Genomic DNA, 72089 nt, shown 5'->3' on the forward strand with positions numbered 1-72089 from the left:
GATTCCGGCTTATGCTAGTGCCGCTCAGTTTAACCCGTTCGAGCATGTATTCCCTCAGGGTTATGATTACACAGGTGACCCTTACTGGCAAGCTGTGAACTACAGCTCACTCCCTCCTAGTGGTCCGTTGGGAGACACTTGGGCTGCTGGGCAGTCTACTTTTGGTTACCCTCCGGGTTACCAGCAGCTACCACAGCCGCAGCCGTACCAGCCGCCGCAGCCGCAGCAGTACCAGCCACCGCCACCGGCGCCTATGATGTCGCCACCGCAGGTTCAGGAAATCCTGCATGGAATTGATAGCATGCGACGGGAATTGCAGAATGATCGCCGACACAACCGTGGCATGTTCAAGAAGGTGTTTGACCTGCTCAAGGGTAAGAGCAAGAGGGATCATTGAATCCTTCGATTATTGTCTCATGTACTCATGTCCCTGTGTGGACATCTATTCCTGTACTCTACCCCTGCGTGGGTATATCTATCTTATTCTACCCCTGCGTGGGTATGCTGTCCTGTTAACCCCTGCGTGGGTTTGTTTTATTTTGTTATTGTTATTACTTGGTTAGCCCCTGCGCGGGCATGTTATTCATGTTATTCATGTTATCCATGTTATTTCAAAGTCCCGTTTAGGGCAAATATGTACTAGTACTTTGTTGGAAATTTAAAATGGTTAATTTGAATTTATCATTTTATTTATATGCATGAATATAATATTAAAATAATGGAAAATATCTATTTTTTTTATTTGATTTGCCATTTTATAAGAATCTTAGTAAGGTATAACCTAGCTTGAATGCCTTATTAACAGGCCTGGCCATGATGGTAAAACCTGGTTGAAAGGATTCAACTCCCTGTTAACATTCCTGGCTAAGCGTGATCGGTAGAATCACACAAGCCACCCTTTTTAATAAATTATCTACAGATTCTATCTGTATACAAGTCTATTAATGACTTGATACCTACGGGTTATGACTATGTCATATAGTGGCAGTTGTGGTCTATGACTCCCTGCCTAGTGAAGAAATATCTACAGATTTTATCTGTACACAAGTCTGTTTATGACTTGATACCTACGGGTTATAACTATGTTATATAATGACAGTTGTGGTTTATGACTCTCTGTCTAGTAAAGGATTATTTGTTTAATTATACAATTTATAGTCCTATAAAAATCTAAATTTATAATTTAGTAATTGTCCATGTGACTAGGCCTATGGTGCCAATATATATATTTTCATTCCTTGATTGCTAATAAGAGCCTGAATGAAATTTATTAAGTTAACTACTAAGGTTTTTGATACCATGGTTAATAAATCGTCTAGAACGATAATACTGTTAGGTTCTAAATAAGACCTTGTCCTTTATTGTAGCTTAAAGCTACGATGGCCAAATCGGAAGAAACCAACAGTCATTCTGGGGAACGCTCAGATAATGCAAAGATTCACGTTACCGGTGCAGAATTGCAAGCACTGATAGATAATGCTGTCGCCAAGGCTATGGATAGGCAGTTCAAAGAATCTAGTGGTACTCAGAGTAGAACCCGCTCAGTGACGCATGTCAAGGCTAAGACTCATTCTGGGGCTCATAGTAAGCCGCCGTCTAAAAAGAGTGAGCCGAAGAAAGCTGAGGATGATAATCATTCCTCCAACCACAGCAGCGTCCCAAAGCAGGAGATTGAACTGAAACATGACACGTACAGCAGGTCCTGTACGTACAAGTATTTTGTATCTTGCAAGCCCAGAGATTTCACTGGGGAAAAAGGAGCCGTCGACTGCATGACGTGGATTGACGAGATGGACACTGTAGTTGATATCAGCGGGTGTGCTGATAGGGACGTCGTGAAGTACGTGTCCCAGTCATTCAAAGGAGATGCGTTAGCATGGTGGAAGTCACTCCTACAAGCTGCCGGTAAGGCCACACTGTACGGTTTGTCATGGGAACAGTTTGTGGCCCTGATTAAAGAGAACTTCTGTCCGCAGCACGAGGTCGAGCGAATCGAATCGGATTTTGTATCCTTAGTTATGAAGAACCTCGATTGTCAAGCGTATCTTACTACGTTCAACACGTTGTCTCGTTTAGTGCCTTACTTGGTGACCCCGGAGCCGCGAAGAATTGCTCGATTTATTGGGGGTCTGGCACCGGAGATAAAGGCGAGTGTTAAGGCTTCAAGACCTACAACATTTAGATCCGTAGCAGATCTATCCCTCTCCCTCACTCAAGACGTGGTTAGATTGAGAGCTATGAAGAGCTCTGAGGAGAACAAACGGAAACGTGAGGATGACACCTCACGAAGGTCTGAAAAGCGACATAGAGGGAACAACGACCACAGGAAAGGGTCGGGGTCTAGGAAAAGTGATCATCAGTCGGGTGAGAAACCCAGATGCAAGATCTGCAGGAGGAACCACTTTGGGAGGTGTCGGTTAGAAACGAAATCCCAGTCTTCAGAGAAACGATGTGGAATCTGCAAGTCCACAGTCCATAAAGCTGTGGATTGCAAGAAGATGAAGGATGCAACGTGTTTTGGTTGCAACGAGAAAGGGCACATTCGGCCCAACTGCCCAAAGAATGCGAAGAAGGTTGATGATGGAAAGAAGACTAATGCGAGAGTCTTCAGAATGGACGCAAAGGAAGCAGTCCTTGACGATAACGTCATTACCGGTACGTTTCTTGTAAATGATATTTTTGCTAGAGTCTTGTTTGATTCAGGAGCCGATAAGTCGTTTGTAGATGATAAGTTTTGTAAACTGTTGAACCTTCCTGTTAAAACCTTAAGTGTAAAATATGAGGTGGAATTAGCCGATGGAACCTTAGAAACCGCCTCAACTGTTCTAGATGGATGTGTTATATCCATTAGGAATCATTCTTTCCCGTTATCCTTGCTTCCCTTTAAGCTAGCTGGATTCGACATAGTGATAGGCATGGATTGGTTGTCGAGTAACCAAGCCCAGATCCTGTGCAATAGAAAGCAGGTGATAGTGAAGACTCCGTCTGGTGAGTCACTTACTATTCAAGGAGACACCCAGCATGGATTGCCGGAGCAAGTGTCCATGCTCAAAGCATCCAGATGCATGCAGAAAGGATGTGTCATTTATATGGCACAAGTTACCATAGATGAGCCGAAGCCGAAGATTGAGGATATCCCTGTTATCTCGGAATATCCTGAAGTATTTCCTGAAGAGCTACCTGGTTTGCCACCGGATAGGCAAGTAGAGTTTCGGATAGATATCATACCAGGTGCAGCACCTGTAGCAAGAGCACCATACAGATTGGCACCAACGGAGATGAAGGAGTTGAGGACGCAGTTAGATGAGCTTTTAGCCAAAGGTTTTATTAGACCTAGCTCGTCTCCTTGGGGAGCGCCAATCTTATTCGTTAAGAAGAAGGATGGATCGATGCGTCTGTGCATCGATTATCGTGAGCTTAACAAGGTCACTATCAAGAATAGATATCCGTTACCCAGGATCGACGATCTGTTCGATCAACTGCAAGGAGCAAGCTATTTTTCCAAGATTGACCTAAGGTCAGGATATCATCAGTTGAAGGTCAAGGACGAAGACGTACACAAGACAGCGTTTAGGACTCGTTATGGACATTACGAGTTCCTAGTGATGCCGTTTGGGCTCACTAACGCACCAGCCGCGTTCATGGATCTCATGAATCGCGTCTGCAAACCCTATTTAGATAAGTTCGTCATCGTCTTCATTGATGACATTCTTATCTACTCGAAGAGCCAAGCTGAACATGAGAAACACCTTCGTTGTATTCTCAAACTTCTGCATCAAGAAAAGCTTTATGCCAAATTTTCGAAGTGTGAATTTTGGCTTCGAGAAGTCCAGTTTCTTGGACATGTTGTAAGCGAGCGTGGTATCCAAGTAGATCCCGCTAAAGTCGAAGCAGTCATGAATTGGCAGGAGCCGAAGACTCCTACCGAGATTCGCAGTTTCCTCGGATTGGCAGGATATTATAGGAGATTCATCGAGAACTTCTCAAGGATTGCTGCGCCCCTAACTTCGTTGACCCGTAAGAAGATTAAGTTTGATTGGGGCCCTAAGCAGCAGGAATCCTTTGACATTCTGAAGCAGAAGCTGAGCAATGCGCCAGTGTTGACATTGCCCGATGGTATAGATGAATTTGTGGTGTATTGTGATGCATCGCATACGGGCATGGGTTGTGTACTCATGCAGAAAGGCAAAGTCATTGCCTATGCTTCTCGCCAGCTAAAGGTGCACGAGAAGAACTACACCACCCACGATTTGGAATTGGGTGCGGTTGTATTTGCATTGAAGCTATGGAGACATTACTTGTATGGAACCAAGTGTATCATTTATTCGGATCACAAGAGTCTTCAGCATCTGTTCAATCAGAAGGAATTGAACATGCGTCAAAGGCGATGGATGGAAACTCTAAATGATTATGATTGCGAGATACGATACCATCCAGGCAAGGCAAATGTGGTTGCCGACGCCTTAAGTAGAAAGGAAAGGGTTAAACCAATCAGAATCAATGCCAAGCGCATTGAAATAAGAAATAACTTGAATGAAAGGGTGTTAGCTGCACAGAAGGAAGCTGTGCTGGAAGCTAACTATCCTGCAGAAAAGTTGGGAGTAACCGAGGAGCAGCTATCCCACGACAAGGATGGGATGCTACGACTAAACGGACGAATATGGGTCCCAGTATATGGAGGACTTCGGGATGTTATCCTCCAGGAGGCCCACAGCTCTAAATATTCAGTTCATCCTGGAGCAGATAAGATGTACCAGGATTTGAAGTCAACTACTGGTGGATTGGTTTGAAAAAGTCCGTCGCCGAGTATGTGGCCAAGTGTTTGACTTGTGCGCAAGTCAAGGCTGAGCATCAGAAGCCGTCAGGTTTGCTTCAACAACCTGAAATTCCCAAATGGAAGTGGGAAATGGTGACGATGGATTTTATCACCAAGTTGCCGAAAACGAAAAAGGGAAATGATACCATATGGGTCATTGTAGATAGACTGACTAAGTCAGCTCATTTTCTACCCATCAAAGAGACGTATAGCTCAGATATGTTAGCTCAATTATACGTCGATAAGATAGTAGCGCTACATGGTATACCTATATCTATTATCTCTGATAGAGATACTAGATATACGTCACATTTTTGGAAGAGTTTCCAACAATCGTTGGGCACTCGTTTGAATTTTAGTACGGCTTATCATCCTCAGACCGATGGTCAGAGTGAGCGTACTATTCAAACTTTGGAAGACATGCTTCGAGCATGTGCGATCGACTTAGGTGGTAGTTGGGATAAGAACTTACCACTGATTGAATTCTCCTACAACAATAGCTACCATTCCAGCATAAAGGCTGCGCCTTTTGAGGCCCTATACGGTAGGAAGTGTAGATCGCCCATTTGCTGGGCAGAAGTTGGGGATGTCCAGTTGTCTGGACCAGATATCGTCTTTGAGACGACAGACAAGATCGTTCAGATCCGTGATCGTTTGAAAGCCGCCAGGGATAGGCAGAAAAGTTATGCGGATCCTAAGCGCAAAGATTTTCACTTCGATGTGGGTGAAAAAGTGTTGCTTAAAGTATCACCTTGGAAAGGTGTAATGCGATTTGGAAAGAAAGGCAAGCTAAGCCCGAGATATATAGGACCTTTCGAGATAATCGAACGTGTCGGGGCAGTCGCTTATAAGTTAAACTTGCCTGAAGAGCTTAGTGCTATTCATAATGTGTTCCATATCTGTAATTTGAAGAAGTGTTTCGCTGACGATTCACTGGTTATACCGCATACAGATATACACATAGACGAAAGTCTAAAATTTGTGGAAAAACCTTTGTCGATTGAGGATCGACAGGTAAAGAAGCTTCGAAGGAAGCATATGCCTATTGTAAAGGTCAAATGGGATGCCCGTAGAGGTCCCGAATACACGTGGGAAGTGGAATCCACGATGCAAGAGAAATATCCCCATTTGTTTGAATAAATCTCGGGGTCGAGATTTCTTTTAAGGGGGTGAGGATGTAACACCTCGAAAAATTTCGTCCAATAATGTCTTGACACGTGTCATAAGGTTCTGTTATGTGAAAACATACTTTAGAGGGACTAAAAGTGACAAACAGTGAAAACTATGGAACGTAAGGGTCCAAAGTGTCAACAATGGATAAATAGGCTCTATGATAACCCTACATAATGTTTATAACCTTAAACGGATGGTTCATGGATCATACGACGCGGAAAGTGCACAAAAGTGAAGTATTGTAAACTATAGGGGCCAAAAGTGTCAACATGTTTAATTTATACCTCTGAGTGAACTTTTGGCAGACCCGAAGCTTTGTATAGCTAAAATATACTCACTAGAATATGTGGTAAAAATTTCATGAAGTTTCGTCAACGTATGAGAAAGTTATGGCCAAAACCGTACTTAAGGGACTAAAAGCGTCAACGTCGAATTTCAGGGCTTTTCGGTTGAGCGCAAAGTTATCCGAGGGCATTACCATGTTGGTAAAAGTCCTAAGGCTCTTAGAAACCAAGATTGGGGGTTTACGGGTCGAGAAAAGTAGCCGAAACATCGCATACAAGCTCAGGGACCATTTCTGCCAAAGTTTAAAAGTTGTTGGCTGATCAGGAGGGTCAGGCGACCCGCCTGGGAAAGCCCAAGCGGGCCGCGTGGGTTGCCCAGCGACAGAAATTCGAAAAATGGGTAGTTTGGCCCGAATTTGATGTTGGTAACAGCTGGTGGCACCTCCAATTGAGCCAATAACATTCCTTGCATGCCTACATCAACAGTAAACCCCAAAAACTCTGCTTTAAATCCGAATTCATCTCATTTCTTGGCATTTACAATTGTGAACAAGAACACCAAGACTTGCAAGAGCTCTCAAAGCTTCTCTGGAGATAATCTGATCATCAAGGCCGACTTCTAGTGTCCACTAAACTCCTATAGAACCTTTGTAAGCTTTCAATTCGTTCCTTAATCCATTCTTGTTGTGATTATTGATAAAAGTCAAACTGGGTGTTCATAACCTTTGACTTTCCGATTAAACGGATTTCTTTCAGTCATTTCTCGAATTGAAACTTGTTATAGATTGGTATTTATGTGGGAAACAAACCCTCTAAAGGGTACTACCTGATTCCCACTACATGCATGATGAATGTCGAGTCAAACCTATTTCTAAAAAGTCAACAGAAACGATTTTTGTGAAAAATGACATGATTAATGATATAGATGACATGCAACCTGATTGATCATTAAAAATAACTCGCAATACATATAAGAATGTGTTTTAATCATCATCAACTCGACGATCTATAGTATAGCCACGAATCGGAACCGAAAGTCTTGTAAAACGATTATTTCGTAGACTATCGATTCGGATTCGTACATGCATGTTCGAGATCTGTATTGGAAAGTATTTTTGACTATTTTTATTTTAGTTAAACTTTCTGGAATTTTCTTTGATTGAGTCTATGCTTAGTCTATTCGAATGCATGTTTCCGATTTGTGCATAAAGTTGACTATTTTGCCCTTTTTGATTTAAAACGGGATTTTTGGAAAAGTGAAAGGATAGAAATCTTTATTTTTAATATATGAACTTGCACCGAAAATTTCGGATCAGTTGGTGGTCCAGATTTTGAGTTATGGCCATTAGCGTAAAACTATGTTTTTAATTTACATAAACGGCCCTTTTCGCATATGACCTATTTCTGGCCACGTTTTGGTATAAAACTTTTTACCAACTGATGTATTATAATATTCTGGGAATTTTGATGATTTTTAATTAATTTTTGGCTGAACGGATCCTAGATCGCCTAGTCATTTCGGCTTATGTCGGTTTTGACCGTTTTAGCCATAAAATGAGTTTTTCACCTCCTTTTGACCCGAAACCTTTTTCTACTGATTTTATATGATGAATAAATTATTATAAGACTTCTGGAAATATAAAAATCTCAGATTTAATTTGAAAACCCGAAAACGCCCTTAAATCGCATATTTAGCGTTTTAAGCACATAGTAAGCGTTATACTTGTTTTAAACATATAAGACCTATACCTACTGATGTGTTTAGCATATTTTCATATAAAAACAGTAAGTATAAGTATATGAACTCAGACTTCCAGTTTTGGCACTTTTAGCCCTTGTGAAATTACTAAAATACCCCTACGGTGCATAGTTTGGTTTTAAATGATAAATTTGATATATGGGTCATACCCTACTGATATAATATAATATATTAAGTATAATTACTGTATGAACCAGACCCGAAACTCAGATTTCAATTTTACTCTTTTATTATCTTTTAAATGACCAAAATGCCCTTCTAAGGCATAAATTGGGTGTAAAATTATTCCGGGCAATATAGAACATAACTTACTGATATAATATCATATTTTAAGCATATTATCTCAGGGAACTTGCATTTGAATCATTTGACTACCCGTACCGCCCTTTTCGCGTTCGGTTCGGTTTACGTAACTAGTTTGCGTAAATTGACCGAAACGGGTCAAACGATATCATTTTATTTCAAAATCCAGAATGTATTTAGTATACCCATATTATACAAGTATTCAAACTTGTCGGGTCTAAATCACATTCTATCCGGTCTTTCGCTTAATCGTGCGTAAACCGTATCATTCCTAAAACTAACCGGTCAAAGCTTAAGCTTAAATAAAAGACCCGTTAGGAATCTAATAGGTTAATTATAAACCTTTGTTCCAGATTAGGAGGCCCGGTAAAAGCTACCACCACTTATCATTTGTGACTTATACTTGCTCAGGTAAATACATTTTGACTTATTTTCCCTATACGGGCTTGGGGTACGGTATTTAAAATACCGCTTGATCGGGCGCACAAGTCCTGCGCCTTATAGGTGTACAGTCTTGAATAGCTTGTGCGACTTCGTTTAAACAGTTTTGTCTTACTTAAAGGCTTTGGGGGGTTATTGACCGTGTCCCGGATATCCTTGGCATTATCTTACGAGATGGCCACGACCAGAGCACGGGGTGTAGGCGTACACCCGTCGTGTATAACTCTTTAATGTGGTGTGTCAATTAAATCTCTAGCCCGGACAGTAGATCCCGGGCCACCAGAGATATAAGTGCATGTAATTCGTTCACAAGTTTATATTATATAATTATCCCAAGTTAATAAAATATTTATGCCTTGTGCATTTAAATAAATTTTCAATCAATTTCAAAATGAGTCAGTCGATTTGTATTTACCAGTGTAAACTGACGTATTTTTCCCAAAAGATTAAGTGCAGGTACTATACGGAAATAGGCTGGTTGTTTCCTAAGAGCGTCCACTATAGTCTCGCAAGCTCGGACGACAATTATCTGTTGAACTATTTATTTCTATTTTCATTTGATCCGCCTGTGGATCCATTTCAACTATTGTGATATTTATTATTACACTTTATTTAAAAGTTGAAATGTTTCTATTCTGCTTCCGCTGTGCATTATTATATTGTGTTGATTGTCTATGACGATGCCAACTACGTCACTGTACCCCACACCGGGCCCACCGGTGACACGTGGAAATGGGGGTGTGACAGTCTAGGATCATGTCTTTCCTAGTATTGTATAGCATAGGGCACGTTTTACGAGAAAACATGAGTCTGTATAGGTTTTATATGCTAGGTCCGCTCATAGGGACATGAGGTTCCAGGATCGCTCATGTGACATGCTGGTTCGCTTATATGTACAGTTGAGGTCCGCTCTTATGGACATGTGACAAATGAGCGGACCCAACCATCTATATATAGGGGTCTTTAGGGCGGTCCTGAGTAGTAGTTGTTGAATTCCACGCCGAAGCTCTGCCGGTGTGACGATTACGCTGTAAAACATTTCATATCAATAAAACAAGCAGTTAGAAGGAAGAACAAGCTATATCTACTTGCATTTCTTATTATTCCGCATCTGAAACGCAAGAGACAACCTCTGAATGACTCGTTCGGGTCAGCAATCGATCCTACAATTGGTATCAGAGCCTAGGAGTAGGTTTTCTGCAGATTATAGTCGGAGTTCATCGTTTCTTCTCACTTCTACACCTTCTTTTCTCATTTTCGGGAGATTTCACGGTTGAATTTCGTTCAAAAGTTCACAGATTGTGTATAATCATACTTAGACAAACCCTGGAAAGTTTGTGTCAAAATTTGAAGTTTTAACAGGTCAAATCATGTTCGATATGTGGATCGCTCGTACTGACGTCATCGTGAACCGCTCTTAGGTCACTTCCTGGTTCGCTCATTCATACAACATTTCAGTTGGTTCGCTCAAAATTGGTCCTGGTTCGCTTCAAAATCATAGATTGGATCGCTCATTCGAACATTATACTGGTCCGCTCGAACGGACATTATTTGTGGACCGCTCCAAAACAATTTCTGGATCGCTCGTTGAACACTTTCTGGTTCGCTTATTTGGATTAATTCTGGTTCGCTTATAAGGGTTCGCCTATCTGTGCAAAGTTGATTCGCTTTTCTGTCACTTGCCTTGAAAATCGTGCCGAGTCAATATGGATTCCGAGTTTTACAACGCTTTTGCTACATCGACTACTCCAGCCGCAATTGCTCAAGCATTGAACTTAGAAAATGAGACGGGAACGACTCAAAAGCCCCCTAGATTGATGAGCATTGAGGAGTATTATGGGTGGAAGGATCGGTTTGAAAACTGGGTTCAGGCAAACCATCTCAGATCATGGGAATGCATATTGAAGAAGTACACTTTGCCTCGAACAGATTTGCAAGTCATTAAAGAGATATCCGAGTTTACCGATCAAGAACGAGCAATGTATAGAGCCGAGAAAATGATGATTAGTTTGTTGCAGCAGGCAATAAAGGAAGATATATTCATCTTGTTACAGCATGACAAAACTGCGAAGTCGATATGGGATGCTCTTAAGGTTAAATTCGAGGGAAGTGAAAACATGATCAAAAGCAAGAAGGCATTGTTAAAGAAAGAGTTCGATTTGTTTAGCAGTTTGCCGGGAGAGGATACTAAAAAGCTAATCGAGAGATACTGTCACTTGGTGCGATCGTTATCGATGGTGGGAGTTGAAAAAGGTCGTGAAGAATGGGTGGATAAATTGGCTGACGCGTTACCTCAGAAAGAGTGGGGAACGTATTTGATGATTTTAAAGAATACTGGTGTGTATGACGGGCTGACTATTTCACAGTTCATTGAGAAAATAGAAAGTCAGGATCTTGAACAACAAAAGATCGCAAGAATGAACAGTCCGATGGTCAACAGGACGTGAAGATGTATTACCGGGGTAGTGTTCCAGTTACTGAGTCTGAAAGAAGTGCAAAGATTCAAACGGCATTCAGTGCTGGTGATTCATCTGACAAAGCTGATCAGGGTTTGAATAAGAGTAGCAGCGGGTTTTCATTGTTTCCGAGTGTGAATCCGAAAGAGACTAACACAAGTTGTCAGTCTCAGAGTACTAAAACAGGAAACGGATATGTGATTCAATGCAACATAGCTCTCAACCTTCCAGAAGGTCGAAGTTTCTCTGAAGACACTGCTAAGGACCATATGGCACTTCTTGGTTCAGTCTTGTTATCCTATGAAGGTCTTGTTGCTGGTCGGATCGGAAATCCTATGCTTACTAAAGAGGATTACGATCAGATAGACGCTGAAGAGATGGAACTCATGGATATTAAATGGTGTCTTGCAAGTGTTCTTCGACGAGCTGAGAAATTCAAAACCATTACCGGGAGAAATGACTTTCTTGATGCACATGTCTCTACTTTAGGTTTTGATAAATCTAAAGTTACTTGTTTTCGATGCAGGGAGAAAGGCCATTTCAAATGGGAGTGCAAAGGAAGAGAAGCTAGCGGAGCACATAATCCATTCGGGAAAGATGACTACTACCGCAAAGCTATCTATCAGCAAGTTGGTCAATCCCAAGAACCACAAACAGCTCACGGGAGAAAGATTGAAGATCCGAAGAGAGCATGTTTGGTAGATTTCAGCTGGAGTAATTACATATCATCTGAAGCCACAGCAGCACGCATTAGTGATCAAGATGATGAGAAACTACCAGAAGGCTTCAGTTGGGATATGTTTGTGGATAAGAAGGGAGAATTCAAAGCCTTCATTGCTAAGATCGTCCGAGAGCCAGATTTGTTTACTACTTGGATGAAATTTATTGGAGAGACTGTGAAAAGTGAAGATGAAAAGTCTGTATCATCTGATGAAAGTTTAGACAATACTGATAAACTTTCAGAAATTTCTGGGGAAGTTTCAGAAAGTTCAGACGAAGGTTTACAGGGTTCAGATGAAGATTTACAGAGTTCTGATAAAAGTGTACAGAATGAAAATGTTCAAGAAAAAGAAGTTATTTTTGATAAAACACCTACTGATTCTGATGTATCTGATGGTGATTCTGATAAGTTTGTACAGTTTGATCAATCACCTGATCACAGCAGTAGTGATGATGAGGAAGAAAAACATATAAATATTGCAAAAACTCATCTTTCTCCTGAAGGAGAAACGAGCTGCTAAAGAACAACAATCTGAATCTGTAGGTGATATTCAGAATGCTGAAAGTGTTGCTGAAAAGATTACCAAGGTTGTGATCGAAGAAGAAAAGGTGGTTGAAGTTGTTAAAACAATCGAAGTTGAGAAAATTGTTGAAGTAGTTAAACCATGTGAGAAATGCTTGGAAGATGACAAGAATTGTGCAGCCAAAGACGACATCATAACTGAGTATGAGAAGAAGAAGGAGCAGTTATTGTTCAACCTCAACTATGTGAAAGAATCATATGATGTTCTGAACAAAACAGTAACTGGTCTTCAAAAGACAAACTCAGAGAGAGAACAAGCACTGACGATGTTGAATGCAGTTTTAATGACAAAACAAAAAGCAATAAACTTTTACATCGAAGAGAGTGCTAAGTGGAAGCAAGAGTTGGAGACGGAAAAGATAGAGAATGAGAGAATTAGACGCTTATTGCAAAGTTATTCTAGTTCTGATTATCTCATTGATCGTATTTACCCAACTGTTGCAGGTATGGAAGCTTTCAAAGATGAGAAGTTAAAAAACAAGAAAGACTGTGGTAAGAAATCGACTGTTAGTTACAACAAATGTCCGCCTCCGATTTAGGATGGTTATTCACCTAGGAGACCAAATGAGGAGCAATTGGAAAAAGCAGTCAATATAAAGCTTAAAACCGACACAACTGACGTTTTACCAGATAACATTGATGTCACATATACCTCGTCCGATATTGATCATGAGTCTGAATTAATCAAAAAGGTGGTCGATTAGGTGTTGGATACTGATGAGGAGTCTGAGTCAAAATCTGGGTCTGGAAAGTTAAAGTCGTCAGTCAACAGTTCAAATTCGTCGGATAAACGGTCTTATAGTAAAGAATTTTTATTGTCAAAGGCAGTTTTGAATGATGAAACATTCGAAGTTGTGTATACTTTGAATGGTTCGGACAAATTATATTACAATAAAGAGTTCCCAATAATAAGTATTAAAACGGAACTAATAAACAAAACATTTAAACTAATAGAAGTTAATATTCCAGAATTAAAAGTTTTAAAAAGTTTTGAAAAATCTATAAAATATACGTCTAGAGTTCAACAACGTTTAAATAAGAAAAAGGGCAACAATTCTGGGTCTGGTTTTCAAAAGAAACCTAACCAGAATAGTAGCTACAAAAAGAAAGGTCTTGGTTTTGTTCCACCAGAAAATAATAAAAATATGAAAAATCCTAAAGCAAAATCTGAATTTGTTTCAGGTGGAAGTGCTGAGGAGGAACAGCAGAAACCATTCTGGAAACAGTCTAATAAAGAGTTTCTTGCTGAGAGAAAGAAGAATGGAGCTGATATTTGTTATCAAAGAGAGACTAGAACCTGTTATAGATGTAATGAAACTGGTCATATTGCATGGAATTGTTCGAATAGTGACAAATCAAAACAGGGAGTTTCTCAGAAGTTGAAAGAGAAAGTTGTTGATGTTGACACACCAACCAATAGACCTAAAATTTTGGAGAATTCAAAATTTGAGGTTGGTGAGTGTTCAGAAAAGAATTTTTACAAAAAGAAAGGAAAAGACAACCAGGTGTGGGTTGCAAAGAAAAGTGAAGTGAATGTCGGCGATGAATCTAGTTCCACAAAGCCAGAAGAGCCACAGGTTGAAAAGAAAATTTCAGTGAATGATGAAGAGTTTCCATCATTGAAGTTTGAGGAAGTGAAGAAAAAAATCGGAAAAACTGAAATTTCTAATCAGTTTTACAAAGAAAAGAATGAATTTGATGTCGAGAAAACATTCAACGGGAATGTTAAAAAGATTTTTTGGAAAATGTTGAGTGGGAGAGCTAAAGGGGTTAAAGATTTTTACATAACTAAAAAAGGCTACATAGAACCCGACTGCTCAAGAGTTGAAAGCCATCAAGTCTGAAAAGACTTGGATGGAAGTTTGTTTCCCATAATAGTCGAAGGACTATGCCAGAGATCCCAAGTTTATATCGTGGATCAGGAATCGGCATCGTTCTAGTGTTTGAAGAGATTGTTTGAAAGATTTTGAATAATGTTGTTAATGTTTTGCAGGTGAAAGGACTACGCCGGAGCTTCCAGGTCGGTAAGTGCGAAGCAGGAATCGGCATCCTGATTGGTAAAGTGGTAATGTAGATGCAACATTCCTACAAGTGGTAATCTTGATCTTACAAGTGGTATTTGTGGTAATATTTTGAGATGTTTGTATTTTTACAAGTGGTACAGAAGGATTCTAAAATGCAAATGGTAAATCAGGGACATTAAATTGTACTTGATTTACTATTCATGGCAAAAGATAGACAAGATGATGAACCACATCTCTGTTTTTTAAAATGATAAGACCTACAAGTGGTTTTTATCAACTCAAACTCATTTTCCGGAAAAGTCATTTCGATTAAAACAAACTTAAGTGTTTTGAAATCTAAATGAGAAAATGATTTGTGATAGGGGGAGTTCAGATTGTTTATGCCTAATGAATGGTGATTTGATGTGATTCAATGTCAGTTGACAAGTTTTTGTACAGTTTGTTTTACTTTTATGTTTCTTAGTGGGTCAAGAGTCTAGAAGTTTTCAAATTTTCTTTGAAATGTGTTTGCATTTTAGGGGGAGTAGGGAAATTTCGGAAAATCCAAAAACATTTGAAAATTTGAAAAGCCAAAAACATGATAAAATTCAAAAATGAGTCTTGTTGCGAAAAAGAGGAAATGATAGTACATCAGTGGACTATCACGGCACGCTAAAGAAATGTAAAGTTAAAATGTGATAAATAATCTTACTGCGGATGTGTCAGTAGATTTTCGCACATTTAGTAAATTGAAACGAGATATAAACCTAAATTCAAACTTGCTTGATTCGTGGGTAACTATTCTTGAATATATGGGTAACCCCCGAAATCTTGTTTGAAAGGTCCCATATTCTGAGATACTAGGTCTTTATACTCAGTGATATCTGGGGTATTATCCTGGGACTTCTGCTGAATGGAAGTTCTGACCTAGTCCCCGGATAATACTTTCTGCAAATGCTTGAAAAAGCGCCGCCCTCAGCAATCTGATTAAACAATAAAATTGATAGTCATTGTTGTTGTAAAAAAAAGATCCTCTAAAGGGGACCCACCAAAAGTCGAGCCGTCATCTCTCTGCTGAACGGAAATTCTGACCTGAGCTCTCACGGTTTCGCATCTAACCTCTTTACAGATATCATCTGTGGTATACTCACCTGTAAGACTGAATATTTGGGATCTGGATACAGGAGTATATTCAAGTGGAGTGATACACAATTAAGTTTAAGTCTCTAAAACATTAATATCGTATCTCGAATCATTTGAAATCTGTGTGAGAATTTAAGAGGACAAACATACTGACAATCTAGGTAAATTGTTTAAAGCTTAAAATGAAATCAAGCTTAACGGTGTTTGTGATAGGTCTCATAAACTGATATGATTTTCAAAATTTCGAGTGCTAAACATGATGAGCAGCATTTGAGGGGGAGTGTTTGTGTAAATCTAACTGTTTTTGTTAATCTAATCTTCTTCAAGTGGTTCATCATAGTCATATGAGTGTAATCATGTGTTGGTGCATAGTTGTTTGAAATGTTTGTGAAAGAAAAGTTTATTTCGGGGTTGAGATTGTGCAGGTAGCCAGGTTTCGATTCCTGAAGATCTCTGATGGAAGAGAGTCAAGTTTCAATCCTGGAAATCAATTCTGAAAGAATGAGTAGAGTCAGATTCTGATCCTGAAGATCACGTCTATCGCTGATAATGATGAATTTAAGGAATCAAGAGATCTGATCAAGAGAATTAGAGTGTTTTAAAGCCAGACAACAGTCCTGAAGATGTTACTGAAGAACAATAGAATGCCAGTAAATCGAGAGGGGGAGTCTGAAGATTGAAAGAAGATAAAGCCCAGAGACTGATCTAGACTGAAAATGTGAAGACACAGTTTTGCAGTCAAGGTGTGTTGGCGACTCCATCAACATCTGAGGGGGAGTCTGTTAGTGCACTACATCTGTTGATTTCGTCTAGGTGTCTAGGATCAGGTCTTTCCTAGTATTGTATAGCATAGGGCACGTTTTACGAGAAAACAGGAGTCTGTATAGGTTTTATATGCTAGGTCCGCTCATAGGGACATGAGGTTCCAGGATCGCTCATGTGACATGCTGGTTCGCTTATATGTACAGTTGAGGTCCGCTCTTATGGACATGTGACAAATGAGCGGACCCAACCATCTATATATAGGGGTCTTTAGGGCGGTCCTGAGTAGTAGTTGTTGAATTCCACGTCGAAGCTCTGCCGGTGTGACGATTACGCTGTAAAACGTTTCATATCAATAAAACAAGCAGTTAGAAGGAAGAACAAGCTATATCTACTTGCATTTCTTATTATTCCGCATCTGAAACGCAAGAGACAACCTCTGAACGACTCGTTCGGGTCAGCAATCGATCCTACAGTATGATGGGCCACACTCATTAACTAACCACACACCCACTGATGAGTTGTTAATTGAGAATCCGTACATGGGTTGGGCCGGCTGTGGTTGGGCCAAATTGTCATTTAAGTGCACATGAGTTAACCAATGATAAGAGTATGTGGAATGTTGCTAGTTAATATAATATCATTGTATGATGAGAGTTTTGTCCGTAAACTGAGTTGGACGTGTCCGATCACTGTTTTATTATTAAACAACTAGTATTAGTGATATGTGTATTCTTTGTTTGATTATTAATTACGATGTGCAATGCCAACGTAAACCAAAGAAATATTATAGTGCATTGATGAGCTGTATGTTGTGACCTAGAAGTGGATTAAATGATATAGGCCTTAAACTGTTAGAACCGCACCTAAATTAATAAGCTCGAGTGGGCTGCACGAACATGAGGGATGCTATTAGTGCTTATGTACTGTTATGACATATGAACTGTGTGTGATAATGCTTGTACGACACTCGTTTGATATAAGTGCTTAGAATGTGAGTTAATGCATAGGAAACTGATTATCGTTGATGATCATATTAGAAGCTCAGTACAAACTTATATGAGACTTGAATGCGTGCTAAGACGTTACTTGATGAGAATGGGCTGCTATGCTATCTATTATGACATGTGTTATATGAGTGTTTCTTGTACACAACATGAACGTGGAATACGTGATCTATGTACATACAAACTGACTGTTTTGGTAACCACGGTAGGGTTGGTTGGCTAACATGGATGGTAATATAACAAACCGAGCAAAACCAAGGTGAGTTCACTGCTCCTTTCCAAGCATGCATCCCGGGGAGGGATATCGGGTAACGTTCCAGGGAGGAACGTCAGGTTTTGGGATGTTTGTTATTATTCTCAGTTTCTATCATATAAGACCCCTTACATCTACCGACAGTTGCCGAGGAGGCAACGAGGTTATTAGTTGATAGCGCTATTAGGTTTGGCACCCTCACACCGTACCTGGGAGGACGGGCGTGAACTAATTTCCTTAAAGCATGACCAATGTTTTGATAGAGACATTGGGGTTGGGCAAACACATCTTGTAGCCATTTCGGTAATCGAGTTAATAACAACATCAAATCAAATTGTTAAACTGTTTCACACATGTATCTGGTAACTAAACTCGGTAATAAAACCTTGAACTCACCAGCGTTGTCTGACACACTTGTTTGCATGCTTATAGGTCGTTAGCTGTCTTGCATTGGGTCTTGCTGTCTGGAGTAGCTGGAGAGGTCATGGGTCGACTGGAGGAGTTTATGCTATTGATTTCTTGATACTATATACATTGGTTTTTAAACTATTTAACTTTGTTTAACTTTGCTTCCGTTGAACACTTTGGTTTTCATTTAAACTTGTTGATGGTATTTTTAATTATAATCGAGAACTTAATTTTGAGACATGTATGGGTTCAATGTAATTAGTGGCTCATTGTTGGTACGTCACACGCCTTGCAGGGACACTCCCTATGTGGTATTTTGGTGGTGTGACAGTTTGGTATCAGAGCCACTGGTTATAGTGAACTTGGTTTTAAAACGTTTTTTATAAAACCAGACTATAACCGAACAGATCCAAAATCGACCATGACACTCAGCATCAGACTGCAAGGTTCGTTTCTCGTTTACTATTGCATCGTATATCTAGTGTTTGCTTATGAATAACATCACACGTGAATGCACACTTAGCACTGCAGTATGGACTTCTATGTTACCAACCCATGTTACGTGTTTTAAGAGTGCGACTCTTCTTGAACTTTCATGATCTATATTGTGGCGTCATCTGTCTTATTGCTCGAATTCGGGGAACCTTTTAGCGTGAGTTAAGAGGCACAGAGATAAGCATGCAAATTGCCTTATTATTATGGGTGCACACATAATAATAATGTGGGGTGCATGTGAGTCCCAGTGAGGCTTAACGAGTGTGAGAGGGGTTCCGCTCTGTTAATTGATGTTATGTTAGAACTCAGCAGTCTATAGGAGTCATAGCAGTGATTGTCTCCTACTCGAACATGATCTTTTCACCCCTTTCTGAACCCTTACGAATCTCGATGCTACCGAGTATCACCTAATCACACATCTGAACGCCTAACGAACGGTGTAGAATGTTAGGTGCTAGTACGAACGTCCCTGAATTGGATGGCTTAGCGTCAAATGATTGGGCTATACTTTCCTCACTTATCTTTGTTTTCCAGAACTTAGCATGTTGACGCCTTAGATCCCGAAGTGCGATCACTTCTGCAACACTCTCGCGACATATCGTGTATTACTCAGTCAACTTGCAAGAACGATGGACAAGAGGGTAAACGTAGTACCTTACCGACTTCAGCATTTGAACGACCCCAGTTACCGGCAACGAACAACAGTGATTTGACTCCAATAGAATCCTTAACCCCAGCCGGCGACTCATGGGAGTCGACTCTTACGAACCGATCGGGACAAAATCGATGACGATTGACTGTAGAGCGGACTGTGTAACCGCCCGCACCGTGAGTAGCGCCTTAGGACGTGGCACGGAATGTGAAAAGATGGACCTTGTTGGTGAAAGGACGCAGGACACCGTTACAGGAAACAACATTAGAGGCAACAGTCCCGGCAACATCAAGGTACTCGTGATCGTAGCTTACAGTATGGAAACGAAGGTGACCTCGACAAGGATTGACTGTGTTAAGTCAAGGTGACAACAACCAAGGGAATGACGGCAGTACTGGAAATTCTCATGACGAAAACAACACTAGAAATGAAGCTCATGGAAGGATATTTAGTATTGGCATAGGCTATACCAGGCGTAATAGCAACACGATAGCTTGGATGGGTATTTATTTGCTTCGTCTCTGTTTTGTTTAACCCTGATGCTTCTTGAAACCGAACCTGTTGTGGAGTCGGCTGGTGCAAGTCAATTGAAGCCTTATATGCTCGCTGGGATGCAAACTCGACCTTGGGGGACAGGTGTTCGACATTGACCTTCCTTCTACTACCCCTAATGGTTACAATGCAGTAGTTAGTGTGGATTGGTTATTCGGAAATCACGCAGACATACCATGCGAGGAGAAAATTTTATGTGAAGAATCGTTATTTGTTCTAAAGCAACAGAGTGGTGCAAATGTTAGCGCCATATCAACTATGAAGGCCTAGAAGTGTCTACGGAGGGATCACTCCGCTACGTTAGCAACCGTTACTGATGTTGAGGCGAAGGAGACGAGGATCGAGGATCCACCAATTGTTTGTGATTCCTCTTAGCGTGCTACCTGAGGAGCTTTCAGATTTACTTCCACCACTATTAGGTAGAATCTCAGTTTGATCTCACGACAGGGGCAGCCCTGATTACTCATGCTACATACCGCCTTGCACCAGGAGGGTTGCAAGGACTATCTACAGGAACTGTTGGACAGGAGTTTTATTCGACACAGTTTTTGTTCGCTTGGGAAACCCCAGCTACATTCGGGAAGATAAAGTATTTTCGTATGTGAACTGATTATCCAGAACTCAGCAAGGTGACAATCAAGAACTGTTTGCCTCAACCATGTATTGACGAAAGACCAAAAGGAGAGTTCCTGAAACGGCATATCGAACACAATACGGCCCTTCCGACTTTGTACACCATGACTATTGAGTTAATCAACACACCAGCAGCTTTATGGACCACATGAATCGACCGTATTTATGGATGACGTTCTGGATCATTTTCAAGAGGAGGGAACATCATGGGCGGCATTTGTATCTTATTTTAGGGCTCCTGAGGGAGGAGCCACTCCGCGTGAAGTCTTGTTAAAGGTAATTTCTGGATTCGAGAGATACATTTTAGGTCATATGATCAACGAAGTGGGAATACACGTGGATCTCGCTAAAGACCCATTTCATTAGATATTGTTCGGCACCAAAGATCCCTTCGAGGATGCAGCAATTTCTTGGTCACACTAGACTCTATCGCAGATTCACCACAGGATTTTCGAAGATCGCGCAGCTTAAATCTCTTTAGCACAGTAGGGTGTTGTGTTCGTGAAAGACAAAACAGGAGGATGTCTTTTCAGCTTTCGAATCCCAACTCTGCAATATTTACACAACGACGCAACACGAGAAAGTGATGACGTAATGGACTTACAGGAAGAACTGCACGAGTGACGACCTGCGGTGGAAGCCCTGGTCTTTGGATTTAAGTTGGAGGCATTACTTGGACGGTACCAAAAGCACTAACTAGACCGATCATAAGGGCCTCCCGTGTGAGCTAAACATGTGATGGCACTGCTGGATGGAACTTTTGAATGAACACGACTGTGAAACCCGGACGTGCACGAGCTTTGCAGCCTGCTATCGACTCTAACATATTTGATCAGACTCGCCTTGCTCAAACTGAAGAACTAAGATTAACCCATGCGGAGCATGGGGAAGCAACCTTTGGCGGGTCGGACGATATTTGCAACTTCATGGAACGAATATGGACCTCACTATACAGCAACATTTGGGAACTGGTGCAGGCGAAGCACACGGATCTCGATATCCTAATCATATGAGTTTTGATAGGACGTATTGAAACCCGAAGACCAACTACGAATAACCGGGCCTGAAGGCCCACATAGCCACGCATGAGAACGATGTTTGACTTATGGAAAAGTCAAGGTTAGATTTTAGCAACCAGAAACACATGTATGGAAATGAGAACAGACTGTCATGAACTTGGTCACTAGTCTACTTACAACTCGAAACGGAAACATTATCACCTGGTTGATCATTGATGGACTCAAGTTACCAGCATACTTTCTTGCAATCAAGGAAACTGATGAGTCTTCACAGCTATGAATGTTCCTCTGAGAGAGGCGGCTTTTAGGCACGAGGTGCCAACTCCTATTACCTCTGATTTTGATTTACGCTTGATTTATGACTGGCAACGCACAACACCCGTGGGTCACGTCTAGACATGAGCATTGGACAAACGGTCAAAGTAAACGATCCACCCTGACACTCGAACACATGCGGCAAGCATGTGTGTGACTGACTTTTGTAGATTGGAAGGACACTTACTCTGGTTGAGTTCTACTGCAGCAGATAAGATACCATTTTGGTATTCAGGCAGCTCTATTGAGGCATCACATGAACGATAATGCCAATCTCCTTGTTGGATTAAGGAAAGTAGCAACCTAATCACAAGTCCAGGACTTGTATTCGGAACCCTTGGGAGGATTTCTTGGATCGGAAATCGTTTGGCGGCAATGAGTGGCTGTCAGGAGAACTGTTAAGATTAGGAAACGCTGGAAGATCGCTGTAGGCAATCGTATCTTATTGAAAGTCTCACCCTGGGAGGGTGTTTAATGATTGGGAAGCATGGCGAGCTTAACTGACGTCACGATGGATCATTCAACAGTCTGGCAAGAATCGGTAGCGTAACCTACAAACTCGAGTTACCCGACGGATTGGGTAACGATCACGATGTCATTTATGTCTCGAACCTAAAGAAACATCTGCTCGACGCAACATTTGCGATACCCTTCTCAAGGAACCTACTGTTAACACAATCGAATTTCAATTGTGAGAGTTCGTTGGAACTCGATACGTGGACCGGAGTTCACGCGGAAACGCGAACATTGGATAGAGCTCTAGTATTCTCAATTGTTCAAGCGGTTGAAACAACTTTTACTGTCATTGACGAATTTCGGGACGAAATTCCCTTTCAAGTTGGGGATGATGTGGCACCAGGGTGTGGAACCTGAGGAAAATCTGCAGCAATCTTGATTTATCACTTCACTTCTTTGTGCTTACTTGTCAAATTTCGGGACGGAATTTCTTTCAAGTTGGGGATGATGTGACAACCCGAGCTTTCGAGGTTAGTGCTATCTGACTTCACGATCCTCTTATTTTGTATCGACTTGTTTCTTGTGCCGATAGGGAGCATCATTACTTGTGAGTTATGTTTTCTTTTTAGTTGCAACTTATTTGAGTTAAACACATTAAATCCATGGGTTGGGTTACACGAGGATGGGTTTTACGTAAAGGCCCAGACACTTGGCCCAAACTCTTGGACCAAGCAAGTATTAACTATATTGTTCATGTCACTTGAACCTGTTAACTCTCGGCCCAAAGCAGATAGCCCGAATCAAGCCCAAGCCATCACAAACCTTACTAATGTTTGCTAAGTTTTATGGCAGCCCAAGTGAGTGGGCTGGAGCCCATGTTAGCCAAACAGGAAACCGTTTGCCCCCCCCCCCCTCAAAGTTTAATAGTTATTGCATGACAATTGTGGTTGTTTATCATAAGCACTAAATCAAAACAAAAACCCTATTTCCCCTCCATAGTCTACGCACGGCACCAGGAGACTCCCCCCCCCCTCTCGATACATCATCTTGTTCCATCAAGGCTACTGGTTAGTCATAGCATCTCGGTTCTCTTATGCGTGTATTTGTGTGGATTATCGGTTTTTCGTATGCGTATATTAGTCATAGCTTCTTGTATGTAAACCCACACCCTAGATCGCCTGATATGTGATTAGATGATGATTAGTGTACGATTGTTTGACCTAACTCTCTTGTTATATTCGAGTGTATTATCGTATGAGACTGTTTTGATGATTGGTTTGGCTGTTAATGGATGACATGATGATTGCCGGTGTAACTAGCTTGAATAATACAAACAATAATAATTCATGATGTTTATGTGTGCTAATGTGATATTGAAACAATGCCCTTTCATGTGATCCATATAATCCGACACACTTTTGCTATTGCTTCACATGCACTGATTTGATGATATTTGTTATTGAAACATGATCAGGAAATCGGTAATAGGATAGGTTATTGTAATGGTTACACAAGGATCTATACGTTGAATTGGACTGCATAAAATTGTTAATCACATAGTACTTGGGCTGTCTTGGTATGATGGGCCACACTCATTAACTAACCACACACCCACTGATGAGTTGTTAATTGAGAATCTGTACATGGGTTAGGCCGGCTGTGGTTGGGCCAAATTGTCATTTAAGTGCACATGAGTTAACCAATGATAAGAGTATGTGGAATGTTGCTAGTTAATATAATATCATTGTATGATGAGAGTTTTGTCCGTAAACAACTAGTATTAGTGATATGTGTATTGTTTGTTTGATTATTAATTATGATGTGCAAAGCCAACGTAAACCAAAGAAATATTATAGTGCATTGATGAGCTGTATGTTGTGACCTAGAAGTGGATTAAATGATCTGGGCCTTAAACTGTTAGAACCGCACCTGAATTAATAAGCTCGAGTGGGCTGCACGAACATGAGGGATGCTATTAGTGCTTATGTACTGTTATGACATATGAACTGTGTGTGATAATGCTTGTACGACACTCGTTTTATATAAGTGCTTAGAATGTGAGTTAATGCATAGGAAACTGATTATCGTTGATGATCATATTAGAAGCTCGGTACAAACTTATATGAGACTTGAATGCGTGCTAAGACGTTACTTGATGAGAATGGGCTGCTATGCTATCTATTATGACATGTGTTATATGAGTGTTTCTTGTACACAACATGAACATGGAATACGTGATCTATGTACATACAAACTGACTGTTTTGGTAACCACGGTAGGGTTGGTTGGCTAACATGGATGGGTAATATAACAAACCGAGCAAAACCAAGGCGAGTTCACTGCTCTTTTCCAAGCATGCATCCCGGGGAGGGATATCGGGTAACGTTCCAGGGAGGAATGTCAGGTTTTGGGATGTTTGTTTTTATTCTCAGTTTCTATCATATAAGACCCCTTACATCTACCGACAGTTGCCGAGGAGGCAACGAGGTTATTAGTTGATAGCGCTATTTGGTTTGGCACCCTCACACCATACCTGGGAGGACGGGCGTGAACTAATTTCCTTAAAGCGTGACCAATGTCTTGATAGAGACATTGGGGTTGGGCAAACACGTCTTGTAGCCATTTCGGTAATCGAGTTAATAACAACATCAAATCAAATTGTTAAACTGTTTCACACATGTATCTGGTAACTAAACTCAGTAATAAAACCTTGAACTCACCAGCGTTGTCTGACACACTTGTTTGCATGCTTGTTGGTCGTTAGCTGTCTTGCATTGGATCTTGGTGTCTGGAGTAGCTGGAGAGGTCATGGGTCGACTGGAGGAGTTTATGCTATTGATTTCTTGATACTATATACATTGGTTTTTAAACTATTTAACTTTGTTTAACTTTGCTTCCGCTGAACACTTTGGTTTTCATTTAAACTTGTTGATGGTATTTTTAATTATAATCGAGAACTTAATTTTGAGACATGTATGGGTTCAATGTAATTAGTGGCTCATTGTTGGTACGTCACACGCCTAGCAGGGACACTCCCTAGGTGGTATTTTGGGGGGTGTGACAGAGTAAGTCGAGATAACAGTTGTCGTTTCACGTTACAAAGTCGAACCAAAATTGAAAATGATAAATAGTCCAAAATTGATAGAGTAAGTCGAGATAACAGTGCTAGTTTCTCGTTTCTTGTTTCACGTTACCTAAATTATAGCTTGCGTCATACAGAATCGGATAAATCAAACTTTTGTGCTGTGAAACAAACAGAAATGATGTTGGAAACAGAACCCCTGAAACATAGTTAAATTAAGTGGTGTACAGGTAAAAGGGTAGCCAAACACAAATTTTCAAGTAAATTCATAAGAAGATAGTTAAATTAAATGGTGTACAGGTAAAAGCGTAGCTGGAAGAAGAAAAAAAGGTTATCATGTGAACATACCATCGGTTCTAGCACATTTGACTGCAGAGGAGTATAATTAGCATGAGTGTATTTCTTCTCATCACCTACATCGCAAAAGTCAAAACCAAGACCAAACAATCAAGTAAAATCAGCAAAAAAAGAAAAAAGATACAGGCATTTGCAGTTGGCAAGACATCAATCTACAGACAAAATAAAAATAAAAGGGAACACTTGCAACTAAAAAGAGGTAGATTAAAAGAGAAACGGGTCAAAACTTTCCCAACGTGCACCTTCAAAACTCAAATCGCCCAACTTTTAGATAAATGTACCGAAATTGCCACTGGTAGACACAAATATGTCCGCCATTCCCACTAATAAATAATCATATTTCTAAAAAAATTAAGGAGCTAGAAATAGGGCTCACGTTCATAGGGTATGACTGATCCATTTAGTTGTCGGCTTAACCCCACTGCAAAGTTGCACATGTCATTAACACGGAAAAAAAAATCAAAATTAGCTTTCATAGTCAAAGAAGGGGCGTGAACATACCACCAACACTTACCACGTATAATACCCTTAACATAGATTACCATATTGGTTTATTTCTAAAAAAAGGTTGCAAAAAATGAAAATTGAAAGTAACCAGTTTTTGCCCAACAATGAAATTTAAAAGATATGATTTTCATAGTTCATTGAAGTACAAAAGAGCAAAGGCATCAAGATTTTAAAATCAACTAACATTTAAACAAAATTCCTGTAACTTATCCCAAAATCTTTAAAATTCAGCATGCTTTCAAGAAACATAGCAAGAATTTGATGAACATAACCAAAAGAAACAAAAATGCAACTATTAACCTCTCTAGTTTATACCATGAAAAATATGCAAAAACCAACAAAATAGAAATTAAAGTTTTTTACCAGTTGACCACTCAATCGTTGAGTCGTTGACCATTCAATCCTAGATCAATCGTATCCGAACACGATGGAGCCGCGTGACCCATGGCCGCATAATGATCCATCGACACGATGGAGTATACGAATCATCATCATTGCAAACTCTTTTTTTCAAATACGCGAATTCTCTAAACAAATTCCTTCTTATTTCGAGCTTCTGTTCGTAAGTCAAGTCTTGCGTTTTATCAAATACCCTATTCGACTTCTTATTTGGGTCACCGTATCGAAGCAATTCCTCAACCGAAATGTCTGATTCCACTTTTCTAGCAGTAACATTCTCGAATTGAACACTATCGGCATCCAAACCGCCACTTGATTTCTTACTGATTCTTTCAACCGAAGACGATTTCGTCTCGAGAACAACAGAGTTATTGTCCGACGATTCGACAAACAAATTCACACCGGCCCAATTCGCGGAATCTTTCGACAACATCATCAAACACATAGCAAGTCCTTCTTGATCAACCTCATCAATCTCAGAAACAGAAGATGACCCATAGTGTTTCACAGTAATTTAATGAAAAATCCAAATCCGATGAAATGAAAAAATCCAAGAGCCCCGATCTGATCTGACACTTAATGAAGAGATATTCATTCATTCCAACAGTTACCTCAAACGATTCAAGAATGGACATATATTATTGAAAATCAATCCGAGATTTGTACGTACAGATACAACCATAACCTCCAATTTCATCGGTGATATTGATAACATAAAACCTCCAATTTCATCGATGCTAAAATAAAGCGATAAAGAACGGTTAATCCTTCTAAATAAACTCTCTGAGAATGGTCGTATAATCACAAAATAATAACCAATTTGATAAAAATTCTAAGTTGATCAATTTAATGAGGGGAATTTGTGTAGTTACCTGAGCCGATTAATAACCAGGAGCGATGGGAAATCAGTGACGATTAATGTTGGGAAAAAGGAGAGAATCCGGTCGAGTGTCTTGCGTAACTCAGAGGCTGTTGTGTTCCATTATCAAGGATTGCAGACTTCTTGACAGAGAGTGGAGTGGTTACAGCATTCAGCATGGTTATTTATGCCATTCAATACCTTGAAAGGGTGAAGGGAAGTTGAAGCACGTTGGTTGATTACACGACACTTCAACTACAACATTGACTCAGATATTAACATTCGCATTCAAAAGATCAGGGAATCCGTATAATTGCGGGGACGGTTTCAATCATAAACCTAATTGATTATACATATAAATGCAGGGGGGGTTTAAATCATCAATTGGCTACTTACATTGAATTGGGGGCAAATTTGGGAGAAAGGATGGAAGATTAGGGTAAGAAGTCGTGATGTTTGATCTGCCGTCTTAAAATTTGTGTAGGAAATTACAAATTTATACATGTGAAATGCTTATATATAGTATATAGATATAGTTCAAGTTTTTATTATGTATATAAAATAAATGCAGTAGGTTTTAAATTTTGAATTAAGTGTTATATTTCTAGATGATTTGAATTTTGTAAGTTACCGACGACTCAATTGTGAAAGATGAATTTTGAAAACAACTATGAGAGAGAAAGAGATTGTTTTTCAATTCTAGGGAAAGATGAATTTGGACTTTCTACCTTTTTTTATATTATCTTACATTGGGAAATGACAATTTCAAATCAGTCATATAATGATGATGTAGATTTACTTTATAGGTTATAGGTAGTTTGACTTTATTTTGGCTCTATATATTTTTTGTTTGTTCAAGTACCCAAAGCCATATATAATATTCATTATACCTTCAAGATATTTGTAAGTTTCAATTTTTATTCTGACAACTTTTTTTTTATTAATTAGTTTGTGGAAAACATATTAGATATTAGATGTAATTTATTGTTATTCTTTTTTTAATACATATGATATTTGTAACATGTATGATAATGTAACAAGCGTTTAACGCATTTTTTATAACAAATATGATAGTGTAACGTATATGATAATGGAACATGAAGTGTTGCATTATATAACCATGCAATATCAAGATATTTTTTTTTTGTGCCATTTTAAGCTACTTATTTTTTACTTACTAGGATTTCTTAATAACATTATAAAAATTTTATAGTATAATACATGTTCATTAAGTTAACAAAAAATAAAAAATTTACCAAAAAAACACAAGTACATAATATAAAACCCACATGTTACAGGAGTAATCATCATCTATATGATCATCTTGAGGATCATCGATAGTCTTTGGATCAACTGCCGGGGACGAACGTGTTTTTATTTTAGCCCACTTATGCGTCGTTTTTGCGTGTTTGCCACTTCGGGTTTTCACCCGTTCATGTTTTACTATTTTTGTTTTTTTACACCAATTGCATCCTGTATTGGCAGAGCTGTATCTGCAGTCATCTCTGAGTCACCATCTGCTGAAACTAAGATAACAACTTTCGGTTACGATTTTCATATTTTATAAAGAAGGAAACAAGTAGTGGGGTGTGTGTACGTACTTATTCGTTTCCTTTTGACATTTTTCTTTGGTTTGCTATCCGCATGCGATTGCTGAGCTGTAAATATGCATTTTTGTAAACAATTAGCATTAAAGTACCGAAGCCAAGTATCGAAACATATATTTATTTAGATTCCCAAAGATCACGTCTAGTACAGTTTTGTACCTCCTCTCGTACGTGTTGCCGGCCCGTCCTGATCGTCGTCACCTTACAAATGTTTTAAAAGTCATGTACACAAATATTAGATTCAAGAAAGATGTAACCAAAAGTTCCATACATTAAAAAAATGTACCTTTTTTTCTTTTCTCCATGTTTTCCATGCGGTGTCCAAGTCACTGTCTGGTGAAACTGAGGCACCATATGTGTTTTATTATTTATATAAAACATAACTATAAGACAATCAAAAGAAAAAAAATGCTTTTACGTACTTATTAGCTTTCTTCTGTGTACCTTCTCGTCACAAAGCGCTTCCTTAACTACATTTGTACAAGTTTTATATAAATCACGAACTACTAACAACCTTTACAAAATATGTCTTAACAAAAAAAAAAGACTAAAATTAAACCTTTTTTAGCTCCCCTTGTCCGCATTGCTGGTCCGCATGTATTAGTATCCGGTGTCACTGTTTTTAGAAAGCTTATGGAAATTAGACATAAACATGACAACAAACATGTAATGAATTCAAAGTAGTTACGCACATATTTGTTGCCTGTTTTTGCGCTTCTCAAGCACCAGGATATCACGAACCTTTTTACCTGCATTTTTTATTTGTAATCAACATCAATAAAATAAGATGTATTTTAATCTGTAAGCATAGTTGATCACAAGTTTTGTAATTTATAAGCACCTATGGTCATTTTTTTTTTGTTGGATTTGTTTTTGCTATCCTTAGCTGTTACAACGGATTACTGCAAAGTATGAGATTAAGAGGCAGTCAATATATGGTCCACATGACTTTTATAACACACACAAATAACCAGTAGATAACAAATACAGGACCACAATCACCAGTAGATCATTATGGCCCAGATCAATTTATAGCAAGCAGAGTTTTTTTTTACTCAGAATGAACATTCTTCCCACATTTTTATGCTTCTATTTTTTATTATCCCCAAACTTTTCATTTGTGTTACCATTTCTCATTGTGTATAGATAAACAAGTACACACTATTAGTGTAATTTTTTTTTCTCAATCAAAATTAACCCACAAATCAGACCCCCCCACCCCCACCCCAATTGATCATGTGTTCATCCCAAAAACCCCTAATGCTACCCTGTCATTAACAAAAAGCCAGATGTATGAAGAAACCGAGCACTTTGAAAACGGTTTAAAAGTTTATAATCTTTATTTTCACACATCCCAAATCTGTATCTCTAAAAGAAAATTCATAACTAGCTAAAATTATCAACTTTCTTTTTAACAAGTGAGATTATTTAAAACAAACAAAAAACCCTAACGGTACCTGTCATTAAGAAAACCCAAATGGGTATAAAGCAATCGAACATTTTGAAAAGTCTTAAAAAACCCTATAATCTCTATTATAAAACTCCCTAATTCTGAATAGCTAAAACAAAGTTGATGATTTTAGTCAACAAAGAAGCGACGCACCGGAAACCCTCTCGTTTTTAGCCTGATTATTTTCCGGCGGTGACCGTTGAAATTCTCCAGTGATTGTTGAATATCTCTGGCGATCGTTGATATTCTACGGCGATTTTGAAGATCTTTAAGCGATTTTTGGCCGGTGATTGTGGGTATAGTTGAATATCTCCGGTGATTTGGTTATAGATGAGAAGGTTTGATGAAGATTTTGGGAAGAGAGAGAATGTGTTTTGATGTTTTGAAGTTTTGAAATGACGAAGAGTGAAGTATTGAGTGTAATAATGCCGCCGATTTTGAGAGTTCTGGATCATGCAGACTTTTGTCTTTCTTGTAAGTAAGAGATGAAAAAATGTTTCCCATATTACCCTTATGGTACAATGAGTGTATTAAAAATACAGAAAAAGAGGAACTAAAGAAACTCATGGCTCAAAGTTAATCTCAGCCATTCATTTAGTTTGATCAATGGTGATTAATGGGTTTTCAGGGTTTAGTCAACTGAAGTGGGTTTTCGATTTATCCTTGCCATATATATATATATATATATATATATATATAGGGGATGGTTCAAATGAAAACCACTATTAACGCGAAAACTCGAAAACTAACTAAAAAAGCTTAAAAAACACACTAATTTTTTCTTTTGCAATTTTTTATTAAAAATCGCTAGTTTTTGTATATAAAAAAATTAAAAAAAAATTGTAGTGCATATGTGTAATAATTCACATTTGTAGCACACATACACATGTGCACTACAATTTTTTTAAGTTTTTTTATATACCTAAAATAACAGAAATTGGTATGAAAAAAAAAATTGTTATGTTTTTTAGGCTTTTTTTAGTTAGTTTTCGAGTTTTCGCGTTACTATTGGTTTTCATTTGAACATTCCCTATATATATATATATATATAGGAGACCGCTAAAATGAAAACCACCTGCAGTTGTAAAAACCATGAGAACCACTCTCAACCAATCAGGAAAAGGGGTAGTTTAGTCATTTACCCCAAATATCAAATCTCACCTCTCTCTTCATAAATGTACCAGACATGTCTCTTCAAAAAGTAGATCCCCATCTTCACAAAACTAAGCAGATCTCCATATTCAAGCCACCATTTTCATCTTCGATCGTCTCCCCCACCATATTCCCAAAACCGAAGCTTCATCATCTACATCATCTCTGATAATCTCAGCAACCATTCTCACCGTTATCCACCTTCCGGTCACCACGATCTCCGGCCAACAATCATCTTCTCCGGCCAACAATCATCTTCTCCGGGCGACAATCATCCTCAACATCATCCTCAAGTCGGCGCGGAGACGGAGACGGTGGGGGTGGTGAGGATTGACGAAGACGGAGATGGTGGTGGTGGTGGTGGTGAGGATTGACGAAGACGGTGGTGGCGGTGGCGGTGGTGGGTTTTTTACGGCGACGATGGTGGCAGTGGTGGGTTTTTGGCCTCCCTTTCCTCTCCGCCGCCACCCTTGCGACTGGTGTTCGGTTGTGGTGGCGTTGGGGTTGGTGGCGGTATCTTTGGCCTCCCTTTCCTTGTTGGTTTCTGTTACGGCTAATGATGTTCATGTGTTTGTTGGTAAGGTTTTTTGCTGGTGATTTTGAATGTTTTGAATCTGGATTTTTTGCTGATGTTTTTTAATGATTGGTGGTGCTTTTTGAATCTTTGAATCTGGTGCTTTTTGGTAGATTTCGAACAATCAACTATTTGGTTTTGATCCGTTTGGATTTGGGCGGCAATGATGAAAAAAAAAACATATATTTTGATGACGATGGCGCGGCACGGTTGGTGGATGGTAGCTTTTTGAACCTGCAACCCCACTTTGCAGCCTCTGATTATCGGAAAAAATCTGAGCCAGGCCCCGTTTTTTTCAAGAATCCAAACATTGTTTTTAATTTTTGTTGTTGATTTTTTATTTCTTTCCCAGTCGATGATGATAAAAATCTATCTGAGACACCTACCGAGTTAAGATTTCTGGGTGCGTTCGTTTTTGTTTAAAAAAGTTTTTGAAAAAAAAACTAAAACCGTAAACTTTTTAACGTAAAAACGTAAACTTTTTTAACGTATGACGTAAAACATAAAAACGTAAAACGTAAAAAGTTTAACGTAAAAAAGTTTACGGTTTTGGGTGCGTTCGTTTTTGCTTAAAAAAGTTTTTGTAAAAAAAAAGTTAAACCGTAAACTTTTTAACGTAAAACGTAAAAACGTAAAATGTAAAAAGTTTTTACGTAAAACGTAAAATGTTTTACGTAAAACGTAAAACGTAAAAACTTTTACGTAAAACGTAAAAATTTTAACGTAACACGTAAAAAGTTTTACGTAAAACGTAAAACGTAAAAAGTTTAACATCAAACTTAAAACGTAAAAAGTTTAAAAAATTTAACGTAAAACGTAAAACGTAAAACGTAAAAATTGTAAAAAAACGGCATGTTAAAAAAACGTGTAAAAACGGCGCTTGAAAAAACCGGGCGTAAAAATGGCGCGTTAAAAAAATGTAAAACGTAAAAAGTTTAACGTAAAACTTAAATTGTAAAAAGTATAAAAAATCTTTAAAAAAAATCTGAATTTAAAAATGCTTTTAATAAAAAAATTATGTTTAAAAAATAAAAAGTAATATAATAATACAAAAAACTAATAAAAAACAATAAACACAAAAAGACAAAATAGAGTCATTTTACTAAATTACCCTTTTGAAATAAAATGTTAAAGACATAAGACAAAAAACATTTAATATTATTTTTAGTTACTTTTAATCTCATCTATTGATCTTGAAGATCTAATGGTTAGGAACTGGTTCTCGCGGTTCTTACAACTGGAGATGGTTTTCATTCTAGCGTATATATATATATATATATATATATATATATATATATATTTATAGGGTAAGGTTCATTTGAGAACCACCCTTATTACGAGAACCGAGAGAACTAATGTGAACACAAAATAAAATCTAAAAAAAAAATCAAAAAGCAATCAAAAAAAGTTTTAATATTTTTTTTTTAAATCACTATATTTAGTTAGCAAAAAATTTTTTTTTCGAGTAGCAGTTATCCATGCACATGTGCATATGTATCATTACTTCGATAAATTCCGTAATACATTATCAGTAATAGACAATTGCACTTTAATTTACAATACCATCCATAATACACTACTTTTTACATTACCAATATTTAAAATGCACATGTGCATCATTATGTATAACCATGATATAACGTGTTTTGATACAAAAAGTTTGTGATTTTGAATGGAGAAGTAGGCCCATATACATGTTTTTTGGTTAGTTATATCTAGTGGTTGATGGTTTGGTTATAGTTGTCAATTTATGATGTAATATGTTGATTGGATGGTATAAATGGTGTTAATATACATGTAATAAAGTGAAAATATTGGTAATGGTATTGTATTATGGATGGTAGGAGGTAATGGTATTGTATTATGGATGGTAGAAGGTAACAGTAGTGTATTATGGATGGCATGATAGATGAAAGGGAAAGTGTATTCAAAGTAGTGTACCAAAACACCTTATTTCATGTTGATACATATAGACGCACATGTGCATTTCTAATATTTGTAACGTAAAAAGTAGTGTATTACATATGATAGTGTAAATGAAAGTGCAATTGTCTAATATTTGTAATGAACTACGGAATTTGTCAAAGAAATGACAAAAATGCACATGTGCATGTTTGTGTATTATGGATGGAATGATAGATGAAAGAGAAAGTAGTGTACCTACACACCTTATTTCATGTTGATACATATAGATGCTGTCACACCCCCAAAATCCACAAGCGGAGTATCACCGCATGGAGGCGTGACATGACCAGGATCAAGCCACCAATCATATTGAACAACGTAATTAAGTAATTAAAACCAAACACAATATAATTGGTGTCCAAAAGAAAGTAACCAACTTTAAGTTAACGGCGGAAACATAAAAGGTAAAACCCAAACATAAGCAATAAGTTTATAAAGTTTAAACGTTTAACATGGAACTCAACATTCCATGTCCCCACAACGACCACTCCTCTCAGTCATAAGCACCTAACGACCTGCAAGGCATGTAACCACGGGTCAACAATAAAGTTGAGCGAGTTCACAGTTGGTTGTTTAGATTTACAAGTTTGTTTTGAAAACCATGAGTTGTTTCGTATACCACGAGTTAACCAGTATCTTTGTTTTCCCCAAACCATATCCATAATCGGTGGGGGCTTCTCCATGTGAACCAGTAGACCGTTACCATATCGACTACTGACGAAAGTAAGTTGTGCCCTAAGTCAATGTCTATCATCATTGACTGTTTGCCATGATCCATTAGTACACGCCCGTCCTACCGGCACGCTGTGAGGTTTGTCATACCTTATAGCGCTATTAACTAATGACCCACTCGCCATCGGCTTCGGCGATTAAGTCGATACAAAAATGAAGGACTTAGGTGATAGAGTTTTGGCTAGTAGTTTAGGTTGTTGTCCTACCCAAGGAGGATGAACGTACGTATTCTACCCAAGGAGGATACGCAGGATTAATATTGGCATCCTACCCATGGAGGATGGCGGTACATATCCTACCCAAGGAGGATATGCAGATTCCGTTTTAGTTCTTTAACCCATTCCCAACCACCGGGAATCCCATGCTTTAGAAAGAGTGTGAACTCACCTTGGTTTGCTCGGTTAGATTAGTTACTCTAATAATCAGGAATCAAACACATCCTAATAAGGTACAGACAACAATCAGTTTCTCGTGCATGCATAACACGTATCCTACGTACGGTTTATCTACTCATTACTTCTATCACATAGCACGCACTCACGTTAACATTTCACGCCCATATAAACATCCCATCTATACCCATTCAAAAGCAAACATACGATATTGCACATAACACTTCCATTGACATATAACACGTTAGATCATTCTCAGATAACCTACCCGACATTTAGACACGCAAATTACTACTTATGTCGTTTCAGCTTTAACATTCAAAACTGGGCTGTTTTCGGGAATTTTAATAAAATAGTTAACTTACTCCAAAAAATCCCAAACTTTTACAGAATGTTTTAAACGATCCAAATATTACTGTGTAAAAATATCGAAATCCAATTCATTACCAATAATTTATAAAAAAATCATTTACTGGACTGAAATCAGATTCGTCACTTTCTAACTGCAGTCCACGGAATAATTCATTTAAAATTCATCGTAAGTCCGATTGATAAAATTCCAGTTGGAGCATTACAACGACATCAGTGGTCATCTACAGTACAAATTTCATGAGCTAATTCTACATAGATTTCAAGTTATGACGAAAATCATAACACACATTTTCTGTAGTAAAAAAGCAGCTTTTGCTGCTGTACAAAACGGACCTTTAAAAATAGTAAACGACCTCGAAAAAATATGATTCCAGTGCCATTTGATTCGTTTTTCGAAACACATAATTTAGACTTTAGAAAATCAATTTTTTGATTTATAACTGTCCGTTTACAGCCAACTGAAGTTGGCTGTAAATGTTACTCAACATGCTGTAATCGCTTAAATGTTACTAAAATACGCGCATATGATCACAACACCTTCTAACAACGACTAACATCAGATCATAAGTCATTTACAGCAGGTTATTGTTTATTTAACTCAGATTTATCATGTCAAGTACCATCATTCATATCAGATTTCTAGAGTACAAGTTTTCATCAAGTAGCCATCATCAACATATACAAAACAACATCATACTAGCATTATTTCATCATATTACATCTTTATGTTCAAGATTTATGTTCATGTCTTTTAGGGTTGTAGTGATAATCAACATACTACATCTTTTAACCATTAAAGTAGAAGCAAACAAGGGTAAATCAAGAACTCACAACTAGCTCAAAGCTAGGGGAGATTACTAGAGAAAATGATGATGAATTTTGGTGTGTAAAAGCAAGTAAGAGAGCTCCTTGATGATCCACAAGCTTCAAGCTTCAAGGATCACCTTCTAACACTTGAATGAACTTGGGATTTGATGAATATGGTGGATTGGTGGTGTCAAGGTGGTGGTGGTGGTGGCACAAGTGTGAGCCGAGAGGGAGAGGAAAGAGTGAGAGGGATGAGTGAGGTTGTGTTGTGTGATGATCTCATGAATCTTCCTACCATACTTATAATCTTACTTCCAAGATTATGTCTGCCAAATCAAGCAGAGATCTAAATAAAATAAGAAATAAAATCTAGTGGGTATGGTGTGGAGGTATGGTGGTGATTTTGAGAAGATGTGAAATGATTTGGAATGATATTGCAATCTTATGCTCCATACTTATAATCTCTTCCCCCATATTTTGGCTACTCAAACAAGCAAGTAATCTAATAAAATATTAGAATGAAGATCTAGTGGGATATGGTGATCTTGTGAAGTGAGAGAGTGAAAGATATGAAATGATCTCATAATCTATGCCACCATACTTGTAGAGATTTCTCAATATTATGTCCAAGATCTCAAGCAATCAATCTAAATAAAATATTAAACAAAATCTATGAGTGGGGTCCCCCTCTTGGGCCATGAATTTTGATTGGGGGGGGGGGGTAAGTGTAACTTTTGTGGGTAAGTAGGTAAATAGTTAGGGTGTTTAGTGTAATATCTAGTGTATTATTTGTATGACACTTTATATAATGTGTTGGGGTATTCGGGGATCATAACTAGTCCAAAAATAATAAAACAATGTTTCTGGCAAAATGTTGGTGTTCCGGGTATTGTCCGGTTGTTCGGTTAGATACCGTTTCGTTAAAGTGCTAAGTTATTCCGTATAGTGTCTTTTATATAACTATTTGTAACACTTTTAATTCCCAACACCTAGGAAAGCATTCAGGACCATTTAGTCAATTTTCTGCACAAGACTAGTATGTTAAAAAGCTGAAAATGCAGAAATCATAAAGCAGTTACGTCATCAGTTGTAATTAAGCATAGTCATTAAGCACAATTTAATATTAATTAATCGTACGGATACATGCAAGTATGAGGGTTGTCACAGATGCACATGTGCATTTCTAATATTGTTAACGTAAAAAGTAGTGTATTACACGTGGTAGTGTAAATGAAAGCGCAATTGTCTAATATTTGTAATGAAATACAGAATTTGTCAAAGAAATGATACAAATGCACATGTGTATGGATAACTGTTACTCAATTTTTTTTTGAATTTTTTTTATAAACAAAATATAGCGATTTTTTCAAAAAAAAATAGTTAAAAAAAAATTCTATTTTGGTGTTTTTTAGGTGTTACTGTTTGTGTTCACACTGGTTCTCGCAATAAAGGGCGGTTCCTAACGGATCCTTCTCCTATATATATATATATATATATATATATATATATATATATATATATATATATATATATATATATATACTACTTTAATAAGGATATGTGAAGGACAAGATGGTAATTGAACAAGGTGTTGAAAAAACACTTAATGCACAATGTACAACTGTTAAGGCACAAGAAAACACAAACCCTTTTTACCCTTTACAAGGGTATACATCTGCCGTCCAGATGTTTTACTTTCTCACACGGATCAACATCGGGACCGTCCATTTGACTTCACACGGATCACCATATGCTTTCTCTCTCAATGCTCACACATCTCACAAAACAACATCAGATCTTCTTCTCTCTCTCTTCTCTCTCTCTTCTCGGCGATCTAGGGTTTCATGAGATCTATCACCAGATCCGTTTGAATCTATCACCAGATCCGTTTCATGAGCAGATCTAGGGATCCACAGATTTGAACAAGGGATTCGTTTGATGTTCTGATAAGTTGCAATGAGTGTTATATATCTTACCATGTTCTTTTGTGATTCTTACTTTTCTGGTGAAGCGGTTGACGGATGTTCGAACGACGAAATCTGGGGTTTACGAAGGATTTTCGCATGTGTTTTGTGATGAATCGACTCAGGTTAGGTTCTAAATGTTGATTTATCTTTAATCTTGATGTGGATTTGTTAGTAGATAGATGCGGTTATTTCAAATTAGGTTGAAAGTTTTGTGATATTTGAATTTGTATTTTTGGTGATGATAGTTAGGTTAATTTCAGATATGACATAGTGAAAGGATAAATTGTTTTTGTAGTTTTGATTTTACTTTATTCTGTTATATTTTGATCTTTTCCTTCATTTTTGGGACTGATAAGTGTCATAGTTTTGTGAAAATCTGAGGTTTACGAAGGATTTTGCATGTGTTTTATGATGAATCGACTCAGGTTAGGTTCTAAATGTTGATTTATCTTTAATCTTGATGTGGATTTGTTAGTAGATAGATGCGGTTATTTCAAGTTAGGTTGAAAGTTTTGTGATATTTGAATTTGTATTTTTGGTGATGATTTTTGTAGTTTTGATTTTACTTTATTCTGTTATATTTTGATCTTTTCCTTCATTTTTGGGACTGATAAGTGTCATGGTTTTGTGAAAATCTGAGGTTTACGAAGGATTTTCGCATGTGTTTTGTGATGAATCGACTCAGGTTAGGTTCTAAATGTTGATTTATCTTTAATCTTGATGTGGATTTGTTAGTAGATGCGGTTATTTCCTACATCCGATGTTTTAGTTAGGATTTACCTTTTTAATTTTTTTTATGTTTACTTGTTTGTTTATATGTCACATGCAGATTAGTAAGACAAAGGTGTTTCTAAGGGCCGGACAGATGGCAGAGTTTGATGGTTGTCGGACTAAGGTCCTAAGTTATACGACCTAGATGGCTTGGATGTTTCCCAAGTGTTCTATGATGCATAAGCTGAGCCTGTGAGGGTATGATGCATAAGCTGAGCCTGTGAGGCTATGATGCATAAGCTGAGCCTGTCGACTCTATGATGCATAAGCTGAGCTTGTGTTCTTAATATGTCTGAACTGAAACTGTTAAGGCTATGACGCATAAGCTGAGCCTGTGAGGTTACATATGTGTTTCTTGTGCTTAAAACAACTGTACATCATGCTTTAAAGGTTGTTTAAGTTTAGTGGAAAATTACTCGTGTACATCATGCTTTAAAGCGGGGTTACATAACACAATAGACTGTGATGATGATTGTATTTTGAGGGTACATAGAAGATCCGAGTAGCATCTTGGCGGGGCAATATCCAGGTTGCATAGTTCTCACTTTGCAACCGTGTGTTGCAGCCATGGCTTTACCCGTAGTTGTGTTCATCTCTCAATTACATGTCTGAGTCTTCCAGTTGTAAAAGTATTATCACAGATTCACAGATCTAAAAGTACATGTCTGAAAGACAGCTTGCTTGCTGCAGTCTCTATAAAGTACTATACGATATATCACTTGGATGTTTCCCAAGTGTTCTATGATGCATAAGCTGAGCCTGTGAGGCTATGATGCATAAGCTGAGCCTGTGAGGCTATGATGCATAATAGACTGTGAAGTGAAATGGACGGTCCAGATCTAGATCCGTGTGATAAAGTTAAAAAAATGGACGGCAGATGTAGATCCGTGTAAAGGGTAAATGGTTTTGTGTTTTCTTGTGCCTTAACAGTTGTACATTGTGCATTATAAGTGTTTTTTCAACACCTTGTTCAATTACCATCTTGTCTTTGATATATGTTTATTAAAGTGATAGGAAGAGCTTGACGGATGTTCGAAGGACGAAATCTGAGGTTTACGAAGGATTTTCGCATGTGTTTTGTGATGAATCGACTCAGGTTAGGTTCTAAATGTTGATTTATCTTTAATCTTGATGTGGATTTGTTAGTAGATGCGGTTATTTCAAATTAGGTTGAAAGTTTTGTGATATTTGAATTTGTATTTTTGGTGATGATAGTTAGGTTAATTTCAGATATGACATAGTGAAAGGATAAATTGTTTTTGTAGTTTTGATTTTACTGTGTTCTGTTATATTTTGATCTTTTCCTTCATTTTTGGGACTGATAAGTGTCATGGTTTTGTGATAATTATGATATTTAGGTCATTTTTGGGGATGATAAGTGTTGTAGCTGAGCCTGTGAGGCTATGATGCATAAGCTGAGCCTGTGAGGCTATGATGCATAAGCTGAGCCTGTCGACTCTATGATGCATAAGCTGAGCCTGTCGACTCTATGATGCATAAGCTGAGCCTGTCGACTCTATGATGCATAAGCTGAGCTTTGTTCTTAATATGTCTGAACTGAAACTGTTAAGGCTATGATGCATAAGCTGAGCCTGTGAGGTTACATATGTGTTTCTTGTGCTTAAAACAGCTGTACATCATGCTTTAAAGGTTGTTTAAGTTTAGTGGAAAATTACTCTTGTACATCATGCTTTAAAGCGGGGTTACATAACACAATAGACTGTGATGAGGATTGTATTTTGAGGGTACATAGAAGATCCGAGTAGCATCTTGGCGGGGCAATATCCAGGTTGCATAGTTCTCACTTTGCAACCGTGTGTTGCAGCCATGGCTTTACCCGTAGTTGTGTTCATCTCTCAATTACATGTCTGAGTCTTCCAGTTGAGTGTAGTTGAGAGTTTGTAAAGTGTGAGTAGAGTGTAGATATCTCTGAATTATTTATAGAGACTGAAGCAAGCATGCTGTCTTTCAAGCATGCTGTCTTTCAAACAGTGTATGGAAGAGTGTTGATATATTATAGAGACTGCAGCAAGCAAGCTGTCTTTCACACAAAAGTAAAGTGTTGCTTTTTCCTGTTGATTGTACTTCCCTGCTTTTGGCATCCCTTTTTGTGAGATGTGATGTTGTTTTGTGAGATGTGTGAGCATTGAGAGAGAAAGCATATGGTGATCCGTGTGAAGTCAAATGGACGGTTTACGTAACACCCAAGCTATGACAGGTCATCATTCCAACGAGCTATCTTAGCAACCCAGTGTTAAAGGTCTTCCTTTTAAAAGGTCTAAGAACAGTTCAGGCTTGACCATAGATGCGGTCTCACCATCCCATGTCAGATTCAAGAACAGTTCAGGTATGTCACTCGCAACTCGCAAGGAAACCTTTTTTTAGGATCTGAATTTAATTAGTTATACCTTTGGTTAACGACTGTCACGATCACTATTTTTACAGAACAAGCTCACTCCGATCTTCTGGCTGCCGGAGAAAGTGTATCTGCTTGGAGAGTCTCGGAATCGGCTTTAGTGACGCTGAACGCTGCTTCATTCGAATCGATGGGGGCTTCATATGCAGAATGTTCCGTCACTTAGTGGTCTCATGCTCACTCAAGCAGAGGTAAAGTAAAGTTTATCATCATTCATCAATTTTCTTTTCTTTTTTTTAGAATAAAGGTTTTTATATTTGCAACTTGACAAAATGTCATTTATATTAAATTTATTTTAAGTTAATAGTGTACTGGTTATAACTAGTATCAAATCTTTACTAATACTTGATTTCTTTTTATCATGGTTGACTTTGCGAGAACTAACGGAGCTTGTGTTCTTAATATGTCTGAACTGAAAGTGTTTGAGGCTATGATGCATAAGCTAACTCTGTCAGGTTACATATTTGTTTCTTATGCTTAAAACACGTGTACTTCATGCTTTAAAGGTTGTTTAAGTTTCGTGGCAAATTACTCTTGTTGTGTACTCCGGATTTTGTGTTCTTAATCTGTCTGAACTGAAAGTGTTTGAGGCTGTGATGCGAAAGCTGAGCTTGTGTTCTTAATAAACATATGTGAAGGACAAGATGGTAATTGAACAAGGTGTTGAAAAAACACTTAATGCACAATGTACAACTGTTAAGGAACAAGAAAACACAAACCCTTTTACCCTTTACAAGGTTATACATCTTCCGTCCAAATGTTCTTAATCTGTCTGAACTGAAAGTGTTTGAGGCTGTGATGCGAAAGCTGAGCTTGTGTTCTTAATCTGTCTGAACTAAAAGTGTTGAGTCTATGATGCATAAGCTGACCTTGTGTTCTTAATCTGTCTGAACTAAAAGTGTTTTGAGGCTGTGATGCAAAAACTGAGCCTGTATAATCTATCTGAACTGAAAGTGTTTGAGGCTGTGATGCAAAAACTGAGCCTGTGTAATCTATCCAACAACTCAAGCAAATGTTTTCTTTGCATTTTAGGGGGAACATGGGTGCTTCTCTCCCAGGGCATACAAAACATAGGTTATTGGCGGCAGCTCGCCATATTTAACATATAAAAAAACTTTATATGTTAAATTTGGCGGGCTTCCGCCAATGACCTGTGTCTTGTATGCCCTGTGGAGAGATGCACCCATCTTCCCCCTAAAAAACATAGAAAACATTTGCTTGAGTTGTTGGACCGAGCGAACCTTGCATAATGCGTCAAGGGAAACTATTGGTCGAGCGAGACATTTGTTCAGGTATCGTTATTTCATGATAAAATGATTATGAATAGCTGTGCATAAACTAATCGCAAGTTTGTTTGGTATATGCAGGGTAATAGGGAACAGAGGTTGAACCTGTGGTTTGACGCAACAAAGAACTTCCGTACTTACTCTATTCTATGACTACTGCAGTGACACCGGTCGGCTTGAATCGAGCCCAAATCAGTTTTCTGGATTTGAAATGATAGCCATTCAAGTTTATAATAAAAAGCAATCATGCTGTAGTGAACTACTTTTTAAAAAACAAAAACAGATGTATGTATGTATGCATGTTCTGATTATATATTAGAAACCACCTACATATTTCTGATGCTTGAATGGGAACGACTATTGGACCAACAAAAACAAGATAATTTCATATTTATGATGCTAGCTACCAATATGTATTCATTATTGATTATCTTGTATACACTTGTACGAAGTGTCATGCACAACAAAAGGTATAGTTATTCTTTGTGTGCATTGCCACTCAAGTTCATTGTTTGGGTCAACTAACGGGTCAAAATAGGCTTTCGAACTCTAAAAATGGATCTTCGGAATCAGTTAGTTGTAGCAAGAAAATGGTTGGTTGGGTTATGTGGTTAACTTTACTAGATATGCCATCACTTCATCTGTTATAAAACACAATATTGACCCATCGGTTGGCAGGTTTCAAATCTTGACTTGACCTTTAGAGCATATGTATTGGTAAATATCTGCCAACGTGCAGTAAGTAATCAGACAGCGTTACCTTTTCAACACTTAACATTTTAATGTTGTTTTTGTAGTTATGTTTAATACAAGTATAAATAGTTGGACAAAGGAACCTAAAATCTTGACCCGGATTACAATTTCAATTACATAAGGTACTAATAGATCCTACTTGACCCGGATTACATCTCTAAACAATGAAACCCTAAAATCTTGAGCCATTTTTCTCTCTAAATTCACTTGCTACAATTTATCGCGCCATATTGAAATCGAAGAACAACAAACCTATAGGTGATAAACTAACGGTAAACGAGTATCCTATTGTAAATCGTCACTCCCGCCAAACCTATAGGTGATAAACTAACGGTAAACGAGTATTCTATTGTAAATCGTCACTCCCGCCGCATCGCGCGGGTAAATGGCTAGTATATATATATATATATGTGTGTGTGTGTGTGTGTGTGGGTGTGTGTTAATTAATTTTTTTTAAATAGTACACCTATACCAATTTTAATATAGGCCCATTTACAGATTAATTTTTATGGTTTAGAAGTAGTTGTGTTGAAATAAGACATACTATCTAATATAGGCCTGTTTATAAATCAATTTTTATGTTTATCATTAAGGAATATGGTCACATTTTTGCGAGTTTAAACATTTTACATGAATTCATAGAGACCCCTACAAAGTGGGTACTCCTCTACAATCCAATGGAGATCAATAGACAAAGTATCACTCTTTTATCAAATGCCAAGTGATTAGAGTTTTCGGAATAACATCTTTAGATGACGGGGCATTAAAGTTATAACTTTATGTACTATATAACGGATTTTAAGAAGTACAACAATCATTTAGTTTGTGTTTATTTTCATACTAAATGTATCCACATTGTTAATATCATTTGCCTCCACAATAGTTTTGTAGTAGTAAGTAACATTTTCTGTTTATCAAATTTATATAAATAAACAATTATTACATAAATTACAAAATAAATACACATGAGATACCTGTATAAAGGGTGAAAAGGGAGTACCCTTCATGAGGTGGGGGGAAATTCTTTTTAACTCAATCATATATTGTCATATCATTTTCACTCTCTAACTTTCCTCTTGCCAAAAAACATAAGGGGTGCACCCCTCATGAGGTGGGAGAAACTATTTTTTCTCTTTTTTTTATAAACTATTAATTAATTAATAAATGAAAGATAATTTTAACAAAATAAAAGTACATTAAATAAAAAAACTAACTAAAATTACTTAAAAAACATTACATTAAATAAAACTAACTAAAATTACATTAACTAAAAAAAAATAAAAAACACTAAATAAAATTAGACATACTAAAAAATAAAAACATAAAATATTTAGAAACTATATCGCCACTTATATTTTTTGGCGATCTCCCATTTTCGTGCTAGTGTGATTTCTAACATCTCTGGTGAAATATTGTCGTGCTGCCTATTCGAGATCCTTATCAAACCTAATCGATCTCAACGTCTCTCGATGTTCACCCGCCAACTCCATAAATTTTTCTACTCTTTCCTTTTTAATATCCACCAATTCTTGTTTCATAGATTTGTATTATTGGAGCTTATCGGACATACCAATCGACCTTTCGCTCGAGGTTGCTGGTCCTTTATCTTTCTTGTTTCATAAATTTGTATTCTTGGTGCTTGTCCACCGAAATTTTTTTCTTGCCATCGCTCTTGTTTTATATATCCATAGTATTCTTTGAGAGTTGTATGAATGGGGTGAAAAATGCAATGTAAAAACATGATTTTATATTTGTTCCAACGGCTTATAGCTGTTTAAATGTCCAACGGCTCTTTATCTTTGTTTCAACGGTCAGATTCAAGCGCGATGATTGTCCACCGAATTGGACTCACCCCATGCCGTGAACATTGTTGGCGGCGGTGTGCCCCCGCGGCAAGCCAACACTCCGCACCACTCCCCGCGAACGCCCCGTATACCCTAAAGACAAAGCATGTGGGAGCTAGGCATTATTTTAATTACGTAGAAACAAATTTGGCACGTCTGGACATATAATCATTGAACATATAAATATATTCTCAATACATCAAGATCAAACGATTTGCAATCAAAGTACTTGATATGATCTTATAATACATAATTAGATGTAACTGATAAGGACATACCAAATTATTATTCTTGAATAAAAATGACATCAAAAGCAAAGTTTATTGATGAATTATTACCATTCTCAAAACAGTATTTTTTTGGTTTATTTTTTTTTAACTCAAGTAACGGTTAAAAGGGGATGCGGCAGCCATGTATTCTTCAGGCAAGGGCCTCCATGCATGCCGTGAACCAAACAATACCGGCGCAGCATTCCACACGTGAAAATGGTTCTAGCTTGGCTTCACGCGTGGTTGGGAAGTGGCGCGTCGAAATATTTATAAGCCAATATGTGCTAAAACGGTTAATATACTCTTAATATCTTTATGGTACCCCTCTTCACCAGAATGAAATAATGGAACCTTGTGCGGTATGTGGCATGAGCTTGGTATGGATAATTTTATAAATTTTTTACATGTGATTATGTCGAAACACCCCATGAAACACGAGTTTACATGTAATTAGGATAAGCCAAGGGATTTTCAAAACATGGTGAGGCCTGGCCTGCTTGTCACGTAGCTGGGTATGAATTATTAATTTATTTGTAATTTGTAATGTCCATGTGTAGCCTAAATTTTATCCTGACTTAGAAAAATCAAATAAATTTTCTAACACTAATCATACATTTTCTGTCTCCTCTATATCTACAAAGCCGGCTATAGTATAATCCAAATGGCGCAATAGCCTGTCAACAACAAGATATCAAGAGCACACAAAATTTTATTACGACACCAGTCGGCGTGATTGAATCCAAGAGTACAAAACAGAAACCGGCAAGAATACCGGCTTAAATAAACAGCCCAGGTCAGGTAATGATACGTTACAAACAGAGACCAAAACAAGATCTCTAAATACTTGAACAAGACTGCTGAAAGAAAGAACTAGAATCGAAAGTTCTGATGAGAGCAATAAGCCTGTAGAGATAAGGCTGTTGATGATGCCTGTGCACCTCTCGCAACCCCAAATAAAAAGGGCAAAGCTGATGCCCTAGACACAGCGAAGCCCACGCAGCAAAGGGAAGCCCAAACGGCTGTTCCAAGCCCAACTGCAGCAAGACAAAAGGCGGCCCAGCAGGAGAACCTCACAAAACAGAAAGAAGAGAAAATTAAGAATAGGAAAAGAAAAAAAAGAACTGGATATAAAAAACATAAACATTTAAACTGGAAAATACTTGTTATTTTAACATCCCCCCTCAGTTTAAATGTGCGAAATGATTAAAAAGACCTAAAGACTTACACATGTTGGAATGAGCCTTCGGCAATAAGCCTTTTGTGAACAGGTCAGCCAATTGATGTTCGGACTTAACGCCAAGGGTTTTAATCATCCCAGCAGCAATTTTTTCCCTTAGGAAAAAGAGATCAACCTCAAAATGCTTAGTTTTATCATGAAACACAGGGTTCGCAGCAATAGATAAAGCTGCACTATTATCACACTTTAGCTCAACAGGAATGTCAACATCAATTTTTAATTCTCTAAGAAGGTTTATCAACCATAATACTTCACATGTGGCACTGCACATTGACCTATACTCTGCCTCGGCGGACGATCTTGACACAACACTTTGTTTCTTACTTTTCCAAGAAATCAAAGACGCACCAAGAAATATGCAAAAACCAGTGACGGACCTTCTGTTGTCAACGCATTTTGCCCAATCAGAATCAGCGAAGGCGGTTAGATGGAAAGAACTTCCCTTTTTAAATAAAATTCCAGTACCAGGAGCACCCTTTAAGTATCTTAATAGCTTAAAAGCAATTTGAGTATGAGCCTCAGTAGGTTTATGCATAAACTGAGACAAATAATGAACGGAGTAGGCTATATCTGGCCTAGTATGAGATAGGTAAATTAATTTACCTACAAGTTTTTGATATTGGGTAACATCAACATTCTTTGACTCCTTTTTTGTTAAATTGTCAAAACATGATTTTGTTCTATGGGACAACTAGTGGGTTTACTCCCACTCATCCCATATTCATTCAATAGATCCATACAGTACTTTCTTTGAGTAAGACACACACCATCAGCAGTTTTTATCACTTCAATTCCCAGGAAGAATTTTAATAACCCGAGATCCTTTATTAAAAATTCAGTTTTTAAAAGATGTTTAACCTTATTTATTTCATCTTCACTGTTTCCTGTTAACACAATATCGTCAACATAAACAAGAAGAACAACAAACACAGAATTAACAGACTTAATAAACAGGGAATGATCACATTTGGACTGATTAAAACCAATTTTGACCAATACCTGAACAAGCCTTTCATTCCACATACGTGGAGCTTGTTTCAGACCGTATAAAGACTTGTTTAACTTACACACTTTAACTTGATTTTCAACACTTAAACCATCAGGTAATGACATATAGACCTCTTCTCTAAGATTACCATATAGAAAAGCGTTATTCACATCAAGTTGGTATAACGGCCAGTGATTCTGAACAGACATACTAATAACACACCTCACAGTAACCATTTTAACAACGGGAGAAAAGGTTTCCTCAAAATCTATTCCCTCCCGTTGATTAAATCCCTTTGCAACAAGTCTAGCCTTAAACCTATCAATTTCACCTGTTGACTTATACTTTACTTTAAAGACCCATTTACACCCAATAGGTTTTTTTCCATTAGGTAAGTCAACGATATCCCACGTATTATTCCTATACAGAGCTGACAATTCATCATTCATAGCATCTACCCACCGTTTATCTTTAATAGCATCTTTATAAGAACAAGACTCAACCAGTTTATTAATATTAGCAGCAAAACACACATTTTCACTAGGCAAACTAGAATAGTCAACATACTTATCATAGCTATATCTAGCATTTCCAACAATAAAGTCCTCAAATCTTTTTGGGGCAGTTGAGGATCTAGAGGATCTTCTAGTGGGAATTGTACCCTCAGGAAGGTTTGACTCGTCATTAACACTACTAGACTCAGCCCTCACAGGACCGGTTTCATTCCTTAAGGACTCATTACTCTCAGATGAATCATCAGTCCCTGATGATTGCTGAGTATCACTATCCTCAGGTGATTCAACCTCATCACTGTGTTGCTGTGTCAAGGTAGTTGAGTCAGTGGAGACCTTCTCTTCATCATTGGGATTTACATCACTTGAAAATTCAAAGTTATCAAAAAAATTTAATTGATTTAAGTTTTTAGGATTTTCTAAACCAGAACATGCATTATTTTTAAAAGGAAACACGGTTTCATGAAAACTAACATCCCTAGAAAAGATAAATTTCTTTTGATCAAGACTCCAAACTTTATATCCCTTTTTAAAGTTTGAATATCCCATAAAGACGCATTTTTCAGCTCTTTCTTCAAGTTTATCAAGATTATTTAAAACCGTAAAATAACATAGACAACCAAAAACTTTCAAGTGATCAAGAGAAGGTTTGAAACCAAACAACATTTCATAAGGAGAACAGCCATGCAACACAGAAGAAGGAAGCCTGTTGATTAAGTAGGAAGCAGTAAGAACACATTCTGACCAGAAATTAAGAGGGACATTAGACTGAAATAGTAAAGCTCTTGCAATGTTCAACAAGTGTCTATGTTTCCTCTCCACAACACCATTCTGTTGTGGAGTATATGTACAGGACGTTTGATGAATGATTCCTTTTTGTTTGACAAAAGATGACATTTGCGAGTTAATGAATTCTGAACCATTATCACTCCTGAACACCTTGATATTAACTTCAAATTGAGTTTTAACCAGGTTATAAAAACTTTGTATGTTTTCAAAAACTTCAGATTTTGATTTCATTAAATAAACCCAAACTGATCTGGTAAAGTCATCAACAATGGTGAGAAAGTATTTATATCCCTCTATACTAGTAACCTTGTAAGGTCCCCAAACATCTAGATGAACAAGATCTCCAACCTTAGTTGATTTATGGTCACTAAGCGGAAAAGGAATCCTATGTTGTTTAGCCTTGTGACACACATCACAAGGATTAATTTCATTAGATTCAGACTTAATTTGTAAAACATTTAACACTTGTTCAGCTGGATGACCCAGTCTAGAGTGCCAGAGCTTTATATTTTCAGCCTTACTTAAACAGGTAAAAGCAGAACCATGATAGTTACCGCAAAAATATAGACCCTCAGATTGTCTACCAGTCACCAGGGTTTTCTTTAAGCATAAATCCTGAATATAGCAAGCATTTTCATCAAAGACAACTCTAAGCTTATTATCCTTGGCTAACTTATACACAGAAATAAGATTCACACAATATTCAGGAATGACAAAGACGTCTTTTAGAACCACAGAATCTGATAGTTTGAAACAACCAATTTTAGTGACTTTAGCATTAGTACCATTTGGATGTTTAACAGTTATGTTATACTCAGAGACATCAACTAAATTAAACATGTTTTCACTAGTCGTAACCATATGCTGGTTTGCACCAGAATCAATAATCCAATTCAGATTCTGTGTTGAAACATCATTTGAGTTAAAACAAAAAACTTTCTTGTTCCAACCTAGTGAAGAGAAGGAACTATTGCATTTACCTCCTACATTGGACTTATTGGTATCTTCAGTTCTGTTCTCATTTAGCAGTCCTAACAACTTAGAAAATTGATCAGCAGTTAAAGAATTCAATGAACTAGCACATTTATCACTCACAGAAGAACTAGCAGCATTACTAACAGAATTGTTAGACCATGACCATTGATGACCATTTTGATTTGATTTTTGTCTATAATTGGAAGGATACCCATGCAATTCAAAACATCTATCAACCGTGTGACCAAGCTTATTGCAATGAGAGCACTTAAGATTGGGATTAGGACCTTTATTAGATTTTTTCTTATTATCATTAAAGTTATTTGCCTTAGCAGCAAAAGCAACATTAGGAGTTTTCGAAACATTATTAGATTCTCTGTGTGATTCCTCTCTAGATATAATTGAGAAAGCAGTTTTAATAGTAGGAAGAGGATCCCTTGTTAACAAATTGGTCCTAACAAGTTGATAAATGTCATCTAATCCCATCAAAAACTGCATAAGCTTGATTAAGTGACTAAACTCATTAAACTTAGTAGAGGCATTGCAAGTACAGGAGGGTAACTGAAGGATGGCATTAAACTGTTTCCACATTGTGTTGATTCTATGATAATATTCAGACACACTAGTCCCATTTTGACTCACAGAATTAATTTTTTGATACAAACCAAAGACCACAGAACCATCAACCTTATCATATGTGTCTTTTAAGTCATTCCAAACCTCTGAAGCAAGTTTTGAATATACTTGACCAACATACAACTCATCCGAAACAGAATTTAGAATCCAAGTTAAAACAATAGAATTGCAACGATCCCATTGACTAGCTAAAACATCATCAGTTTTAGACCTAGAACAAGTACCATCAATAAACCCTAATTTGTTTTTAGCCATTAATGCAAGTTTCATGGCATTAGACCAGACCACATAATTCTCAGTTCCCTTTAACTTGATATTAACAACAGTAAGCCCACTAGAATCACTAGCATGTAAGTATAAAGGATCACTAGCATCAAGTTTGCTAATCAACGTAACAGAAGGCTCAGTCCTATCACCCATAGTAAACAGAAACGCAAGCAAGTAATCAATCAGTAACAAGACTCAGATAGCCAAGCAATAAACAACCAAGATACTGAATATAGAATTACACACAAAAAACAGAGATAACACCAAATGGCTGATCTGCACCAGTGTTCCAGATCGCTGGTTCGTCACTCAATAGGTGCCAGCGCAAGTCTTAATGCAGAAGCCCTAAAGAAAAACCGAAAAAAACAAGAAAGATCTCACCGAGATTGGTTCCCAAGTTAGGGTTCTCCGAATAGAACTCACAGCCGTAACCTTCACTTAGGGTTACGTGACTATGAGGCAGATAAAAAAAAAAAAAAAAACCAGTGATGCTCCCTTGTGAATCGAATCAGAGTCTTGACTCTGGCCGTAGACAAGTACACCAAAGAAAGCCCCAAATCAGAAGCGGATCCAAGCGAAACCCTAGATCTGTGACCGATCTAGCACAGCAGAGCTCAAGCCGTTCAATCAACACACCTTGTTGACCGAACCTTAGTATGCAGCGGAACGAGTACCAGGATCACCCCTTGAGCTCTGATACCATGTCAACAACAAGATATCAAGAGCACACAAAATTTTATTACGACACCAGTCGGCGTGATTGAATCCAAGAGTACAAAACAGAAACCGGCAAGAATACCGGCTTAAATAAACAGCCCAGGTCAGGTAATGATACGTTACAAACAGAGACCAAAACAAGATCTCTAAATACTTGAACAAGACTGCTGAAAGAAAGAACTAGAATCGAAAGTTCTGATGAGAGCAATAAGCCTGTAGAGATAAGGCTGTTGATGATGCCTGTGCACCTCTCGCAACCCCAAATAAAAAGGGCAAAGCTGATGCCCTAGACACAGCGAAGCCCACGCAGCAAAGGCAAGCCCAAACGGCTGTTCCAAGCCCAACTGCAGCAAGACAAAAGGCGGCCCAGCAGGAGAACCTCACAAAACAGAAAGAAGAGAAAATTAAGAATAGGAAAAGGAAAAAAAGAACTGGATATAAAAAACATAAACATTTAAACTAGAAAATACTTGTTATTTTAACATAGCCTAGGGCCACCATGTTTAATAGGCCTTAAAATTCTTTATAGGGTTTTGAGTTTTGATATTTTCTGAAATATCACTATTTCAATTATCACTATTTCAGTCTATTATCACTATTTCAGTCTATTAGTTTAAAAATTGTGATTTCAATCCCTGTGATTTCACTTTCATAACCATTTCAGTCCCTGTGGTTTCACTTTCGTAACCATTTCAATCCATTATTCTGTTAAGTACAGGGACTGAAATAGTTACGAGGTGGACGGAAATGGTTACGAATGTGAAACCACAGGAACTAAAATCGTAATTTTTAAACTAATGGACCGAAATAGTGATTTTTGACAAACTATAGGAACGAAAACCGTAATTAACTCTTTCTGAAAAGATTAGGAATGAAAACACCAATTGATTTCTAAGAGAAAGATGTTATGCCAAAGGCTTATAAATCAACAATGAATTTATTTATTTATTTACTTAGATTTTCTTATTTATAAACTTTGCTCATATTGCTTTGATTGCTAAATTTTTAAATTCATTTGTTAATCTTTATTATCTGTACTTTATTTGTATTGATTAGCTCCTTACTAATAATTTTCATGTAAAATAGAAATCGAAAGTACGGATCAAATTCTTTGCTGACAAAGGGCCTTGAATTCTTACTTCGCTTTGAGCCTCTAAAATAGTTGAGCGGATCCTACATATCTATTAAACATATACTACTTTTCTATTTTTTACAAATAATTTCTATAAGTGGGTACTGATCTCTCTGCTCTACAAGATATCCAATGGAGATCAAATGACATCTTTAGAGCATTCACATCCAATCCATCATATTCTCACCTTAAATTACACTAAAAAACACTACATTTTCTCTCTCATTTTCAATTAAATAATATTTTTTATACCTTTATCATTATTTTTTCTCTCTCCTCCACTCACAACCATTTTCAAAATATATTAAAAATTATAGGGGGTGAACAGTGCCCCTCCAAATATACAGATGAACAGTAACATTTTCTCTCTCATCCAGTCACAACCACTTTTTATACTCTTTATATTTTAAAAACAACACACACATAATTTAATTCCTTGGATGCGAATGCTCTTAGATGACGGGGCATTGGAGATACAATAAAGTTATAAAATGTACTATATAACGTATTTTAAGAAGTACAACACTCATTTAGTTTGTTGTTTATTTTCAAACTATCATTTGCGTCCACAATAGTTTTGTAGTGCTAAGACCACCCGTAGTGGGCATTATTTTTGAAAAAAATTGAAAAATAACGACCCCTCACCCATTACACTAGGCGTTTTGGGGGGTTATTTTTGAAAAAAATTTTGATTAGCGTTATATTTAAAACGCCATGTTGCACTTGTGGAAGGTTTGACTTGGATTGACCCACCAATGAGAAATCACTTTGTTTTTTTCTTTTTTTTGTTTAAGGATTGAAAGGGGCATTATTCCCACTACGCCAATTTTGCAATAACGCCCTATGCTGACTGGACTGCCACATGTCGAATAATGCCCCATGGTGGAGGCATTATTTTCCCCTTCCACTACACATGGTCTAAGTAATATTTTATGCTTATCAAATGCACTTAAATAACCAATGATTACATAAATTACAAAATAATTTTTTTTTTTTGAATAGCTAAATTTGCACACCATGGGGATTGAACCCATGACCTCCTACTATTCTAGACCTTATCTAACTTACCAACACCATTGGGCTATTCCCAATGGATTACAAAATAAATACACATACGATAACTGTATAAAGACAAAGCATGTGGGAGCTAGGCATTATTTTAGTTACGTAGAAACAAATTTGGCACGTCTGGACATGTAATCATTGAACATATAAATATATATGTTCTTAATACATCAAGATCAAACGATTTGCAATATAATTAGATGTAACTGATAAGGACATATAAAATTATTATTCTTGAATAAAAATGACATCAAAAGCAAAGTTTATTGATGAATTATTAGCGCCTGGTAACTGTAAGTTTGAATATATAATATTTGAGGGACTCACCATCTATTAGTTAAGTTGTCTATATAAGTTGGTTTGTAAACTCACAAGTGTTTAAACCTAACAATTATGGGTTCAGAAACTCCACTTAAACTTCCTTTCATCGATTTCACAAATTTAGACCAAAACACAAAGAATGATGATTGGAATTCAACGAAAACACAAGTCCACCGAGCCCTTGAAGAATTTGGTTGCTTCGAAGCAACCTTTGCCAACATCCCAACGGATCTCCAAACGTCTGTGTTTGATTCATTGCAGGAACTTTTTGATCTTCCTTTGCAAACCAAACTCAAAAACCGTTCGACGAAGCCCTTTCATGGGTACGTCGGTCAATACCCGATGGTGCCACTGTACGAGAGCATGGGCATTGACGACGCACCCATTCCTGATAAGGCTGAAAGCTTCACCAAGATATTGTGGCCGGAAGGCAACCCCAAATTTAGGTATCTTCTTTAGTTGCATTCTAATATGGCCGGAAATGAGCCGAACTAGGGTGAGTCTGGCTTGGCTCGTTTATCTTTAGTGAGCTGGAATGTTGAGCTCGAGCTCAGCTCATAAAAGACTCAAGCTACCTTGTTTAATTATATAAAAAAACTAACTTTATATATTTTAACACATCTTGATATGCATAAATACGATAAACATTATTTCTGAAACACACATGATAAAGATTTTGCAAACTATTGAATTGTTTATATCTATATACCAAAATTTGGATTATGTTCTTTTATAATTTATATATAATAAAACTTGGCTTTAACTTAAATGAGTCAAACGAGCGAGCCAGCCAACGAGCAAGCATACCTGGCTCCGGCTCGCTTGTAAATGGGCCGATTTAGAACAATCTTTTTATCGAATGAGGTTCAACCACGCCTAAAGCTTTTTGAGCAACTATAAAGGACATGGGTAAATTTTCCCTAAGCATTATTATTCATTACATATTGTTTTGTCCTTCTACTTGCACATTATTTTGTAGCAAACCTATACAAGAGTTCTCAGAGAAACTATCGAAACTGGACCAAATGGTGAGAATAATGATCTTGGAGAGTTTGGGATTAGAGAAATACATGGACGAACATATGGGTTCAACAAATTATTTACTTCGGGTCATGAAATACAAAGGACCCGAAACAAACGACTCCAAACTCGGACTCAATTCTCATACAGACAAGAACATAGTCACAATTTTACATCAAAATCAAGTTGATGGATTGGAGGTGCAAACCAAATCTGGAAACTGGATCAAAGTTCAACCATCACCTAATTCCTTCATTGTCATGATTGGTGATTCCCTCTATGTAAGTTTTACTCATATCACAAAAAAATTGTCTTTTACCAATGGATTTATAGGTTTCATATAAACGGTAATGATGCATACATCATGCCCAAGTTGGCCCCTTGAACTGTGTATGCAGGAGTCTCGTGCACTAGGTCAGAAATGAAGAACAAGTATTTGGGTATATTGTTACTAATCTTTGGAAGTTAATTTGCATCTGTAGGCATGGACGAATGGGCGATTGCATTCGCCGTATCATCAGGTGATGATGAGTGGGGACAAAGCAAGGTATTCTCTTGGATTGTTTTCAATACCGAAAGCTGGGTATGTGGTTAAAGCCCCACCGGAGGTTGTGGATGAAGAACACCCATTAATCTTCAAGCCGTTTGATCATGTTGAGTTCCTTCAGTTTTACTACACTGAGGCTGGTCAACGAGCCCAGTCTGCTCTCAAGACTTATTGTGGTGTCTAAAAATCCTACATCAGATCACTTGTTTTTCTGTTGCTTTTCCCTTGTTGTATGCTCTTCAATTCAAGTGTCTCGTATGTGTTTGTTACTGTGTCGTCAAGGTCCTAGAGTTATTTTACTTCTGTAATTATGAAAAGAATGGCAAGATGCCATTCTCTATTGGCTGGAATACAATCTTGTTAATTAATCAAAAAGTTTATTTAAATTTATAACATATAAGATTGGTTGGACGTACGGATGGTATTCTAAAGTGTATATATCAATCTTTTTTTAATCATGAAATCAACTTACATACATTTATAACACCCTTAGGAAATTACATAATAGTGGCGGTATACAAGCAACACGTTGTGCCGCAACCATCTTTTATAAGGATCTATCACTTTTTTACTTTAAAATAGATGGCCTATAAAAAGGTATGAAGGCAGATACTACGACGGGGAGAAGTAGCAGTGGAAGGAGAGCAAAGGTTGAAGATCATCTTCCAGAAACAATATATAGCCATTATGTTTATTGCCCTTTATTCCATGTAGTCTCATTCCTAGTTCTACTCCAGTCTAAGCTAAACTATTTGTAGCAGTTGAAAGGAAATTGGGCTCAACTCCAATGATGGATTCAAAAAAATTTTGTGAGAGGTGCAAAAATTGGTAGGATAAAAAAAAGTTGGGACAAAATAAGTCGGGTTAAACAGTAAAACCAATTCATATCTTTTATTTAATAGTGTTGTAAAATGTTTGCACTTTTCTACTTAATAATACAACGGATATAATCTCAACTTTCATCAATCGGTCAATATCACTTTTAACTTTTGATTTGCACAACAACACTCACAACTATCAACTTATTGGCCAGTATCACTCCAAAACTAACCTAACACTAACCCAATTTGCTAACATTAGCTGGCACGTCACCAAACTAGTGCCACATCATCAAAAAGCCACGTCACCTGCCACGTCAAAAAAGCCAAGTCAGCAGCCACCTCAGCTGCCACATCATCAAAAAAATTCCACGTCAACTGTCACATCCCAATTTCCGGTATAGGGTTTAAGCGCGACGATTGGATAACAGTATCACAATTATTATGTAGGGAAGTATTGAGTATAAATATTCATTTAATAAAAGCTTGAATATATATAAAAATTTATATAAGCGTTCCAGTACAAGCACACAGGCGGGATTAAAATAAAAAGAGCTTTAGACATCATAGGACTTAAGCTGAGGAGTTGCAAATTCCATAGCCTTTATGATAGCCGACCCGGATTCCCAACCTAATATCAAGGTTCTGTACCTGCAGTTCAGTCTTTTGAAAATACGTCAACTTTTGCTGGTAAATACAATTAACTGACTCGTTTTGAAAATAGGTTTTCAAAAAGAGTTTCAGAGATAGAGAAATCTCATAGGTAATAATTTAATATTTCTTGAGATTTTATCTTGTCACCAGATTTACAATACTTGTCATACAATCGGGAACAAGAAATCAGTGCCGGACATTTTCAGTGCTATAATGATTAAGGTACACACCAAGTTTAATAACGCGTCTTATAGTCAGTATGCCTACCCCAGTGCGTTATTTAGTATGGCCATAATAGTTCATGAGTCGGGACGCCCGGACACGGTATCATTAACCCCCAATTGTTACAGTTATCAAGTAATACGGATTAAACCGAGTTCTTATATTTATAAGCAATCACAGGGCTCGTTTATATAATACCCACTCCAATTGGCATATTTGCCATACCCCAAGTTTTAAAATAAAATAAGTTAAGAGTATTTACCTCTTGCTAGCTTCCAACCGATAACGGTTTTAATTTAGCAAAAGTCGCAAGTCAAAGTATTATTGACCCATGTCCGATTATCTGGGGGGTTCTATAGTCCGAAATGAACAGAATTAGTTTTCAGTTAGAATGTATAGGGGTCAGAGGTTAGTTTCTTAGACATGACCCGTTACTTAAGAATAGATTCAGTTTCGCTAGATTAAGCGTAGACCGGATAGAATGTGGTTTATACCTATTCGAGTGCAATGACTCATTGGATAAAGGTTATATAACCATACATTCTATTTTGAAATAGTTTTGAAGTGATTAGACCCGTTACGCCTAAATTATACGAACTAGGTTCGTATAACTAGTCATGCGCGTAAAAGCGGGTTCGGAAGGTCGGTCGGGTCTAAGACAAATCCGAGGGTATGATCATAGAGGGATTACGCTATCGTTATTACGATCACGTAGGAAAGTTCGGATTGAACTTTGACTTAACCATATTGGTCAGAACTGAAAGTCAAACAGAAAGTCAAATTGTTTGACTTTTAGTTGATTACTAGCTAAAATAAATGAAATTGAACAAGGAGAAGACTTACTAGGGAGAGGAACACTCAAGAACACTAGAGAGCAGCTCCAAACTTCAGGGATTGGTCCAAGTGAGTGATTAGAGTGAATTAAAAAGATGTAAGCTTGAAGTCTTCAACATGAACACCTATTTATACTAATCAAAGTGCTCCAAAATCATGACAAGTGTTGCCAAGGGCCTTTAGGAGCTTATTAGTATCACAACACATGGAGGATGGAGGTTTAAAGTGGCATAAACCGAAGCTAGGTGGCAGCGTGGCAGCCAAGGTAGGCCAGGTACTATCTTTCTGTCACTGGCATTCCTTACGAACCGTAAGAGTGGTGCCTTACGGTCTGTAAGGACCTCTAGCGCCCAACATTTTTGAAACTCCCTTGCGGACTGTAAGGGTTAAGCCTTGCGGTCCGTAAAGGACCTCCAGGAACAAAGTTTTGGGATTTTTATATTTTTAGTCCTTGGACTTTGATTCCTTTTCCATTTTAGCATTTTTAGTCCCTCTCCTTTCACATAGTTGGTTCTTTTTCCATTTTAGCATTTTTAGTCCCTCTCCTTTCACATGGTTGGGATTAGTCAGAGAATTCATGACACGTTTCAGTCAACGTATTTAATGTGGGTCCATCTCCATCTACATAGCCGGGATTAATTGGAGATTCGGGACATGTGTCGTCGCATAGTTGGACGGAAATTTTCGGGGTGTTACATCAACACACAAGTTCCACATCAGTGAAAAACTAACTGGACATTTCTGACCAAAATTTCTGACAAAAAGAATTTATCTAAAATTTCAACCTTTTTTTGACAAATTACCGACCATAATAAAACCCTGATTTTAAGTGACCATTTTCTGATAGTATATCGACAAAGAAATAGATAGTAGGAAATTTGAAGGAAGCTTCCGACTAACGTCTGGGCAAAACCCTTCTGCCACCACCTCAAAATTCTGGTCAACCACCACCCTCTCAGATCTGATAAAAACTTATGCATGCGGCTGCCGTGATTGTGTTTAGGGTTTTTGGGGGTAAGAAATGTGAGAAGAATAAAGATGATACTCAAATTAGTCAAAGACAAACTCTATTTATAATTTTTTTTTTTGCAAAATAAATGTGTAAAATGACTCAAGTGCCCTCATGTTTCTTGCACATGATAAACTTAATTTTAATCAGGTTAGTGCTAAAGCACGAAAGGTGTAATGAGTTTTCAAAATATGATGGGAACTGTAATTATTCAAGTTAAAGGTTGTCCACTATAATTCGATATAAACATAAAGAACGAAAAGGGTAATATACAATTTTAATAACTTATTCGATATATATATATATATATATACATATATATATATATATATATATATACATATATATATATATATATATATATATATATAGGGAGGGGCTCATGCGAGAACCACCCTTATTGTGAGAACCTTGAGAACCAATGTGAACACAACCTAGAATAGCTAAAAAAACCTAACCCCCACCCCCCTCCCTTCAAAAAACCTAACCCCCCCCCCCTCCCAAAGCTAGATGCTAAAAACTAAAACCCCCAAAAAACCTAAAAAAAACTTAACCCCCCCCCACCAAGCTAAAATAGTAAAAACTAAACCCTCAAAAAACCTAAAAAAATCTAAATTTTTTTTTTAATATTTTTTATGCTCAAATCGCTACTTTTAGTGGCAAAAAAAAATGTTTGTTTAAAAATTTTTTTTTTTTTTGGCTTCGAAAAGTAGCGATTTTTATATAAAAATATTAAAAATTTTTTTTTGTGTGATTTTTAGCTATTTTTAGGCATTTTTTGGTGTGTTCACATTAGTTCTCGCAGTTCTCACAATAAGAGGTGGTTCTCGCATGATCTTCTCCCTATATATATATATATATATATATATGTATATATATATATAGGGATGTGTTAAAATGAGAACCACCAAGAGTTGTGAGAACTGTGAGAACTAGGCCATCCAAAAGGTTTTTTCGAAATTTTTTCTCAAAAGTTATAAAAAAATTACTTGTCTCAGCAAAACAAAAATTAAAAAAAATGCTGCCATGAGGCGTAAAAAATATTTATCTTCGTACAAAATTTACACCAGCGCGTAAAAAAACGGGGATCAGTCAAAACTACCGACTCGATAATTTTTTTTTTTACTTTTTGTTTATATATGTGTTTATAATATTTTCATCTACGTTTGTGTAAAAAAACATATTGGCCTAACTCAGACGGGAAGAAAAAGTTCTCACGGTTCTCACAACTCGTGGTGGTTCTCATTTGAACCGAGCCCTATATATATATATATATATATATATATATACTAGTCGTTTACCCGCGCGATGCGGCGGGAAACATATCACTTAGGTTGGTAAGTTTTGGTCTATGTATGAGGCGGTTCGGTTTTGAGCCATAACCAAAACCAAATTCGATGCAAAGGAAAGCACAACACTTGTTAGTAATTCTAAGGGTGTGCATGAAAAGATTCAGTTCAGTTGGTCATAACTAAAATCCAAATTGTCGGTTAAGTTATTTCAAAACCGGTCATGGGGATTTAAAGAGTTTTAAAAGGATGTAAACAAACCAAACTGCGCCAAGCCAACAAAAGCACAACCATAAGCTCAAAACTAATCAAACCAATCCGCCTGTAAACTCATATAATAGCATAAGTTGCAACAAATATATAACTCGGGCGAGTGTTCACGGGCTTGGCGCAGTTTTGAGCGAGTGTTCACGGGCTTCTGCCCCAGGTGAGGGTTTTCCCCAGTTCGGAGACGGGTGTACCCCGATGTGGTGAATTTCGCCAGTAGCCCATTTGGAGGATTCGTTGGTCGTTCAAAAAAAAATGCATATACATGTTTACAAAGTCTATACTTTAAATGCATATAATGTCCAATTTGAATAATCCTATCGAAAAGCTCGCCACCCGCACATAACTCCATAACAACATGAACCGCGATCGCATCCTCATAAGCCCTTTTATCGCTATGACATTAGGCTGACCCGCCAAATGATGCATTATTGGAAAAGCTCGTCAAGGACTTCTGATAGGGTGGGAAGTGCATGAATTGCAAACTTAATGTCCTGCAAAAGTATATTTAGTGTTTGTTTCTATTCATTAACTTATATAATTCAAATTATGACTACTGATTATATTTGAGGTTCAAGTTTATGTTTTCCTAATTGAATGAGGGTTGAAAACGTGTCTAATCACGAGTTCCTAATGCAATGGCATTTGATGCTTCATGGATAAGATACTTCGGGTCCTAATGCAATGGCATTTGATGCTTCATGGGATGTGCATGTAAAGGTACTTCGGGTCACTTTTATCAACCTGGCTCGTTTCAGTTTTAACTAAGATTTTAAAGTTAACCCGTTTGACCCATTAGTAATCATATTGGACCAGCTCCCCAGCAAGTTCATATAAAGATTTATCCAGCATTGCCTACACAATCCTTCAGTTCAGATCACAAGAAAGAACATGAACACATGCTCAATTTGTGTATTTACGTTTGTAAACTCGTTTATGTTCATTAATTTATGTCCGCTCATGAACATATGTTTGCCTCGAAAAAATTTCATCCATAGGCAATTAAAGTGTCAAATGAAGGCTAATAATTTCCAGAAAATTTCAAACTACAAGAATTTAAATTTTTTTCGACCATAGATCAACTTACCAGATTTAGAAACACGTCAAGTCTTCTAGCAAGTCTTATAATACTCCCTTCAAAGATATCAGTCATTTGTATAACTCCAGAAAAAGATGATCCCTACAAAAATGTTAACGCGTTGTCAGTATTTATACCAAATGCAAGAAAAATTATATTAAAGGTAAAAAACAGCTTCAAAAAGAAATGTAACATGTGATCGGTTTTTAGAATGCGTGATCAGTTTTTAAGCTCATCGCGGAATTTTTGAAGCTGTTTAAAAGAATTTGATGTAACCGCGAATATGTAACATGTAAACTAATGTAATATATAAACTTAAAAAGATTAAAAAAAATTAAACATGCTAATAAATATGCACATGCACATATAGTATACCTGTGAATCACGGATTTTTGTTTTCAACTGTTGAATTTCATGATTCACTTCTGCTTTCCTCTTGAAACATTTGATCTGGTTTTCATCTTGAGACTGAAAAATACAATTCATGTATGATTTTAGAACATGAAAGAAACACTAAATAAGTTTGTGTTTGTTCCTTTGTTTGGTTAAAGTTAGACAACCGAACATGTACAAATGCCCACTTGTTCATTTACCATGTCAATTTTCGCTCATGAGGTTTACATATTGTTAAGCATAAAAGTCAAAATGAACAGATTTTCCAAAATGTTGGGGTAATATCTATCTTGCTATTTTGGTAACCTGTTGCAAGTTCCCTGCTGCACTAGTAGTAATCTCTGTTAACTAAAACAACAATATTGTAATAATAAACACAACATGAGTTGTTTCTTCAAGTAAAAAACATATTTTTATCAAAAACTTATGTCATGTTTCCAGTCAAAGCAAACCAAAAATAAAAAATACACCAACTTAACCATTTATATGACACAAGATCAAGATCAAACACGGGCACGTAAACCTCAAACGCCATTGTTCCCATAGTATCTACACGTATTCATGTGCCCCGGTTCACTTTGGTTTCGTAGAAAAGAATCGGCTGAACCCACGGGTGTTCTTTTCGGGCGTCGGGTTAGATGACGATGAAGATGACGATACTGATTTCATGGGTCGATGTTTGCCCCTCACGGGTGATTTTGAAAGATTGTTTGTTTCAGAATCCGAAGGACTAAATTCGTGGTTGTCTAAATGAATAGGGGACTCGTTTCCCGAATGTATATTCATGATGTTACTAATTGTTAACTCTTCTTCTTCCTCGTTTTCTTCTTCTTCGGCTAACGTGTGACCTTTTCGACTAAACGATGACTCCATGGACTCCTCGCTGTCTTTACCAAGAATACCCGCAACACAAAGGATAAAATCGTTTATATTCATTTTGCGGGATTTTTTCTCGTGAAACTCCTCGAGCTTCTGGAACATTCCGTTCTCTTCTAGAGAAGTTCCCGTCACAGACTTCGCCTCCTTCTTTAGAACTAACATGAAGTTGTAAATACGTGAAATCGCAGCAGCCAATTCTTCGTATTTCCCGCCAACACTATCTTGTACAACTCGGTTGATTTCTTCGTAAAGTTTATCGGTATCGGAATCTTTCGGTAATGAATTCAGTAGATTGGATATTTTAGATTTTAAATTCTCCAACGGATTTGAATCGTTTGACGAATTAGCCAACTTCTCCATCTCCAAGAAATCATCCATAAGCTCCATACGGTTTGTATTTTCGAAGACTATCGCGGCAGCACAAGATCCAGCAATGCTGACATCATCATCATTTGCTTCTTCTGAAACCGAGACCACACTAACGGCTTTCAGTTGAGAGTTTGACTGAAGTTGACTTTCCAGACTCTGAAGTTTGCTAACTCTTTTAGCACGGGTGGTTTTAGAAGCTTGAAATTCGGTATTACGTTTAGTCAAAGCTTCTTTCAGCATCTTTGTTTATTCTTCCATTGCAAGCAAACGCTCAGTCAGCAAATCGTTTTCCTTTTGATACTTTTGTACGTTTTCAAGTGAAAAATCGGAAACTGAAGAATAATGCAGACTCGAGACTGTTGTTGGGGGTTTGACCGGAGAACGTTTGACTCGAGTCTCACCGGTTCCTCTTTGCCTACCAACCGCATCAATCTCATCGATAAAAACCAAACAAGGCGAGTTCTTTTTCGCATTGTTGAATAAATCGCGCACTCTAGACGCCCCAACGCCCACAAACATTTCAACGAAATTTGATCCCGAGAGTGAAAAGAATGGTACTCCTGCTTCTCCGGTTATGGCCTTTGCTAACAAAGAACATCAAAACTGGTTTCCCTACGACTTGTTGTTTAGAAAAAAAAACCGTTAACACCAAGTATAGATATCAACACAAAACACAAAACACAAATCGGAACATACATGGACGTGGGTAAATACTTCACACACGCATCAATAACGGAACATACCTGGTGGATTATCGATGAACGCTTCACAAACGAACCATGGTAACAGACAATACCACCTTTCATTGCCACTGCATTATCAACACAACCATCTACAATCTTAATGTCTACCCAAAAAATAAGCATCTATCATAAAAGTAAAAACTGGGGCTGATAACAAAGAAAGGAACTTTCTGGACCTGAATTAATCAACCGGAAGGATGCTAATTTTTAGTGTTTTAAGATCCAAAATGAACAAATTTTGATGGACATCCATAACGTAAGCTTTATTCGATTTAGAAGGGCTGAATCACCTCAATATTTGACTTAACACAACCAAATTTAAACTAATATAAGAAATAAAACTCATCCAAACATATCAATTATATGTGTGTCCAAATTAATATCAAGATCATTATATATTGCAAGACTCAAGAAATCTACACATCAATTCATCCATATACATATCAAGATGAGTAAAAAAAATCAAGATTTAAGTTACTTCATTCAAACAAACCCTAAGAACACTAAACCCATTCCAAGATCAAAATAAGATACAAATTAAACAAGTTTAAGAAAGTGTATTGGTAATCAAACCTCTGATTTTGTGTAAGTAGTATATGTGATGAAACAAAATTCCTCAACATGTGTGGTCCTGGTTACTTCATCTTTCCTTCAAACAACAAATTCAGTATACTTATCGGTATCAATATAAGAATAAAGAAACAAACTTTAATGCAAGAAAAGAAAAGATGTTGGAGCTTACCAAGGAGCAGATCGATAATCACCCTCATCCCCTGCCACTGCAGGAGTCATAGCAATGACCTCCTTCTCATGTTGCCGCCTTACCGACACCTAAAACGAAATCCTAGCCACCGGATTCCTCGGACCGATTTGACAACCAATGAAACATGTAAGTGAAGAAGGACTTACCGGAGCTTCATCGGTTGGGACTTACCGGTGGTTCATCATCGCACGCTCAACGCTCCAGATCTGAGAGAAAGATTGGATTTAAGATTTACAATCGCCAATCTGAGAGAGGAAGAGAGAGAAATAGAGAGAATGGAATGGAAAGGGATTGTAGGTTTGAAATTTGAAATGGGATTTGGGGGTCGTGCATTTCATTTGTCTGAGTTAAAGGGTATAAGTGGAAAGTGATGTGAATTTTTATTTCTGGTGTTTTAAACATTTGTACATCATGCTTTAGAGGTGTTTTAAGTAAGTGGCAAATTACCTTAAGTCGTCCTTCGGATATGCTTTATAATATAGTATATACAGTATATGTGATGAAACAAAATTCCTCAACATGTGTGGTCCTGGTTACTTCATCTTTCCTTCAAATAACAAATTCAGTATACTTATCGGTATCAATATAAGAATAAAGAAACAAACTTTAATGCAAGAAAAGAAAAGATGTTGGAGCTTACCAAGGAGCAGATCGATAATCACCCTCATCCCCTGCCACTGTAGGAGTCATAGCAGCGACCTCCTTCTCATGTTGCCGCCTTACCGATACCTAAAACGAAATCCTAGCCATCGGATTCCTCGGACCGATTTGACAACCAATGAAACATGTAAGTGAAGAAGGACTTACCGGAGCTTCATCGGTTGGGACTTACCGGTGGTTCATCATCGCACGCTCAACGCTCCAGATCTGAGAGAAAGATTGGATTTAAGATTTACAATCGCCAATCTGAGAGGAAGAGAGATAAAGAGAGAGAATGGAATGGGAAGGGATTGTAGGTTTGAAATTTGAAATGGGATTTGGGGGTCGTGCATTTCATTTGTCTGAGTTAAAGGGTATAAGTGGAAAGTGATGTGAATTTTTATTTCTGGTGCTTTAAACATTTGTACATCATGCTTTAGAGGTGATGCGGGCCCAAGCGTAGAAGAGCGGGCCATCCGGTACTTGGAGGCCCAAGATCGCGTCACAAAAGGGGCCTCACTGAAATGGCTCTAACTTGGGCTACGGAGGTCCGTTTGGGGCCTGTGACCAGTCAAAACGAATGGGAGAACGAGCTCTATCTTGCTGCAAACGCCTATGGCGGTTTGGGTCATCGTCCGGGCCGAAAAAACGCTTATTTCTATTAGTTTTTTTCCATTTTTATGTTTTTTCAAGTATTTTGGGCATTTTGTTTTTGGGCTTGTGTTTGGCCCGTTGTTTTTTTTTAGGCCCGTTTCGAATTTCTGTCATTATTTATATGTCCCTTTAGTGAATGAAACAATCAGACTTGAATTTTGAGAAAAGTTATTTTTCACTTCAAATTCCGTGGCCTTTGGGTTGCAATTTGGGGGTTGGGGAAGAGACACACGGGTATTCGTAGAATCAACGTGTTGATCTTCGTTTTTCGTATCACTCACTACATCAAGAGGTGTTTTAAGTAAGTGGCAAATTACCTTAAGTCGTCCTGCGGATATGCTTTATTATATAGTATATATAGTATATGCGATGAAACAAAATTCCTCAACATGTGTGGTCCTGGTTACTTCATCTTTCCTTCAAACAACAAATTCAGTATACTTATCGGTATCAATATAAGAATAAAGAAACAAACTTTAATGCAAGAAAAGAAAAGAAAAGATGTTGGAGCTTACCAAGGAGCAGATCGATAATCACCCTCATCCCCTGCCACTGCAGGAGTCATAGCAGCGACCCCTTCTCATGTTGCCGCCTTACCGACACCTAAAACGAAATCCTAGCCACCGGATTCCTCGGACCGATTTGACAACCAATGAAACATGTAAGTGAAGAAGGACTTACCGGAGCTTCATTGGTTGGGACTTACCGGTGGTTCATCATCGCACGCTCAACGCTCCAGATCTGAGAGTAAGACTGGATTTAAGATTTACAATCGCTAATCTGAGAGGAAGAGAGAGAAAGAGAGAGAATGGAATGGAAAGGGATTGTAGGTTTGAAATTTGAAATGGGATTTGGGGGTCGTGCATTTCATTTGTCTGAGTTAAAGGGTATAAGTGGAAAGTGATGTGAATTTTTATTTCTGGTGCTTTAAACATTTGTACATCATGCTTTAGAGGTGTTTTAAGTAAGTGGCAAATTACCTTAAGTCGTCCTTCGGATATGCTATATAATATAGTATATATATATATATACATATATATATATAATATATATATATATATATATGTTACACTAAAGACATTTTGTTAAAATATGTTATATTATTTATCAAAATCCATTAAAATACCTATTAAAATTTTATAGGACTTGACCTGCCTCGACTCGGACCGGAAAATAGTATTACTGTGACACTTCGGTTCCTTCCCGCACAAACTTATTGTACGAAACGATCACGTAAATCTATTAAATTAGAAATCTAAATTATAACTCTTTTTTATTTATTTTATTTATTATTTGTTTTTATGAGAATTATACAATATGTTAATGCATAACAACAAACAAATATTTGTGTGGGACTATTGATTGGGATGCACCCTTATGGGGTCACACACATCCGATTTGTTCGGCTCAGCAGAAGCTCAGGTCCCTCATAATACCCTAATTAAACCGCACAGTAGATTGATACCAGCTCTTTCAATTGTGCGACCAATATGATGGAATTATAAATACAACAAAGCCAGCCGACATCCAGGTTTGTTGGTTGTCATCATTAGAGCACTGAATCCCAAAATCATTCCACTGCTCTCTCTCTTTCTCTCTAACATTCTTCTTCAAAACCTGCAACTCTCCGAATCTTTTCACTCCGACCAGACCTCCGGCAAACCCATTCCACTCCGGTTGTTCAATGGCAGCCCTTCCACCGACATCACCGAAAAAGATCACTGCTTCTCTCCCTCTTGTTCCCTCTCATACATTACACATTAGGTTAGTCCCGGTTATTTAATAACCGATTAATAATGAATGTTTAAATAAACAGGGACTTGTTTCTTGATAAATGAATATTCGATGCAAATGAATGCTTGATGTTAAATCTGCTATATGTTTAAGTGATATAAATGAGTTATTTAATAAACATAAGCTTTTGAAACTAAAACCAGATGATTTGTGAACTTGCCAACTTTATGCTGACACTCTACTGCATGCTTTGTAGGTAATCAGTGAAAGCAAGAGCTTGCGACTTGAGGAGTGTAGTGGTTGCGTTAACCCGTGTCGGGTTTTGAATAAATTTAAACTTGGGCTTTGAATTGAACTATTGAACTGTGCTTCCCCTATTCCCTTTTGAACGTTGTTTTAGACTCAAGACTTAAATGTGGATTTTGGTAGTCACTAATCATATTTTGATAAATTGCATTAGTTTTATAATTGTTCAATATGATTGGTGGCTGGATCCTGGTCAGTCACACGCCTCGCGGTAGTACTCCGCCAGTAGAATTTGAGGGTGTGAGAAATTGGTATCAGAGCCATTGGTTATAGTGAACTCGGTTTTGAAAAGAAAAGTCCCTATGAGAAAAACCAAACTATAACCCGTTTTTGTACCAAGCAACTTGCAACGACACTACACTCCAAGCGCAAGGCTCAACACTTTAGACTTCATAGCTCGGGCATTTGTTTGTTTGTTACTTGATCGGTGCATATGTGGTGTTATATGTACTAGTATGCTTAGTTATATATATATATATATATATATATGTATATATATATATATATATATGTATATATATATATATATATATATATATATATATATATATATATATATATATATATATATATAGGGTGGGGTTCGGCTAGAAAGTTCAAATTTCCTAAAAAGTGTAAAAAGTCATAAAACACTCTAATTTCAACCATAAAACACACCTAAAACCCACAAATAACAGAGTGAAAATTACTAAAACACCGTATTCAAACCATAATAGTTCATAAAAACTTAAAACACACAATCGTAGAACTATGAATATAAAACACAACATGCTAATCAACATAAAATACAATAATATTTGTTATTCGATAATCAGAGCCTTATCATCCAAAACACAAAACACAACCCACATATATGATGTTTTATTAATCTTCATTTTGTTATTTTTGGGTTTTTGGTATGTTTTATGGTTGACAATGTGGTGTTTTATGACTTTCTACACTTTTTAGGAAATTTGGACTTTCTAGCCAACTCCTAGCCTATATATATATATATATATATATATATATATATATATATATATATATGGGACCGCTAAAATGAGAACCACCTCGAGTTGTAAGAACCGTGGGAACTACACCGTACGGGGCGAGGTGGACCAAAATTTTTTTTCATAAACGTAGATGCGTGTATTATAAACACATTTGTAAAAAAAAATTCAAAAAAAAAAATGTCGTGTGTGTAGTTTTGAGCACCACAAGTTTGTGTTTACGGGTACCGTAAATCTTACCGGAAAATTTATGGTATCCGTAAACACAAATTTTGTGGTGCTCAAAACTACACACACGACATTTTTTTTTTTTACAAATGTGGTTATAATACACGCATCTACGTTTATGAAAAAAAATTGGTCCACCTCGTCCCAGATCAAAAAGTTCTCACGGTTCTTACAACTCGAGGTGGTTCTTATTTTAGCGCAATTCTATATATATATATACGTATATATATATATGTATGTAGGGGATGGATAATGAGAAAACTAGTTTAACTGAGAAAACAAAAAAAATAACTAAAAAAGCCTAAAAAACATACCAATTTTTTTTGCATTCGTTTATAAAAAATCACTATTTTTTATGTATGGAAAAAATTAAAAAAAAAAAAAACTGTTGTATTGCACATGTGCACTATTACGGAAATAATGCACATGTGTAGTACGCATATAATGCACATGTGCAGTACAACAAAATTTTTTTTTTTGAAAATTTATTTTTATATATAAACAATAGCGATTTTTTATAAAAATTTGCAAAAAAAAAATTGTTATGTTTTTTCAGCTTTTTTAAGACTTTTTTAGTTATTTTTCTAGTTTTCTCATTAAGATGTAGTTTTCGCATGATCCTCTACATATATATATATATATAGGTACGGGATCAGGAGAAAACGCCGTAAAGTGTGAAAACGGTGAGAACGCATCCTGGCCCAACATGTGGCGCGCGATATAATTAGGGCGTATGAGCTTTTTTGTCATTTTATCTTCCGTTTTTCACAATATTGCTTCATTTTTGGCGTTTAAGATTTTTTGGCGTTAACCAAATTCAATAATTACATCGCGTTTTAATGATTTCTTTGTATTAATATTTTGGCGTTTATGGCATTTCCAAATCGTAGGCCATTGGAACCCAAAGGTCAGAATATCTCTCTGAATGGCTTCATCCATACTAAGTATGGCTAGGACTTTTTAGGATGATGCCCCATTGTTTGTTCTTAGATTCAAAGGCATTTTAGACAAGATGACTCATTGTTCTATTATTTTTATATACATTTTGGCGTTTGTGGTTTCTTGGCGTTTTACAATCAGAAAATTATATTACAACCACAGGGGAAAAAAATAGTAGCGAAAAAAATAAATTAAAAATCCTAATCGGATCTCTCTTCACAATCTTCACTGTCATCAGTTTCTCTCTTCTTTAATACTACAAGATCTGTCACCAATATATGACGTTTTATGTAAAACTTAACAAACCCATCGGTCTAATTATTTGTTTGTCCGTTTGTTGAAGTGGCTTTTGTGGATGTTGGGGACATAGATCGATGACGTGTGGGTGGATTTTTCTCTTTGCTCTTCAACTTTATCTTCATCTGTATAATCATCCCACTCTTCAGTGTCATTGATCTCTTCTCCTCATCCAAGCCTTCTTCAAGAACAAAGAACACAAAATGACATATGACTGTCATCAGTATCTTTTTCTTGAAGATTTGTCCATCTCATGCAGCAAAATCTTACTGAGTGACTCCCCTCACCTAATAATCCATTCAGTGAAACTTCACGAAGAACAATACTGAATATCCAAGAAAGCATGTTAGCCATCTTTGATTTTTTTTAAATTTTTGGTGTTTTACAGTGAGTGGTATTTACGAATACTGGCGTTTGTTTTTTTTTTTGGTGTGATCAAATGGAAGTTGCTGAGATGTATCATTTTATACGATGTCTTTTGGCGCGTATGTTAGGTGGTGTATTATTATAATAAACTATTCGTCGTTTCAGTTACTGTTTGTAATTACTGTTTTTAATAAGCTTTATCTCTGAAGTCTATAACACGTCCCATCTTTCAAGTTTGGCGTCTTAGATTTTAATATATCAAATGTTTTTAATAATAAAGTTTCTGTCGCTTCTGTTTTACTGTTTTGTAGTTACTGTTTCTAGTTACCTTTTCGAGATTTTGGCGTTTTTTATTTTTAATGAGATCTTATATAAGGATGGCACGTTGTTCTATTTTTTCTTGTACATTGGTTTTTATACTTCTTTTTTGACTTTTTTATAATACTTGTCCAAAGTAATTTTATTATAGTTTGGGAGTTTTGGGGCGTTTTATGGCATGATGGCGTTTTCACAAGCATTTGTCTTTGTGGCGTTTTTATCATATATGACGTTGTTATTATATAACAATCAACTAAATAAGAATATATATATATATATATATATATATATATATATATAT

General features: G+C 37.2%; 1 protein-coding gene and 1 long non-coding RNA gene across 2 annotated transcripts; both read left to right on the forward strand.

Moving 5' to 3' along the window:
- Positions 1-42873: 42873 nt before the first annotated feature.
- On the forward strand, positions 42874-43187 carry LOC110882609. Its single transcript, XR_002560145.2, has 2 exons — positions 42874-42934; positions 43010-43187. It is a non-coding gene; the product is annotated as an uncharacterized LOC110882609 (long non-coding RNA).
- Positions 43188-54472: 11285 nt separating this feature from the next.
- On the forward strand, positions 54473-56397 carry LOC110885735 (probable 2-oxoglutarate-dependent dioxygenase AOP1). Its single transcript, XM_022133444.2, has 3 exons — positions 54473-54879; positions 55413-55734; positions 55936-56397. The coding sequence occupies exons 1-3, from the start codon at positions 54506-54508 to the stop codon at positions 56182-56184; spliced, it is 945 nt and encodes a 314-aa protein (XP_021989136.1). The 5' UTR covers positions 54473-54505; the 3' UTR covers positions 56185-56397.
- Positions 56398-72089: the final 15692 nt, after the last annotated feature.

This window comes from Helianthus annuus, chromosome 10 (genome assembly GCF_002127325.2).
Source record: "Helianthus annuus cultivar XRQ/B chromosome 10, HanXRQr2.0-SUNRISE, whole genome shotgun sequence".
Lineage (NCBI taxonomy): Eukaryota > Viridiplantae > Streptophyta > Magnoliopsida > Asterales > Asteraceae > Helianthus > Helianthus annuus.

Coding starts and splice junctions, on each gene's coding strand:
- LOC110885735 (XM_022133444.2), top strand. CDS start 54,506: ATGGGTTCAGAAACTCCACTTAAACTTCCTTTCATCGATTTCACAAAT. Junction 54,880..55,412: donor GAAGGCAACCCCAAATTTAG/GTATCTTCTTTA, acceptor ATTATTTTGTAG/CAAACCTATACAAGAGTTCT. Junction 55,735..55,935: donor TGATTGGTGATTCCCTCTAT/GTAAGTTTTACT, acceptor TTGCATCTGTAG/GCATGGACGAATGGGCGATT.